This window comes from Castor canadensis, chromosome 2, assembly GCF_047511655.1.
Source record: "Castor canadensis chromosome 2, mCasCan1.hap1v2, whole genome shotgun sequence".
Taxonomy (NCBI): domain Eukaryota; kingdom Metazoa; phylum Chordata; class Mammalia; order Rodentia; family Castoridae; genus Castor; species Castor canadensis.
Genome location: NC_133387.1, coordinates 45,481,649 through 45,553,737, shown reverse-complemented (window position 1 = coordinate 45,553,737; position 72,089 = coordinate 45,481,649). Strand labels below are relative to the sequence as shown.

Genomic DNA, 72,089 nt, shown 5'->3' with positions numbered 1-72,089 from the left:
TCTGAAGATTATGCTTGTCACCAAAAATATGTGTAATTCAGAAGTTCCCAGATTCTCTTGAAGTACAATATCCTTCGTGTCACAGTGACTTTTTATGCAGTGCCTTTACACAAAAGCAAATATGTAACAGTTCTTTTGATTAATTAGTTCTTTTGATTAATCAACTTCAGTATTTATGTCCTAACAAGTCAGTAACTGTTAAGAAAAATACATTTTGTTGAAAGAAAATAATCTCTGTATTTTGTTCTTGAATAAACAAAACCATATGCAAATAGGATGTGTGTATCTACAAGGGACTACACAACTGCCCACACTTTGTAATATGATTGGAATATGCTACTCTTACTTCCTATTCCACACTATTTTTATAGAGTTCTTGCATTTGATCAAGCTGCCCAAAATCCACTTTTGCAAAGCTAGAGAATTATCAAAAACATAGCACAAGCTAATCATGCCCTAAACTGCTTTGAGCTAATTGTTCTCTTGGTATCTAATAGATGTCAAGTATCCCTCTACCCAATTTAAAAAATGTCCTTCAATGGCCCTGTGGCTCAGGGTATCTTGGCACATAGTTTAGGAACTATGGCTATAATTAGTACATATAACAGGCTAGTCTCAGAGTATAAACTCAAATCTTATTCTTTCTCACTTACTTCTTGAAAGTTACATACTTGGAGAAGTTTTCTCCTATTAACATAGCATACTTTATGATTCAGTGTCCTAAGCATGCTACAAGTATTAACTGATTAAATCTTCATGACCTAAGGTTGTCAGTAATATTATCATTACTAATTTGCAGATAATGAAACTGAGGCACAGAGAGGAAAAGTCACTGACCCAAGATCAACAGTTAGTAAGTGGAAAATCTGAGGTTCAATCCCAGGTAGAATTGTGGCTTCAAACCCAGCAACTTTAACTACCATACCATACTACTTCTCTTACAGGAAGGTAGCGCTTGCATTCTCACCAAGCAGAGACAGAACACTAGACACTGTGTATTACCAATAAAACTTTTGCTGCCACTACCCCAGAAATTGCAGAGGCAGCAATAGCTCCTGTAATGCAAGTCAGAATGAATTTTGTGTGGCACATGTTCCTTTTGTCACTAAGGCCCAACTGGCAGAGCCTAAGTCAAATGTTCAAATTCTTGAACCATAATGAAATGGAAGATTGAAGAAAGATTTATATGCCTGTAATGGGAGGTAGAGGCTCATTGATGCTAAAATTCATCAAATGTAAGAATGCTCAAAATATTGAATGTCCTGAAAGAATGGCAAATGCATTCTCTAACATATGACACTGTCCTATGTATATGTAATTACAGACATAAAATACTAGCTACAACAACTATTGGCAACATTATATTATACAAAGAATTTGTGTTCTTATATAATTTCTCGAGCTAACTGTAGTGAGTCCACATGGTCCATATTTATTTATATCCTTAACTTCATAAAATAAATCTTCTCTCTATAATTTTTGCTAACATATAGAAATATGTGTGTTCACTAGCAGTCACCAAGCCTACACGGTCATAGACTTTTAAAAAAGATAAAAATACATCAACCCACATGCTTTTGAAAAAGAAAAATGGTTTGCTCTCCTCCGCATGGTGATTTCCTCTCCTCCACACTTTTCAAAATGTTGGTCTAAATATAGGTTCAAATAGCTTCTCAGAGCATAACTTATTACATCCCAAGATATTATCACATGTTCATGTTCTCCTCAAATCTATATTAATGTAAAATGGCCCAAAATGAGTAATTAGACAGAAGAAATAATTCTAAGTCTTTAATCTTTTTCAATTGGTGACTTGAATACTAATTTAAAAATCATATCCCATCAGAAATAGCAGAAAACTAAAATATCTAGGTGTGTTTATGTCTGACTATATATGCACTAACCAAAGAAAGAGACCAAAAACATGAAAATGGAAAAATGCACACTTTATTGTAAGGCTTCCAGATACATAATACTCCTCAGTCATATCAATCAGACCAAAGTTCAAGCAACTTGGCAGCTTGTCTCCATGGGAACAATAGTTCTCCATGACATGATCAATTTACCAGCTCCATTTGAATTTTATTGAACCTACATTTTAACATCAGGGAGAATATTATCTATTTGATCATTCAGTCTTCCCTGAGTGAATTTCTCTTCATTTATTATTTCTGACATAGCACTTAAATGTAACATCTTTCTATCTCTTGTTATAAAACTTAGGAGCATGTCATTCTCCACTCTTGGATTATACAATATAAGAAGACAGCTACAACTGATCTTAATCCCTGAACACCCAGCTGTGAGTCCACTAAATTGTGTCAAACCTATGTATAAAACCTGATGGAAGAAGCTAAGTCTGGGGAAAGCATTCCAGCCACACTACAAAAGATACCACTTATTCTAGCTTTGCATAAAAGTCACTCTAGAATTAGGCAATGGTCTAGATTGGTAGTTGGACTCCCTTTTCCCTTTATTTCATCCATAAACTGTGTTGACATCTACAGATGAGAAGCTTTTGTTCTCTACCCAGCAGATATGATAGTCAATGTTGGGCGATTTAGTGGAAGCCAATTAAGAAGACAAGATTTGTAGGGGAAAAATGCAAGCGCTTCAAAGGTCCTATGAGAAAAGGTTTCAGGGAAAATAAAAGAAGAGAGTGAAGACAGAATATGTCCTACAATTTTTCTACCACTAGGAAACTATTGAAAATGACATCAAATACTGTTGGAAAACAAATGCTACAAAAATTACCAAATCATTCTTCACCACTCTTATGTTGCTTGGCAAGACCATGTCCAAGAGGCTATTGAGTCACAGCTTCCCTGAGTGTGAAAATGATTTGATTAAAAATTGCTCCCAAAGAGTTGGTCAGTCACTTAACTGAGGAAAACAGAATTCACAAAACTCTAACAGCATGACACATATCATATTACATTAATATGCAGAAGGGAGTCTGAAATAATATAGTAGGTATTATTAAATTTGAGAAAATTCCATTATTAAGAAGGTTTCTTTCCATTTACACAGTATTTTTAGAGAAGAACACGCACATTCTAAAATTATAACCATCCAACATAATGACAAGATGAAACCTATGTGCTGGTATTGAATTGAATAAGAAAGAAGGGGTACTGTGAGTGGGAAGAAGAGGAGAAAAGGAAGAGGAGAAAAGAAAGATCCTAGAGTATCCTGGAGCATTTAAAATATTTCTAAAAACAGGAATTCTTTTAGACACATATGACATATGAATATTTATTTTAAATTGATTCTTCCTAGCAAATACTAAAAACTTTTTTAAATTGGTGTATGTTAAATTGTACATAAGAAAATTTATCATGACACTTCCATACAACCATATAGTGTACTTTGATCATATTCACCCTTCTATTACTCTTTCTCAGGCCTTCTGTCTGTCCCCCTTTTCTCTTCCCCTCCCACCTCCCTAATAGGCTCTCTGTTACTTTTATAACCTTAGCTGTTTTGTTTTCCCCTAGCTTCCACAAATGACAGAACACATGTAATACTTGTCTTTGTGAGACTGGCTTAGCTCATTTAACATGTTGATCTCCAGTTCTATCCAGTTTTGGAAACTTTGGGAGAAGGGGACTGGGGTTTGAACTTTTTAACTCAGAGCTTTGTGCTTACAAAGCAGGCACTCTTACTGCCTGAGCCACACTTCCAATCCTTCCAGCTCTATCTATTTTTCAGCAAACTACAAACATTTTTTTCTTTTGTTTTTCCCTTTTATTCATATGTGCATACAATGTTTGGGTCATTTCTTCCCCCTTCCTCCCGCCCCCTCCCTCTCCCCCCCCTACCCACTACAAACTTTTATATACAAAAGTGAAGGTAAATCTCCTGCTTTGAAATTTCTGGAAAGGTGGTTAGCTTTCCTACTTGGCTATTAAGTGAAAGAGACAGTGATTTAAAAAAAAAACCACCATTATGCTCACAGAAGACAAGGATTTCAGAAAACTTGAAAATAAGATAAGTAAATGAAGAAAAGATGTCAAGAAAGCTCTTTGCTGGGAAGGCAATGAATACAATTTGGTGTTTTAAATAATCTATCTAGTCTTCTATCTAAATAGAAGAGGAGGAGAACCAATCAGTATGGAATTTACTCACCCATGCATTCATAGATCCATCCATTAATCCATGTACATAATTACTCACTCTTCCAACAAATATTTGTTGAAAACCTTCTATATGCCAGGTCTTGGAAACACAGTTCTAAACAATGTAAACTTGGTTACAGAGAATATATTTTTCATTAAATAGCAAGATTTTGCATTTGTTCTAAGAAAGGGTATCAATAAATCATACATTTTAGTCTTGTAGTTAGATTACAGAGGGTAGCAGACACTCAATGAAACCCTCAGGTATACTAATGTGACTTGGTATCACTGGGAATGTCACAAATTGATGTTGCAGCAAAGTATACTGCCACTTACCATAACTTCCCTCCCTCATAAATATTTCAGAAACCATTCTTTAGCTGAAAAAACAAAAAGAAAAAAAGAAATGAAGTTTCAGAAAATGATATTTCTTAAACTGAAAGATGCATAAAAAGGGTCCATTTCCTCTTCAGTCTCAGGTAGACCATTCACATGAATGCCAATGATGACAAAGAGTTACTAAGCTTTGTTCTCCATCCTAGGGATTTTACATTTTAAATGTTGAATTTCAGAACAAATGGAAACCCAAGTAACTCTTTTTAAAATCATAAATAACCAGAAGCAAGAATATATTTGCAAACATTCAGGTTGACATGACACTCTACATGCACAGCTTTCAGTCACACTTCTCTTAGGCTGGTTTTGAACATCTTCCACTCCTTTTAATATTAGTGAAGGTTTATTGTCATAAATTTCAATGGATTTATCCCTTAGACTGTGTCTAATAAATGAAGCATAAAATCTAAAGTGCAGAAATCCCAGCACAACTGTGGTATCTCTATAAATACCTCTACTCCTAGTTTTAGTTGGCTTCCAGTTCCTAACCAAACATACTTTACATAGACAACAATGTGCTTTATCTGTTCTTACACACATCCAATTTTACAATGTATTCTTCCTTTATAGTCTAACTCAAGTAGTACTGTCCCTTGACACAAGGTCAGAGCCTGATCAGGTTAACCTTGATCCCTCTATCACCTGTGCACAACTACAGTCTCTCTGTCTCTTCTTTGATGCTTGGGTTCACACTTTGATGCCTGGCCAAGTATTAGCAACTTCTGTTCTTTAAGAGGAAGGACTCTTTCAATCAATGAATGAGCACAGAATCACTTGACCCAAAACTTATACTTAATTTAGAAGGAATATAAAGATACTTTCACATTAACAATCCATGCCTGATTTCTCTACTCTCCCACCTCTAAAAAATTTTATCTTTTTAGAACCCGACAGGAAATACTAAATCTTCTCTCTGTTTCCAAGTAATTTGTTCTTGCTCCAAGTATAATCAGACTTAACCACTGGATCGTTCGAACTGTTTCTGCTCTAGGAAATTATGAAATAAGCAAGGTGCATCCAAAATATTTCCCCTTCACTATTTCTCCCCAGTGATCTCAAAGTAGAATAAACAAATGCCTGCTGTTAAGACCTAGTAAACTATCCCATACTACTCATGTATGTGCCGCTCATGCTACTCAAGGGTCTCAGAAGATTCTTTTGCCTTTGTTGGGCCCAAAGTTAATTAGTAGCTTTTCCTGGAAAAGCAGATAAATGTTCATCTCTCTATCAGAGTAACTCTAGGCAGAAGGTTTTTCAATAAAATCAATCCTTTTTTTTTTTTTTACTAAATATGGCAATAAAGAGTAATAATAGCTAACATTACATGAATACTTGCTTATGTTAACTCATTTTATTCTTATAACCTTTTAATGGTGATCTGATTCTTTTGGTGGTACTGGGGTTTGAACTCAGGGCCTCATGCTTGCTAGGTAGACACTCTACAACTTAAGCCACTGTCAGCCACACATCTGATTTTTAATTCCTATATCCCTTATCCTACATGGCCCCAATCTATTCACACCACAGCAGCCAGAGTAAGGTTTTAAAACCTTACATCACAGTAAGTCACTATTCTGTTCAAAAGCCCTCAATGGCACCAATCTCTCTGATAATAAAAGCCAGTCTTTACAACAGCCTGCAAGACGCTCCTTGGTTTGATTTTTCTGTTCCTTCTCAAACCTCACCTGCTACTATATTTCCCTTCCCCCCTTCTCAACAACCCCAGGCTTCCTTGCTGTTCTAGCACAGCAACCCTTTTGCCCCAAGAGGTGCATTGTCACCAACTGTTTCATGTGCTCCAGTGATCGCCAAAGAGATCACCTTAGGAAAATTTCAACATTCATCCCTGCCCCTGCCATATTCTCTAGTCCCTTTATTCTATATTCCCCTAACAGTCATCATATTCTTGCCCACTATATTATTTATTATCTATCTTGCTGTAGAATGCAAGCTCTACAAGTACCAAAGGCTTTTATTCAACTGAATTCCTAGTGTTAAAACAGTGCCTGACACACAGTTGAGACCTTCTGCAAATATTCCTTAATTGATTACAATGAATGGCTGTCTGGAAGACACAGAGGTACAATGAGGATAGGTAATGTGTCCAAAGACAGCTGTGAGAGGCCAAAATGAGATTTAAACCATCTCTGCACAACTCTTCTTTAAGTAGCAGCAGAGTGACTATCTCAGGCTGAGGTCTGTAAAAGATGTTGCTGCCAGGATGCAGGTACAAGAGGTTTGTAAGGGAAATGTTTTCTGGAAAAATCCTACCAGAAAGTAGGCAAAGGAAGCACAGAGGGCAGGAGGTCAAGATTGAGGAGCTCTAGGGGACGGCTTGAAGAGCATGGCCGCTGTCTGGTCCCAGTGGAATCTCTGGAGTGTAAGCTATATCTCAATTTGGAATACTCCCAGTCAGATCCAAAGCAAGGCTGCTTGGCTCTTATGGACCCTCATTTGGCAGTAAAGGGCTGGGGAATGAGTTAGGCATTCATTCTCAGATGATGGTTTCCATCTCTGTGCTTACGGACAGAGTTGCTCCTGTAGGCTGACAGAGGTTAGGGGTTAGAAGCTGGGTGTTAGAAGGGAAAGCACATCACAGGGCAGGAAGGTGTGCGGGGCAAGGGAGAAGAGGGCACTAATCTATCTGGTACTAAGCTTATTCAATGTCTCTTACCAAACCAACAAGCATGCTGCTCACAACCTAGCTCACTAACTCTGGGCCTTTGTTCCTGCTACCTTCTGTGTCTAGAACGCTTCTCATCTGACTTTATATGTTAGTCTGCTTTTGATTTTTCATACACCAACAAAAATATCCTCAAATAAAACTTCCTTCAGCACTGAAGAACTACATTACAAATTTCCTAAAAAGTAATCACAGTCTACAATCATTGCTTATCTGTTTGTTTATTTCTTTGTGTTCTTTCTCCCCAATAAAATATAAGCCCACTAAGGTAAGGGCCATGCTTGTTCATGGGCAATATCCCTAATACAGAGCACACTAAAGGGGCTCAAAATATTTCTTGAGGGAAAAGAAACTGGAAGAGAAATCACCAGCCCTTAAAGTCAAGGGTCCACTGACTAACCCAAACCTCTGTGAGGGGACCTTCAAAACATTAAATTTACTCAAATAACAAATGAAGCTAGAAAAGTAAAAGAACATACAAGTTTGTTTAGAATGACCACTTTTTACCTGGTAGCTTTGGTAACAGAAGAATCCAGCCTTCCTTTACCCTCACAAGAGACGTCACTTTAAACACATTGAGACTACAGGCTAAGACTGATAGCTGACATTAGAAAAGCCAATATAATTTTGCCAGATTAGTGAAAAGTACTCCCCAAAATGAAAGAACCAGCTCAAAAGGCAGTAGAGAAAAACTGTACTGTCCAACATCCACTAAAATCCCAGTTTCTCTCCTTTGTAAATTGGAAGATAGTGCCAGAGGTGATGTAGAAGTAGCATTTGGCTCTTGTTTTAGCAGTAGAATAAAAGCAGCTTTTCTTAAAGAAATAAAAAAGAAGCAGCAATTTTTCTCTTTTTTTAAAAAATAGACTGTTTTGACAAATACAGTTCTCTTATAGAGGGTAACAGAGACATACAACATGACTCTTTTAAAAAGAATTCTTTAAAGTCAAAAAGAATTAACATGTTGTTCAGACCACAAAACTAAAAGGATTTACTGATGTGTATCTGATTTGCCACAAGTGAACAAGCTCTCAGTATGTGCAGTTTACACACCTTGCCCATTTTCCACTTGTAAATATTCTCTCTCTCTCAACTCCATTTCTATCTCTCATTGAAGTACTCTCATTGAGAGTTTTAATTCAGGGACTTGTACTTGCCAGAGAGGTGCTGTACCACTTGAGCCAGGATCCCAGTCCTAAATATTTGTCGTTGAAAAGTAAAATGCCTAGCAAGTATGAGGCCCTGAGTTCAAATTCCAGTACTGAGAAAAGTAAGATGTGCCTTAGTTATTTCTTCTGAAGAAGTGTGTATTATACTTAGTAACAAACCTAAGAATTCATGGTGGTACTTTTTTTTGGTAGGACTGGAGTTTGAACTCAGGGTCTCAGCACTTGCAAAGCAGGCACTCTACTGCTTTAGCCATACCTCCAGTGCAACATACCTAAGAATTTTTACTTGTATTTCAATTTTAATTTTTCTGTTGATCAGAATGTACAATTGTGATAACTAGAGGCTGGGAAGGGTTGGGAAGAGGGAGAGAAGAGGGTTACATAACAGACACCCAAACACAGTCAAACAGAAGTGGTAAGTTCTAGTGTTCCACAGCACAACTGGGTAACTAAGGCTCACAATAATCTATTATGTATATTATGAAAAACTAGAAGAGAGGAGCCCAAAGGCTCCATGCACAAAGTAATGATAAGGAGATGGAATCATTAATTATCCTGATTGACCAGTATATACCAAATACATTTATAGAAATATCATATCAAACCCCATAAATATGTACAAATCATTACATGCCAATCAAAGTTCTAAATGTTTGAGATGGAAGTGTTAACTACACTGATTTGATCATCACACACTGTATCCATGTATTGAATAATCACACAGTACCCCATCAATTTATTAATTAAAATAATAATTTTTAAATCAAATAAGATATGTACTTAAAATTCTAATTTTCCTCTTTTTATTCCAATCATGGGATACACAAGCACATGTCAACTGGGCTTCCACTTTTACATTGCACAAATATAATAAAATCTAAAATGAGTTTAAATCCTAATTCAAGGCCAAGCTCACCTGATATCCCCTGGGAAAATCTTTTCCCCATTCCCACAGTTCTAGGTAATCCCTAGCACCTTTCTTAAAATTCCCAAAATACCTCCCTTCTGCACTTGCCTTTTCTTTCCTCCAGGTTAATGATCCTCCAAGCTAATGCACTCTGGGTCCTACCGGTCAGTAGTATGTGGTTATGGGCCATTTTCTGGAGTCACCGTGCTGGTCCTAACTCCTGCCTCCCCAATTAACTGATAATCATATATGTGACTCGACCATCAGGAGTAGAGAAAACATAATTTCCTATAACTCAACTTAATCTCTATTCTAATTCTTCACCTCACAGCAGAAGAATTTATTTAATTGATGCCAGGTTTTTTCAATCAATTTCTCTCTCTTCCATCAGGGGAGGAAAGTGCTGCTTTCTGATTTTGTGTCTATGGTACAGAAGTTGGGGAGGGCTCCCTCATGTTGCCATCAGCCCCTCTGAGTTGTCTGAGGCACACCTCACATCATCACATCTTGCTGATGATTGCCAGTTCACCTGGGCTGCACTGAGTTGTCTGACCCCCACCCTCAACCGCTGCTATTCATCAAGGCACCTCTAGGTTTAGTGGACTTCAGGGTTGTGACATCTCTGTTCCCCACACTATGATCAGAGGGGCATTTCCTAGTCATTTTTATATCACAATAAAAAACAACAACTTCACTCTTCTTATGCCTTAGACATCCATGATCTTTCTAAGATCATATAAACATGTAAATAGCTGAAAAATCCAATACTCCTTTATACAAAAAGATTTAAAGCACAGGTGCAAGGGGGCCTTACAGTGGTATAACTAGAATATATTTTTCCACAACATTTCTTCTTCAGTACAAATTTAAAAATTTTTAATCAAAATAATAATATATGTGCTAGTTATAAGCCACATTCTCCAGGCCCATCCCTTTCTTTCAAAAGACCCAGTGCCTGGCGGTTCGTTCGAGTATTGCTGTCATTATTTATAGCACACTCACCAATGTCTATGTATTAAATTTTATTAATATGCATATTTTATTAATATATATTGATAGCACTTTATGCCATATGCATCATTCATAGTGTATGTATTATTTATAGTTTTAAGTACTTGTATACATTTAAAATATTTATTAATATGTATATTTTATTAAACATTAATCAATGTTTTCATGAGCTTCAAAACATCAAATTCTTTGATCAATAAACAGTTCTTGATATTTTCCATTAACTTTGTGGTGTGATTGATAAAGATTTATGTCACTTTACCTCTTCTTCCCTCATCTTCCCAGCTTGCATGGGTTCCTTTTTTCTTCATAGCTACCTTTGCATGAAGGTATAGTTGATTCTTGCTGTGTCAACTATAGAGAGCAATGTTGACTTGCTATTTTATAATATTAAGCTACTGGCATTTCTGTTCTCTTTGACTCTCTTCTACCTCACCTTCACCTCCTATCTGCTATCCTTATTCTTAATGCCCTATGTCAAGATTAATCATGTATTTTCTATTCTGTAGTCATAAACAAGTCCTCTGTGATCTGTCAATAAATTGTTCTACAAGTTAAAAATCAAAACAAGTTTACATTTTATTACTATACACGTTTTCCAATGCAGAAAAGCCATTAAGATAACATTTATTTTCTTGTTTTTGTTTTGTTTAATCTTAGAGTTTAATTGCCTTACTGCCTGCTTTCTTTTTAAGAAAAATATTTCCACTTGTAATGTGACATTTTTGATGTCCTTAAAAGCATTTTTTCCCCTCACAGAAAAGACTAGCAGGTTTATTTTGATTTCAAATGTTCATCTATGGTTGATACAAAATGGCTAAGTAAAACTAAAATTCATAAAATTAGTTCTTTCTTTAGCTTTGAAGTTAATCATATAAATCTTAAATTTTGTTTACAAACATAGCATATTTGAGCAATTACTTTATCATCCCTCTTGTATAATATTTGTTCTAGTTATAAATTTAGTTAATTAAATATTTAAATATTTGAATTCCATTTATATATTTTATATTAAGTACCAGTTATCTACTCTAAAACAAAATCTCAACCACCAAGCAATCTTTATAATGCTAATAAACTTGTAACTGTGGTGCAACTTGAGTTTTCCTAAGTATTCCAATACTGTATATTAACTTGTAAGATTTAATCTTAAAAAACTCAGTCTAACTCAATTATTCAATTATTTCAAGTCACTCTAACAAGCAGATAGAATTCTAATTTTCCATAAATTTCTTGACATAAAAAAAGTACTCTGAGTCTTGATTCTTTTCTGATGTTTTCCCACAAAAGAAAATAATCATTTTCTCAGGTAAGACTGCTTTTTGTGTGTGTTCCCCTCTCACCATCTAAGGAAAAAACTTATTAGTTAACTGAGGCTATCTTGATCCACAAAATACAGAGCCACCAACACCTACAGTAAATCGTCTTACTACCCCCTTTAAAAAAAAACTACTATATCATGTCAAGGGACTTTGATGATTGCCTTCATAAAAAATGATCAGATTTTGACTGGGATGCCAATGATTCTGTTAGAAATACTGATATGAAGCACAGAACCATATTGGTTCCATCATTATCTCTGTATTCAAGTTAAAATACATACTCTAATTCTTCAATTGATACAAACAAACCACAGTCTCACTCAAATTTGTTACTTGTTTGGGTATTGCTTCACTTTTATTGGTAAAGCACATGTAAATGTCTTATTGGGTGAAAAGACTTCTAGACTAAATGGAAGTCTATAGTCTTTTTATGTACATTCTTTTTATAGGACTAAACAACTCTTAAAGACAGATACACATGAATTCTGTGTGTATATTTCATTTATTTGCATCACTAGACAGTCACCGCTTCCATGTCTTTTTACTGACATTCTAATTTTTTCAGTATCTCCATACAATCAAATATTAAACCTCAGAAACATACTCTTTGAATCCCTCTGTTCTTCTAAATTTTTATTCTTTATCTATTTTTTCATTTTTTAGGCAGTACTAGAGTTTGAACTCAAGGCCTAACGCTTGCTAGGCAGGTGCTCTACCACTTCAGTCATGCCTTCAGCTCTGTTTGCTTTAGTTCATTTTCAGATAGGATCTCATGTTTTTGCGACCAGTCTGGACCGCATTCCTCCTATTAGTTGGGGTGACAGGCCCATGCCACCATGCCCAGTTTATTAGTTGCAATGAAGGCTCCCTAACTTTTTGTCAAGACTGGCCTTGAACCACAATCCTCTTAATCTCTGCCTCTGGAGCAGCTGGATTTTTGTCCTTCAAACTAATGCTGTTGAATTTCCTTTCACTAATTTTCTTTGTTGATCCATTTTTTTTCTTGAATCTCACATCTTCCCTATTGGTTTATTTCATTTTGCTAAAGTATACCTTCAAAGTGCTCACTAAGAAATTATATATGGAAAATAACTTCTTTTTTACTCATATGAATCAAAGTGTTATTTATTCTGGACTTATTCTTCATTGATAGTTTGGCTGGGTTGAAAACCATTTTCAACAGGACTTTGATAGTTCTTTTACCATTCAGTGCTTCTATGAAAAGTCTAATTCTCTTCTTATTGCTTCTTTATAGGTTATTTGTGGGGTTTTGTGTGTCTAGTTTTTTCCATGATCACTTGTTTTTTATTTCTGAACAACTTGAGTACCTTCCTTTAATCTTAAAGATTATGACATTTCTATTACAAATGGCTAAGGTATTCTCATTCCCTTGGTCTAAAGACTTGGGAACTCTTTCAGTATGCAGGCTTGTGCCTTTCAGTGCTAAAGGGTGTGTGTGTGTGTGTGTGTGTGTGTGTGTGTGTGTATTTTAATAACATCTCCTCTCTACATTCTATTTTTTCTTTTCCTAAAAGTTTTCTTAGTCACATGCTAGAATATTGTTATTGGCTCATTTTTCTACCTACATTTTCTTTTAGAAGATATTTTCCACATTATCCTTTTTATTTTGAACTTTTTCATTATTGAGCCTTTTTCAGTAATGAATCTTTTTAAATTATTTTAATAGCTACTTTCTGACATATTGTACCTTTTTCTTGCATGATGTTCTTTTGCTTCAATGCAGTTACTTCTTGAATTTCTATGAATGCTATCAACTTCCACTTTGTTATTTGGATTGTGTTTGTATGTCTCATTTTCTCTCTTTCATGTTGAAAACTTTTCTCAAGTCACTGATGGTTCTTAGTTGTCTATTTATAGTTGAATGTCAGCTTCTAAAAGCTCATTTCCAACTCTGCAAAATAGGTGGACTTTGTCACATGGTGAACTTTTTGGGGTAGTGGTTCATGGACTGCACCTGCAATTTAGAATGAACTGGAGGATTTTGCAAGGTATGGAGTGCTGGTTCCACTCCAAAAGAGTTTGGTTTAATTGGTCTGAGGCAGGGAGGGCTAAGCATCAGTTTTCTTTAAATTACCTAAAAATTGCTAGTCCTTGGAGGGTTTTATAGCCTTTATAAGATCATGGATTAAACTCAGGGAGATCCGTAAATGCCAGAATGTGGAAGTATGTGGGGTTGGGGGGCTTTTAATTTCCTAAAGACTCTTTTGATGTTTAGACACTCAGATGTTGAATGTCTGGCAGGGAAGAATGGGGGAGTTGATTAAATTACATACAGACTTTCAATTAGCCTTCTATATTTAGCCTATACTTCATGCCTAATTTTGATCATACCTGAGTTTTCCAAGTTCCCAATCTCTCTGTGATTATGCAGCCAACCACTTGCTTCTCAACTAAGGCCATCCTCAACCTATTCTAGCTTGTGGCTTGTTCAGTCATCCTTCATAACTGTCTTCATCATTCATATGGGTGAACTAATGTTGGAAGAAGGGAAAATTAACATATAAAACATTTTACTAGGTCCTTTTAGCTCTTCAGAAGAAACTAGAATCCATCAATTGCTTTAAAGAACATATTAAGAAAACTCAGGATAACCAAAGGAAAGTCAAGGCCAGTAATAGTTAAAAAGTAACTTATATTACATGGTGAAGGGAGAGAATGGAGTGGAATGGCATCCAATCCTAAGCAACGGGGAGGAAAATCTCAAAGAATTAGATAGGAAGGTCAAATAATTTAGGAGGGAAGCCAGAGATCTTTCAAAGACACGTATATCAAATATTCAGTATTATTGCTGAGATGTAAACACTCTTGCCTCTTTATAAAGTGCCTTTGAAACTGTGGAGGTTTTTTTTTTTTCTTTTCATGGAAATCAAAGAAGCAGAAATAGAACCTGAATGAATATTCATTTGCATTGGCACCTGGCAGAGAACAAAGAATTTGAAGCAAGGACTAAAATATAACAAGGAAAATATGAAGCCCCCCAGCTTGGTAGTGCTGATAGCAATACTACCATTCATGAAGGTTTGAGGAAATTTTGTTCAACTCCCTAAGAACTCCTTCCTACTGAGGAAGATTTTCCTCAGTAGACATTGGTCTTCCATCTATACAGTTCTTCTCCTTAAATATAGTTATAAGCCCTTACAAAGCTTTGGAAAAGTTCATGGCTTTTACATAATCATCAATTCCTTGAATGTTAGGATTTAATACTATCATTGTAACCTTTATTTCTTCTGCCTATCTACCCAGGAACAAATCAAGTAGACTGCTGACATTAGCTTAGTTCCATTTGTCATGTTCCATGATGAGAACAAGAGCCAATGCCCTTGACTTTGTGGATAAGAAGTGAAAATTGGGTCAAAACCACAAGTGTGAAATTGAAGGTGAAGGAATATAAAAATGAACAAAAAAGAATTGAAGCCATTTACAAGTAGTCATTCAGTCATTACCATGCACAGAATCATAATGAGAAGGATAATAAACACAGTTCATTTTCTTAAACCTCCTAAGATTACTTATATCTATTATTTCCAGTTTTTCAGCAGAGTAGCAAATACTTAAAAGTCAAGAGACTCAGCAGTACTCCCTGATTGCGACCCAGCCCCACAGGCTTGCAAACCTCTTTGCACTTTCTCGGCAACCATGTCTGATAAACGATGTAGCTGAGATTGAGAAAGTCAAGAAGCAGAAGTTAAAGAAGGCAGAAACACAAAAGAAGAATCCACTCCCTTCAAAAGACACACTGGAACTTGGGAAACAAGTGAGTCACATGAGGCATGCATCCAAAATGTGCTGTTCATTCCACCAGCATTGCCTTCTTATTTTACTTTTTTTGGCTGTTTAATGATGTAAGATGCAAAAAGATTGGATTGGGTTTAAATGACTATGTTGCCCCGTTTCAAGTGTGAAAGAACTGAGAACTACTGACAATGCAGACCTCAGACTTCATGTGTCTGTCCCTCCCATCTGCCTACCTGGTTGGCAGAAGAGAAAAAATATTCACATGTTAGTGAAGGAAGAAGCTGTGTGGCACATCAGTGAACCAGAATAAAAAACTAATCTGCTCTAAAACTGTAAAATGCAGTTTAATAAGAGTGCCATTTTTGTTGTTCAAATTTAATTATTAGAATACACAATTCTTAAATACCTAAATAAAATTTTTAAACCTGTAAAAAAAAAAGTCAAATGACCTGGTCTTACATACATGAATTAATTTCATGCCTCAGCACTCCTCAGAGTCAAGAATTAGCATTGATGCAAATAAACATCATTATTATTGTAATAGCCTTTGCTATAGTTCCAGAGTCTGGGAAGACGGTACATTATAAAGCACAAATTGGTCTTAGATGAATGAAATCCCTACCTAATATCTTTGTGAGCTTTCGTTAAATTGATCTCTCAAACCCTTGGCTGTCTTATCAATAAATCATGCATAATAATCATATTCTTATTATAGGACCACCATAATGACTAAACAACATCACATAACACCAACCTGGCACTTGGTAAGCAGACAAAACTGACTATTCACTATTCATTATTCACTATTCACACTGCTCTTAATATTCTTACAGTCCCAGCCTATTTGGGCAATTGCGACTGTTGCAAGGTGCTCTGGAAAGATTAAAAAATACTTCAATATGTAGCAATCCACTAACCCATCACAACCTACCACTGCAATAATGAGAAGTCAGTATTTTAGTAAAGATTGCGTGTTGTCTCAGGGAAAAGAGTTCCTCTCTCACACTGTATGCCAAAAAAAACTTATCTGTTTTCCCAAGAAATGCATCTCTTGCTTACAGCTGATACAACTTATCCCTGATCCCCTGTGGCAGCCCAATAGCCCAGCGATTACCTGAACTCAGCTCAGTATTAGTCATCAATATGTCTGGGAGTAAGGGAGCAGGTTCATCCTGCTTCTGGCTTAACCATATTTCCTCACCACCAATGTCAATGTACCCCAAGAATATCAGTAAAAAGAATCACTTTATAAATTGAATGATATTCTAAACATTTGGAAAAAACTTGAAATCCAATTCAAATGTTTTTCCTATAAAATTGACCTGAACTAAGGGAAGCCAGGCACAAGAGGAAGAGATAGTTAGCAGTCAGGATACCAGGTTCTGCCGATAACTGGCTGTATGACCCTAGAAGTAAATATCTTTTTGGTCATCACTTTTATCATCTGGAAAAACATTGGCAAAATTATTCCTAAGATACCTTCTAATTCTAAAATTCCATCATGGATCTTTCTGCAAATACAAGAAATTAATAGAAAAGCAAATTTTTTTCATTTTAAAGGTATCTTTCAAATCCATTTGTTTAAACTAAGCTCTGCCTTAATTATGCTATCTAAACTCAAGAAGCTCATATTCACAAAACACAGGCCAGTGTTACAGGCTTAAATATGCAATAAAGAAAAGTAAAGATACATTTGGTATGGTTTCATTTACAGAAATTGAGTGTCAAGTAAGCTAATCTCATTTAAATTTACAAAACTAACTCCTCTCTAGAAATATTCTCCGCACCACAACATGCATCTCAGTGAAATGTTGAGGTTTCTATTAAAATGAATAATACTTATATAATTATGATGGCAATTTAATAAATGTCTATTGCTTCCCAGGCATTGAACTATGTGTTTTGCAATGTGATTTCACATTACTATCACAACAACTCTACAATTAGGCACATTACAACACATACGTGCACACACTGAGAATCAGATTTTAGTTATATGCCCAGGGACAAGCAGATAATAAATGATAAAACCAAATTATTAGCCAAGTTCATTTTCCTGCAACATCTGTTTTCATTGCATTATCTATGGATAACTGGTTTTAAGTGTGCGTATTTATCAACTATTGAACTCAAAGTTTTAAAACATATACATTGCTTGGCTAAAAGTGTCAAAATCCTATTCAACTGAAAGGAATTGAGTTAGTAACTGAAACGATTTTTTCTTTTATTTGTCTAGTACGTACTTAGGAAATGTTGGTAGAACAAAGTCTAAATTAATCTGCCACTGGAATAAATTTTACAAATCAGACATGACTAAACTTTTCTTTTTTCTATTAAGTTCTAACTGATAACTTATTCTAGAAAGATGATATGAGAATCCAAACTGAAGTCAACAAGAAAAAGATTGGTAATAATCTTACTTCGTAATGTTGGAAGAATCAATCCCAAATCTCTTGTATTCCAGTTAGCTAGAAGAGAGGAAGTCATTTGACCTTATAATTAAAAATCCATTTACCCATTTACCCACAATGCTATTGATTCTTCTTGCGAATAACATAAATGTAGAACAATAAATTATGATTTTATATAAAATTGTTAATCCAGGTAATTGCCTCCAGGATAACTCTATTACTGGGAGAGCTTTATGACTGATTTTTATAGGTCACTAACAATGATTCATGGACTACATAAGACAGGCAGAGTGGAAGGCTGAGGGCCTTTTTACTTTCTGTTTATAGAATAACCACCCAGCCCAAAGCATCAGATTTCTCTACGGTTTGTGCAGTAGTGGTTTCAAGTTTTCCTTAAACTTTGATGGTTACTACAATCATATAGTGCTGGGTATTTTCTAAAACAATAACATATGACTTCTTTTAAATTCTGTGTTATAAGATTATCATTTTTCATTATCAATACTTAGTGGTCTCTTCCTCTCTCTACCTATAAACTAGATCCCCTCATGTTTAAGGTCTTGAGTAAAACTCTGTTCCACTAATAACTTGAACCAGGTCTCCCCAGGTTTCTTGATTTCCTTTTTGCTAATGTTTTCACCATTTACTTTAGCACAGAATCCTGGAATATGTGCTCTCTTTATTCCTTGCCCATCATTCCTTTCAGACAAATCTACTCAAAGTGTTATGGATGTGACTCTCTAAATAAGATTTTACAATTTATTAATTAGCATTATCCATGACTCTTAACACATCAAAGCTATCAGTTTTGTATGTAAGAATATATATGTGCAAAGCAATTAAATATCTTTGAATTCTATCTGTGAAATTGTTACAGTTACTACTGTAAAGTTTATGTTCCCTCAATTTTATTAATCAGGGTAGATGCTCCAGAGTATTGATGACGAATTTCATTACTAAAGACATACTAAATTAGAGCATTTGTTTTCATTTGTATGTCTTATTGTTTTTAAAAGATTGTTACTGTACTATCCTTTATGGCCAGGGATAGTGACCATTTTTTCATGTGTTTTTTGGCCATTTGGATTTCTTACTTTCAAAAAGTTCTGTTTAGTTCATTTGCCCTCTTCTTTATTGGTTCATTGATTTTCGGGGAGTTCAGTTTTTTGAGTTCCCTGTGTATTCTGGTTATCAGTCCTTTCTCTGATGTATAGCCAGCAAATATTTTCTCTCACTCTGTGGATGGTCTCTTCAGTTTAGAGACAATTTCTTTTACATAGATTTCTGATCATATTTTTACAGAAAGTAACAGCAATGAAGTTCAGATAATGAGTTTTACAACTTGATAATTCAGAAATAAAACCTAGAAAATAAAAACAGCTAGAGGTTCCCTTAGATATCCTCCCATCCCAAATACCCACCACATTGGTAACATGAACTCTACAACATAACAGTAAAAGCTAGTGTCAGGGATTCCAAAACCAGATAGTTGGGGTGCAAAATGCATTTGCTGTAGATATTAATGAAAGCAGAGTCAGCAGAGTAATTGTAGACCCTCACTGGCAAGGAGTTACACAGTGACTGGGATAATCAGTAAGGAAAGCTTGCAGTGTACCATATACTTCAACTGACAAAAGTTAAATTAATTGTCAGCTGTATTAACTTTAAACTAATGCCTACAGAAAGATATGGCTCAGAGATTTTATTATCCACAATAGAGCTTTTCAGTTTGGCTCTGAAAAACATCCTTTGCTGTTTTACAGTGTCTGATGATTCCAAATGTTACTATTCCCATTATTAATCTAGTTCAAAATGTTTTATTTCCTAAATTTTAATTTCTATTTCTATGACCCATGATAAACTTGCCATTTTGCAAAGACAATTGGGTCATCTGTATCTAATTTTAATTGAATTTTTGACCTTTAAGGATCCAGTTTAGCCAAACTGATATCTGATTAGAAGTATTTTTCAGTAGACTTGTTAGTCTGGCTTGTTATTTTAAATTTGCAGAGTCATGTTGAATAAGGAGATTATCTTCAGTCTCCTGGCAAGTATATACAGTGTATATTTCTTAATTGCACCCAGAAGCAAGGGAAGAACATGCTTGTTGAAAAATTTTAAAGACTGCTGTCTGAGTGTATGTACATAGGTCAGAAAACCTTCACCACCTAATCATAAAATTCAATAATCACTAGTGACCAGGCAGTAATAAGGCTAAAAAAAAAAAATCCATGAGTTTAGCTTTTCCTTCAGAGCAAGTTATTTTTCCTTGATAGTAGAATTTGCTAATGCTTAGTCTAAACAAAAGACTGAAGTTGATTACATCATTATATTTTATCCCTGCCAATCTCTGTTTCCCTTCAACACCTGCCACCTTGGTTCTAGCTTCTCTAGTGGATATCCAATGCGTATCTTTACCTCTCTACCTTTGCCTAAGCTGTTCCTTCTCCATAGAATGACTTCTACCCCACCCCTTCCCTACAAGGGAAATTCTACTTCCTGTTGCCATAACACAGGGTTCTGTTACAGCTTCTATTACATTTCCTGACTCTGTGTTTCTTGAAACCTGCTGGGGTAGCAATTATGACTCATTTATCTCTGTATTCCCAGCATCATATATGCTTGTCAAGTAACAAACATTAAATAAGTGTTTATTGAATAAATCTTTCTGTCGGCACAGGGAAAAGGCTAGAGGGTTGGAATATTGCTTCCTTTTTCCAGTAGCATGGACATTTCTGACTTAATTATACCAGGAACTAAAAACAGTTTCCCACAGGAAGTGGCTCTCTGGATAACGAGACAGCAGCAGCAAGTGTAGATGTTTGAAGCAGCAGCATTAAACACTGTTAGATTAGTAACACCAGGGATAAGTGTTGCCTTATGAAGTGACGCCCTTATTGCCTGGTTTTGAGTACTTTTGCTAAATACAGCCTGCTCCAGGTGACGCAAAACCTTGTAACTCTGCCTTTGCCTTTATAGTAATGTTGGTTACCATACCACAGGGAACATGGCAAATAGTAGAGAGACTAGTAACAATATGGACTGGAAGGATTTTAAAGTATGATTGACACAATATGGTAAAAAAATATATTAGTGAATGACTAGGTGTAGTGGTACATGCCTTTAATTCTGGCTACCCAGGAGATACAGATAGGAGGATCATGGGTTAGAAGCCATCCCCAGCAAAAATGTTAAGATCCCATCTTAAAATGCAAGTCAGGAATGGTAGGACATCTCTATAATCTCATCTACTTGGGAAGTGGAGGTAGGAGGATTGGGGTCCGAGGCTGTTCCTAGACAAAAGCACAGGCTCTTCCTAAAAAATAAACTAAATCAAAAGGGCTGAGGGTGTGGCTTAAGTGGTAGAGTACCTGCCTAGGAAGCGTGAGGACTCGAGTTTGAACCTCAGTGTGTGACAAAGAATATGAACAAAAAAAGTCAGAAAGGAATTAGAACATTTTGCTATTAATATTCAACTAAACACAAAATGACACAATAATTCAGGAAATGAGAGAGAGAACTATAAGGCATATAAGAATAAGCAGCAGAATGACAGAAGTAAGTATTCTCTTATCAGTAATTCTTTAAGTGTAAATGGACTGAACTCTAATCAAAAATGAAGACTGGAAGAATGGGTTAAAATAGGATCCAGTATGACACATGCTACAAGATTCACTTTAGATCAAACACAGGGGAATAAGGCTGGAAATCAATAACAGAAGAAAAATTGAGAAATTCACAAATAAAATTACACCCTCTGAAACCATCAGTGGGCTAATGAGAAAATCACAAGGGAAATTAGAAAGCACTTAGGTAAGAATGAACAGCATGCCAAAACTTATGGGACAGCAGAGGCAGTGCTAAGAATAATATTTATGGCTGTGAATACTTACATCAAAAATGCAAAAGAGCTCAAATCAGTAATACAACTGACTTGAGGAACTAAAGCAAAGCAACAAACTAAACACAAAGCAGAAGGAACAGAATAATGTCCGTGAGAGAAGAGACAAATTGGAGCATAGGGAAACAGTTGGTAAGATCAATGAAACTGAAAGTTGGTTCCTCCAAAAGTTCAGCAAACTTGGCTAACCTTTAGCTAAACACTCTAAAAAACTATAATAAGAAGAGAAAGATTAAAACTACTAAAATCTGAAAAGAAGGATGAACCATTCCCATCAATTCTATAAAAATTATAAGATTAAATTTATTTGATTTTTAAATTATATGGATTACAAGAAAGTACTGTGAACAATTACAGGACAAAAATGGGTAGCAATGGATGGAATAGACAGATTCTACAAAAACCACACACCTACTAAGATGAATCACAAATAGAAAACTTGAATAAATCTATAAATGACAAGGAGAGTAAATCAGTAATAAGAACTTTCCCCCAACAAAAGAAAAAGTCCTGCACCTGACAGTTTCACTGGTGAATTCTACCAAGCATTAGTAAAGAACTGACACAACTCCTCCAAGTTTTCCAAAAAATTGAAAACCTAATTCATTCTATGACACCAGCATTGCCCTGATATCAAAACCTGACAGTGACACTACCAGAAAACTGCAAAGCAATATCCCTTATAAATGTAAAAATCCTCAAAAAGTGCTAGCAATCTGAATTCAGCAGCCTATTACAAGGGTTATTCACCACAACCAAATGGGATTTGCTCCTAGAATGCAAGGATGGTTCAACATACAAAAACTGACACTACTGCTATTGTATAATACACAGAGTAAAAGAAACACAAAGTTGGGGGACTCACACTTCTTGATTCCAAATACTCAGCACATTTATGACATCAACTCTATAGTACTCTGGAAGAAGACAGTTTGAGTTCAAATTCATTAGTGAGAGACATTCATTGAAGCAGAGTCAAAATAGGGTGCTATCAACAGATGTATGCCAATGGAGTAAAACAGTCCAAAAATAAATCTTCACATATGCTCTGTTTTAGCCATTCACACCACTGTAAAAAACACATGTATGATCAAGTAAGTATTTATAAATAATAGAGATTTGTTTCTTACAGTTCTGTCAGCTGAGACGTTCAAGATCAAGTAATCAGGAAATCTGGTGTCTGATAAAGTTTCCCTTCCTAGTTCATAGATGATGATCTTTTCATTATGCTCTCACATATTAGAAAGGACAAGGGGATCTCTCTGAGATTTCTTTGATAAATACAGTCATCCACAAGGCTCTGTTTTCTTGACATAGTCACCTCTCAAATGCCTCCTCTCCTAATATCATCATCCAGGAAATAGGATTTCAACAAATGAATTTGGGGGAAATATTCACTTTGGCCATTGTATATATAGTCAGGTGATTTTTTTAATAAGAATGTCAAGATTATTAAATAGGGTAAGGATAGTCTTTTCAACAAATGACACATGGAAAACAGAATATTCACATGTGAAAGAATGAAGTTGAGCCCTTAGCTAAAACTATATACAATTATTTACTCAGACTAGATTAAGGACCCAAAAATAGGGCCTAAAACTATAAAACTCCTAGAAGAAACCATGTGACATAAGCTTCAGGACATTAGATTTTTCAGTGATTTCTTGGATATAACACCAAAGGTACAGATATCAAAAGAAAAAATAGACAAACTAAACTTAATGAAAAAATTTTAAATTTTGCAATGTCTTTTGACACTGTCAACAAAGTAAAAGGGAAAACCAGAAAACAGGAGAAAACATTTGCAAACTACATGTCTCCCATCCAAGTACTAACCAGGCCCAACTCTGCTTAGCTTCTGAGATCAGAAGAGATCAGACATGTTCAGGGTGGTATGGTCATAGTTGGCAAATTATTTATCTAATAAGGGATGCATATCTAGATAATATAAAGACAACTTCTAAAACAAGCACCCCATTTGGAAAATGGGAAAATGTCTTGAATAGCTATTTCTCCAAAAATGACTTTTAAAATGGCCAAGTGGTACATTCAAAGATTCTCCATATGTCTAGTCATTAGGAAAACACAAATCAAAACACCCATTAAGATGGATACCATTAAAAAAAAAAAACCAGAAAATTACTAGTGTTGACAAGGGTATGAGAATTCTGGTAAGTTGTTGGTGAGAATGTAAATGATACAACCACTGTTGAAAACAGAGCAGATCTTCTGAAATAGAGGAAACATATGGTCTAGTAATTCTACCTCTGGGTTTATACTCAAAAGAATCAAAAGCAGGGCCATGAAGAGATGTTTATATACCCAGGTTCATTGTAGTATTAATTACAATAGCTAAAATATGGAAGCAACCCAGGTGTCCATTGACAGATGAATGCTTCAGGAAAATGTGGTAAATACATGGTATAAAAAGGTAGGAGATTCTTACATGGGAGAGCCTTGAACAAATTATGCTAAATGAAATAAAACAGTCACAATAACACAAAAACAGTATGAGTCCACATACATGAGACACCTAGAGTTGTCAAAATCATAATGACAGAAAGTAAATTGTGATGAAGACATAGAGAAAAGGGAATTTCCTCATACTGATGCTGGGAATATAATTTAGTACAGCCATTACGGAAAACAGTATGAAGTTTCCTCAAAAATTTAAGGCAGAATTACCATATGAAGTAGCAACCCCACTACTGAGTATGTATCCAAAGGAAATGGAATCAAGAGTTTGAAGGGAATTTGCATTCTCATGTTTATTGCAGAGCTTTTCACAATACATCAGATATAGAATCAACATAAGTATCCACTAACAGATGAAGGGATAAAGAAAATGTGTAGATCCACAATGGAGTACTATTCCACCATTAAGAGGTGAAATTCTGCAATTTGCAACAATATAGATGAACCTAAGGGTCATGGTTTAGTGAAATAAGCCCGGTGCAGGAAGATAAATATATATGATTTCAACTATATGTGGAATTTAAACAATTGTACCTTTTTAGAAGTAGAAAATAGAACATGGTTATCAGAGGCTGGAGAAGGATTGGGGGTAGGAGAGAGGTTGCTCAGTGAGTATAAAGATACAATTAGAAAGGAGAAGTGATAGTACAGTGACTATAGTCAATGAAAATGCATTGTATATTTCAAAACAGAAAAGAGGATTTTGAATTTTTTCACCACAAATAAACTATTAATATTTGAGGTAATGTATATATTAACTATCCTTTTTGGAATTACCAAAAAACTTCACATTTTTCCCATTTTAGCTTTAACTTGAAATGTTCCCCACAGGCTCATGTATTTGGGGTATGGTTGTCAACTGATGGGTTTTGGAGACGTGATTGGATCTTGACAGCTTTGACGTAATCAATTGACTGATTCCTTAATGGATTGGTAATGTGATGCCATTATTGAGAGATGATGAAAAGTAAGAGGCTGGGCCTAATGGAAGGAAGTAGGTCACTGGTGGTATATCACTGGGAACTATATTTTGGACCTGCCCCTTCTTTTTTTTTTCAAATGTAGTTCTTTTTTATTTTATTTTATCATTTTTACATTTACTTACATGTACATACATTATTTGGGCCACCCATCTCCCCCTCCCTTTCTGGGCAGAAGCTGTTCTGCCCTCTTGCTCTCCAACTTTGTTGATGAGAAAACATACGAGATAATAAGAAAGACAAGTGTTTTTGCTAGTTTGAGATAAAGATAGCTATACAGAGAGATTCCTAGTGTTATTACCATGCCTATGTGTATGGAAACCAGCATTGGTTCATCTCTACCAGACCTCTTCACTACGTCCCGGTCCCCTTCCCATAGTGACCTCTGCCAGTTTAAGATTACTTTACTTGCTCCTGCAGTGGGCAGAAACCACATTTAAGTTTTAGGTTTCCTTCCCTTTCCCTATTCCTCCTGTACATGGTCTCCCCTTAGTGTGTGACCCATGTCCAATAATATTACTGCATTTGTTTTAGGTCTCCAATTTGCATATGAGGGAGAACATGAGATTTTTGACCTTCTGAGCCTGGCTAATTTTGCTTAAGATGATGTTCTCCAATTCCACCCATTTACTTGTAAATGACAAAAATTCATTCTTTTTTTGTGGCTGAGTAAAATTCCAGTGTGCATAAACACCACATTTTCTTAATCTTTTTTTTTGGTAGTGGGGCATCTTGGCTGTTTCCAAAGCTTGGCTATTGCATACACATGGGTGTGCATGACTTTCCCCTTTCTACATGCCTCTTTTGCTCTGCTTCCGGCCACCATGTCCAATCGCATCTTCCCCACCATGATGGACTGAAACCTCTGAAACCTTCATCCTTTAAATTGTTTCTGTCAGGTATTTTGTCATAGTGAGGACAAAAATGTACTAATATAACCCCATATATTTGTGTAATTGCTTGTGTCAATTGAAAATTAAATAAGTATAAAAAAACAAAAAGGGAAGAAAATTGGCTCACATAATTGTGTGGGCTGGCAAACACAAAAATCTGCAGGCCAGAGTAGCAGGCTGAAAATTCCAGCAAGAATCTGATGTTTTGAAGGGTCTTGAGTCCAAAGGCTACCTGGAGATAGAATTCCTTCTTCCTCAGAGGAACTCAGACTTTTTCTGCTAATACCTTCAACTGATTTGGTGAAGCCTACCTCCATTATGGAGAGCAATGGTTTTACCTAAAGTCTACTCATTAAAATATTAATCAAATCCAAAACACACCTTCATAGAAATTTACAGACTGGTGTTTGACCAAACAAAAGAGCAACACATCCTAGCCAAATTGGCACACAAAAATAACCATTACACACAAACATAAACACAGGGAGAGAGAGAGAGAGATGAAATAATATTCACAACAATACATTCACTCATTGCATGTGCTGAACGCTATTCTTTATACCTGTGTTTACTCATTGTATTCCCACCACAAATCTTTCTAGGTAAAAATGATTTGTTTTTCTATTAAAAATACTAAAAGCTTCAGGCAGAGAATTCTTAAGTAATTTATCAAGACCACATGCCAGCAAGTGGTTAAGACAGTATTAAAATTGGTAGAATTTGCTCAAAACTCATGTATTTTACCCTGAACTAGAAGAAAACAAGTCAGGAAACAGAAGGAAATTCCTCAATTAATTCACATTAAGACCATCTTAAGAATCTGGATTCAAGAAGCGGAGGGTGGGGGTGGAGGTCGAGGTGGCACAAACAATGTATACACATGTAAGTAAATGTAAAACTGATAGAATAAAAGGAGAAAAGAAAAAAGAATCTGAATTCAACAAAATAAAAGCATTACAGTAAAATAATAAAAATTCCAATAATATAATAAAATTATTAAAAATTTTAGCCTTAGATAAATTACTGTCCACGAGAATGAACTGGAGACTATGCAACATGATCGTGCAAATAAGCAAATTAGAAACAGCAAGGTACAGAACAGAAAAAAGTAAATTAATGACACAAAATGGAAAAAGTAAAGCTAAATCAAAGGAATGCCAATGAAAAGGACAAACATTTGAAAGTACTTTGGAAGAATATTATATACCTGGGACATAATATATTGCACTATTATTTATAATCATCCAATAAAAAGCCACAATATTCTTAAAATAGAAATTCTTCTTTATGGTATATTGTAAGCCATAATATAATAAAATTTCTCTAAAATAAAGTAGGAAAATAATTGATAAATAAACAGCCAATCCATACTGAAGCAAAACAAACAGCTTCTGATACTCCAAGAAAATTGGATGCAGTACAGTCAACAAGACTTATCCTAAATAAACCACTGAATGTCAAAGATAAAAAAGAATTCCTCAGATATGTAACCACAAAAGTAAACTACATAGAAACCAAGGAAAAAAATACTGTAACATCACAGAATTCCCCATAACACTCACTCATCCCTATTAGACAATGGAAAAATAACCATAAAGTACTATGGAAATTAAATTTAATCTAAAAATATTTTAACTAATCAAGATGTCATTTGCACATAGAAGCCACTGACAGTTATTAACTAGCATGAAAGTGTTTCAGGAATACAATATGCATGACTTCTTAGAGAAGAAAAATTTACTTGACAAATAACATCCAACCAAATAAGAAATGATTAAAAGTCGACTCAAGAATGGCAAAGCTAGATGAAGAGGACTGGCAGTGAACAGTGACTATTTAAGCAAAGAATGCATAGTAGACAACTTATAAGTAAGGTAGCAAAACTGAGTGTGGATTCTCTAATCCCAAATAATGTAAAAATAATTGCATAACCACAAAAATTCAGAGGCAAAGGGAAGGGGAGATGGGAGGATATTTAAGAGAGCTCATATCCTTATCTTTCAAAACAGGGAATTGATAGATTCTATTGTTCTAAATATTACTTACTAGCTTCTAAATATTTATCCCTACATCTTGCTTTCTAAAATTAGTTGGCTCTTCTTTTATGAAAAAATATCCATAGTGAAGAAACATTTTTCATTTTGCTTTTGTCTTTCTTCTACTATAGTCAAAAAATACAGATAGCTACTTTTCATTAAAAGTTCTTCCTAGGATCTCATTCTGTATTCATCATGTTTGTTTATCTGCTATGGCTCCATCCTTCTAATCCTATCATATGTACAGAAAGATAGTCACAATGGCCACTACTTTAATGGTCACCATTTCTGAATTTGAGATTACTATTTTAAAAATAAGTTATTGTACTTTTCTGCATTGATTGTTTATGGAGTATGTCTTATTTTACAAAAATACTCAAAGGACATTTTCCCTTTCAATATGTAAGCCATATAAAAAGATGTTAACAGTCACTCATTTTTGCTTATAAAAAATGGACAGGCCATTTTTTTCTTCATAATTTTCTGTAAGTTTTTAATTTGCAAACATAAAAATAATTCTCCCTTTCTACTTCTCATGAATGTGAGTACTAGAATATATGTATTTTATTAATGTGCATATTTTCACAAATTTGATAAATTCTAAGAAATATATGAGTAGTAAAAAATACAAATATCTCAGACCCTGCTATGTTCAAGAAGAAAGTGTGCCAGAAAGTCTCTGACTAAGAAAATTAAGGTAGCAATTAATGAATGGCACAGAAAAAGTGGGAAATGTATTACAATTTTTATCTTATGGTTTACTTCTCAATTCTATGCAGTATACTTTTATTTATGTACTCTGGAACATTTACAACACATGATATCTGAACAAAGTTTACAACTGGTTATATTGAGCTAACAGGGAAGAAATTAGGCAATGGCTGTCTTTATTACCTCATAAATCACATCAGTGACTAAGAATCAAAGAAAGATTCACCTAAAATGTCATACTTTCAGTAAGTTATCTTAAAAGTTGGAAAGGGATATGAATACATATTTTAATATACTAAAATAAGTTACAAGAATAGAAGGACTATTAATCTGGTTTTCACTATTGTAACAAAATAACCAAGGTTAGTGACTTTACAAAGAAAAGAGGTTTGTTTCACTCATTGTTTTGTAGGTTCAAGCTTATGGTGGTGGCATGGACTGGGTTCTAGAGGGACTTCAAAGTGAATAGCATCACAAACAATGGAGATACATGTGAGAGGAAGACATCATATCAAGGAACAGAAAGAGAAAGAGATGTGAGTGGGCACAGACATGTTTGTGTATAGCGACCATTTCCTAAGAACTAACAAGGGGTCCCACAAAAACAATGATAATCTCTTCAGTGACCTAATGACCTCCCGTGAAGTCTCAGCACCTCAACACTGCCACACTGAGGACCAACATCCTTGGAAGACAACCACATTCAAACCATGGCAAAGGATAAACCAAAAAGCTATAAAGGGACAAAGACTGGAGCTATACTTCTTGTAATGTGTTGTTTTTAGTATTTGAATATGAAAAATCACGTTTTAGAGTCACATATTTTACACAATTCTAAAATTCAATTAAAGAAGCAAACAAAAACTCTATCTGTTCCCAGGAGCTGCTGTTGATCATGTCGACATTGTGAATTAAAACACAGCAAGTAAATGATTGTGCTGATGTCAGTGGGAAGAGGGACTTTTGTGTTAAAAAACAGAAGTAAAGTAAAGGTTAAATAAAGACTTCATGATATCCCGATTTGAAAAGAAAGTGTATTGAAAGCTGTTGAACAATGTGGGGTGGGAGGAAAAATGGTAAGGGAGAGCAATGGAAGGGGTTGAACAGACCAAAGTAAAGCAGACTCACAGCAGGGATACACTGAGGAACCCCTTGGAACATCAACTTAAATATTAATAATGAAAGACAGGACTGTAAAATAGGTACAATGGGCGGGGGGTGGTGAGTGAAAGGGGGAGGGTGAAGGAAGGAGATTAAGGTGAGGGTGTAGATTGATGGACTTCTTATACTTACATGAAGAAACCTCTTGCAATTGCTTTGAGTGGGGAGTGAGGGGGTCAAGGGGGAGAGACAATGGGAGTGATCTAACCAAGGTACAGTATAAACCTACTTGGAATTGTAACAATGAATCACCCCTTGTACAATGAACATATCCTAATTTTAAAAGGTATCAGTGTACAGTCATGATTTTCTACACATGCCCCCTTAGCTCTCTCCTCTGGACAGGTCTTGAAGCAATGAAGAGCATGATAACAATGCCGGGATTATGATGTCTAATTACCATTTCTAATTCAAAGGAAATGAGGACTCCTTAGGGGGAGACTCCAAGTCTGAGGCAGGAAAATACACAACTTAAACCTGAAATATTTTGCCATAAGAAAAATATCAAATCGCATTAAAGACATATCAAAGATCTCAGAAGCCAATTTGAAGAGGCACCTGCTAGTCAAAGATAGCATGATTTGAGCATCAATTAGAAGAGTATCTGCCATATACTAAAATATTTCAAATATATTTTAATCTATGGGGTCATAATAGTCCTAAATTTTTTAAGTCATACTTGAAAGATGGTAATTTAACAACTTATTTTTTAAATTGGTAGAGGGAAGTGATCAGCATTTATCCCATGTCTCCTACATTAATTATATCTTAGAATAACTATTTATTGAGAAAAAGTTTTTTATATAAATGAAATAGGGCAGCTAATAAATAGTGAATGAAAAAAATAAAAAGGGCATCATTTTGAAACTACTATTGAATTAAGGATTCAGGAGCTGATTATCAAAAGCTGCTGGTGACTCAGAAGGAGAAGTAAACAGTTATCAGGTATTTCCTAACAGAACTACAAAATACCTGAGAAGTAGCCCTGTTCCCCTACCCAAAATGGAACTTACGTAGGAACTGCTTCTAGATACCACAACTACCAATTAACAGAAAATAGAACTGAGGAACAAGTAAAAAGACAATCAGCAAATTCCAGAATGTAATACACACTGCTGACCTATTTTATCCTTGAACTATAATAGTAGGGGAGGGAGGAGGAGAAGAGATAACGATTCATTTGGAGAGATTTAAGATATCTGCAATGAATTGAATGGTCATGTTCCCCCAAAACTTCCTATGTTGAAATTCTAATTTCCATGCTGATTAAGAAATAAATAATTAGGTTGTGAGGGTGGAACCCTCATAAGAGGATTAGTGCCCTTTCATAAGGGATCCCAGAGAATTCTTTTTGCCTCTTTCTGCCATGTGAAGAAGATACAACAAGGAGGTAAGAGGGCCGTCTGAAACCAGGAGATCCCTGGCCAGAACCAAGCCATGCTCATTCCCTGACCACTTACTGCCAGCCTTTGGAATGATGAGGGAAAAAAAAAAAAGTCTATTTATAAATCACTCAGTTTGTAGTATTTAGTTATCACTGCCCAGGCTGATTAAGACAAAGTGTATGTATTAATTTCATTTCAGTTCTGATTTTAACCAGTAAAATGTATGATATAGGCAAGACTTATGAGACAATAAAGAACAGTTGAACATTGAGTGGATATTTAGTAGCATAATTATTTCATGTTTTAAATGGAATGATGGCATGGTTATATTTTTTATTTAAAAATTCTTATCTTTTGGATGGATGGGCTGAAATATTTACAGTTACAATGATAAGAGGGCTGGAAGTTGGTTCAAAATATTCTGGGTGGAGGGGAAACTGGAAGGATTATACATAAAACTTGCAAATTACTTCAAGTGAATGGTTCTTTGGAATATCTTTGTAATTTCCCTTATAAAAGTTTTGAAAATAAAATTAAATGTTCACCTTCTGAGGTTAAATCTAAACAAATGAGACCCATGGGAATTTCAAAATACAGTGTTTTTAAAGAAAGAACAACAAGTATTAAAGGGGAAAAGTTATTGGTTTAAATGAGTTGCAAAAATGTGTTTCCTTTACACACTATACTAAAAATTATATATAATGAATCGAAAAATACAATAGGAAGAGCAAACAACTCCACTCAAGATGCAATGTCATTTAATTTACTTAGAGATGAAAGATAGACCGATGTTGTATGTCTAATAATTTTGTTCAACTGCCCAGTTAGCATCTTCCCTGCACTTACTTTCACATGCAGAAGAAATCTATGACTGCTCTGTAGTCCTTCTGTAAGAAGGATCTTGCATATTCTTGCTGGTTTTGTGGTCTTCAGCAAGAACGCAGAGGAAAGAAGCAAAAATATCCTCTTCCAACCCCTGCTCCTGGATGAAAAAAGAAAAGAACCTTTAAGACCAAAGGATATCCTAGAATGGCACTGATGTAAGAATAAGTGCTACATACAGCACCACATTTAATTTCCCCCTTTCTCCCAAATGTAAAATAAATCTGCTTCCATCTTCTGAAACACTGAGACTGAAAATCCTGTTGTAATGTTAAATAAATACCAGTATTCTAGCTGATCTTAGGAGAAGGACGCTTTACTCACAGGAAGAGCCTCTATCTCAGAAACACTTAAAGGTGGGAGCAGAAAGAGATTGTTCCCTCCCTCCCTCTCACTAAGTGCAGGTTTCTTAGAATGATTTCCAGGATGAGGTCTTAATGCCTTATCCTGGAAAGATATATTATTTGTCCTTCCTCAAAAGTGCAACTTATCCTGACATCTCAGAGACGGAAAAGTTGCAGAAGTCCGAGGAATGAGTCACTTTGCTCAATTTTGATGAGTAATCTCAGGTGTCACGGAACCCTGTTAGGAACGAGAGGGGAGGGGGCGTCACATTTGCAGACGGAAAAAGACAAACCAATCTGGATTGGATGGTGAGACCTCGATTTTCTTAAAATTGCGTCACTTCAATCCCAATTGGTTCCAGATGTTATGAACACCGACGGGTTACTGTCTCGGAAACTCTCAATCACGCAAGCGAATGGAGAGGAGGCGGCTAATTAAATATTGAGCATAAAGTCGCGTGGGGAGAGTGTCACGTGGGTCTCGAGGCTCGTCACGCCTGGGATAAATACCGCGAAGCACCAAGCAGGCGAAAGAGCGCGGTCGGACCTCCTCCTTCGCGGCTGCACCCGGAGTGCGGAGTGCGGAGCGCGCAGCGTGCGCTCAGACTCAGTGAGGATCCCGCGGGCCTGGGGCCGCAGTAAGTACTCGCGCCACCCGGAGCGCATCTGCCCAGGTGGCGCGGCTACAGCGAGAGACTGTGAGAGACTTGGTTTCTCAAATATCATCGCTCCTCTTTTGTCTCACACCTGCAGAGCCTCTCCAGGCTTGTGGATTGGGGATCTGGACAGTTGAGATTCAGGGAGAAGGGAATTTGAGAATCTTTTGGGACGTGAATCTCTTTCTTAAAATGGTAAACGGGAGATGTTATAGCCTTTATGCTTTTTATTTTGGTTCAACCAGACCTAGGGTCCGTTGTTGGGCTGAAAATTCTGCTGCCCTAACTCGTGGATAGCCACTCCTACGTGTATATATAATGTCCCCTCTCCTCGGTGTCTTCTCCCCCACTCTTCCCAGAAACCCAACATGAAAATCCTCGTGGCCTTGGCAGTCTTCTTTCTTGTCTCCACTCAACTGTTTGCAGAGGAAATCGGTGCGAACGATGATCTAAATTATTGGTCCGACTGGTCCGACAGTGACCAGATCAAGGTGAGACCCCATCCTGAGATGGCCCGCGCCATTCTTACTGCCCTCCAAACGCTGCCAAACCTTCCCTAGAGATAGCACCCTAGCTAGACTGGCGGGAACCGCGACCAGTCCAGACTCAATGAAGGGATGCAGTGGGATGGAGAGGGGCGCCATCCTCCCGGTCCTGCATGGGATTTTACGCCATGAACTAAGTTCGCTCCTGGGGGTTGCACCGTCGGGTCCAGGAATTCCCTGAAGCTGTTATGGCCTGCCTTAATGACATAAGGTCTTAGCGAGGCTGAAAACCCCGCAAGGTTTCATTCCCATGTACAGGGAATTTCGGGGGCTTCCGTCAAGCTGTACTGCCCGAGCTTTCGAAAATGCCGGGGACAGTAGAGGGAGAGTCTGTTGCAGGCAGAAGAGGGGACAAGGGCGAGCTGCGGGGGGATTAGAGAGGTGGAGGTGGGTGGGAAGCTAACTTCCCGATTTGACGTTTATTTAGAGGGAGCTGCAAGTTCCCTTTTATATGGCTCCCAGGCTATTGGCGCCAGGGAGCGCGCCAGTGGAGAAAGTTGTGCGGTGCGGGTCTGGCTTGCAAAGTGTTTTCATTTTCTCTACCCCAACTCCGCTCCCCATGCACACACACATACACACCTGTTTGCATTTAGGGCGGTGAGGGGTCCCCAAAGCCGGCACCAGGGACAAGACAAAGCCTGGTGGCGGCGCGGTAGTGGAGTGAGCAGAAAGCGCTCAGGGCCGGAAAATGCCGCGCTGCCGCCAATTAGGCGGGGCTGGCTTCGGGGAAGAGGCAGCTCCTGGCCGGCACCAGCGGAGAGAGAACTCCCCACAGACCCCAATAGCCTTGGCGTTAAGAAACCCGCGAGCTTGTCGCCTGGGGCAAAGCAGGCTTCCCCACCGAGAGCACCCGGGGCACCCACGGCTCGCTGGCGGCTGGAGCGCACGTGAGAATGGCTGGGAACACTGGGCCCCTCACTCTGTTTGTCCCCTAGGAGGAGCTGCCGGAGCCCTTCGAGCATCTTCTGCAGAGAATCGCCCGGAGACCCAAGCCTCAGCAGTTCTTTGGATTAATGGGCAAACGGGATGCTGGTGAGATGAGCCACAGTCCCCAGGTCTCTTGAGCAACCGGCCCTGCCTGCTTGCTCGCTCTTTGAGTAGAGATTTCCTCTTGCTCTTTGAGTAGAGATTTCCACCCTAAAAGAGTTGGAATTCCCAGGGTGAGACTGGCCCACACCTCAGTAACACATCCACCTGTCTGATGGATACTTTGTCATGCTTTGCATTAATAAAGTGACCCCGAAACAGGAGCCAAACTTAGCTAAGTGTCTCCTTGACTAAAGATCCAAACCGCAAAGAAAGGAAAGGCAGAAGCCTCCAGGGGTAGTTCTCTAAATGGTCCTAGGGCATGTGGAGGCTTACTTTAGAGCATTCTCTGGGGTTCAGTTTCATTTGGCCACCCCTTGTTGCCTGACAGAAATATCCTGTTTCCTGGAGTTCATTGCACCATTAGTGTGAATAGTTAATGTCAATTCATCTCTTGTCAGATCCCTCAATTGAAAAACAAGTGGCCCTGTTAAAGTCTCTTTATGGTAAACATTCCTATAAATCTTTATTTTACTGTCGTGAATTCACATGTGGAAAACTAAATAAAATATTGTATGGGCTGAAATACAAGATCCTAATTACACCCGTTTAATTAAGAGATGGATTTGTATCTCTCTCTCTCTCTCTCTCTCTCTCTCTCTCTCTCTCTCTCTCTCTGTGTGTGTGTGTGTGTGTGTGTGTGTGTGTCAAACTGGTGGCCAGCTTTGAAGATAGTAGGTGATATAGCCCTACAGTTACTAGCAGACCTCAAGAATCCCAAAATTCTGGATTTGAATCTGTGGTCCATAGAGGCATTTAATAAATATCCCTTTGTTAAAATATTTCTCTTTTATTAATAATTTGGTTATCATTTATGGCTCTGCTATATTCCTCAGGGTAGTATATATAATGGGAAATGTTACATAGTTTAAAAATCAATTTATTTTATATTTCTCTCTAAAAGATATAAAGTAGCTTCTTCAAATAAATGCATATGTGTCTGCTGACTTTGTATTTCTTTATTCTAGGACATGGCCAGATCTCTCACAAAAGTGAGTACAAAATTATTTTGACATTTACCAAATGCTAATGTTAATTATATTGTATACTACTATATATTTTACCTTATTTTCAGTCATAAATTAGGATCTAATATTTTTAATTAAGACAATATAAGAATTGAGGAAACTACCATCCACATATGACTAGCTGAATAATTATGTGAATAAAATCTGTACTTATATTAAAAAATAAAAGCAAAAATTACTTTAATACCTGTTTTAGAATTAGAATAGCTTTAGAATTTCAGTACTGGGGTTAGAAATTCATCACTTGCATTCACCTCCAATCCCTCCCAACCATCCCCACTTACACTGCAGAAAACCCCAACAATTATAGACAACTTCAAACTTGGTGAGCTGGAGCCCTTATGACATCATTTTTTTGCCAGGCTGGGGGGGAGCTAATCCAGCAACTAATTAAGTAGAAAGGGTGAAGAGCTGAGTACAGAATCCACACTAAAGGTAAATATGAACAGAGAAGCAGTTTTTTGATCCCATAATTGAAAGATAAACTTCAATCCATCAAAGCAGTGAAACTTGTCATAGGACAGTGAAGATAGCAGAATTGTGGCACTGTAGGATCATTAGATTCCAGTTTCCCCGGTTAATGGAACCACAAGTGACAGGAAGTCCCAAAGGTCCATCTTAATCACAGTGTCCTCTTACATGCCTTGTCTAAGATTTGATTAAGTAAGTGGTAGAGGAGGCCCCATGAGGCAGCAGCCCTATTCTTAACTAACACAGTAAAACCATGAGAAATTCTTCCCATAGCATCAAAACAATAACCTTTTCTAAAGACTTCATCTTTGAAAATAAACAAATCTCACTCATATTTTCTTTCTAAGGATTTGACTTTTAAGGGAATTGGATATAGCAGAATTCTATGTAATAAAAGCATATGTGCTCTGTTAATGTCAAAACTAATATATTTTCCCAAGAGGAGTATTTTTAAATCCAAGAAAATAATGATATTTTGGAAGATTATAATCATCAAAGATAGAAATCTTACTTAACTAAGGTTCACTTGTTAAGAAATATTACATATTCTGTCACACAAAGAAATAATCTTGGATATTTCTCTAACACAAATGTGAAATTGATTCCCCAAAATCAAAGGTAGCTCAAATAGCAGCAGTATTTAAAACTTTATGTAACAGATAAAATATAAAATGGAAAAAGGTATGCTAATATTTAGATATAGAATGAGAAAAGTACTTTCATTGTATTGTTTCAGTATAATTAATAAGACTTACAAGGAAACTTCATTTCTACAGGCTCATCAAAATTTGAAATATATATTTATTATATAGATATATATTTAGAAACGTGTTTTATTTTGTTCTAGTTATAACAATTTCCTTCCTCAAAGACATACATATTAAAATACCCCTAAATGTATTTTTTCAGGGCATAAAACAGATTCCTTTGTTGGACTAATGGGCAAAAGAGCTTTAAATTCTGGTATGTATAAAATCATGACTTAAACTAGACAGTAACTCAAATCTAGTTCTATTATTTTATAAGGCATAGATTTCAAAATATTAAAAAGAAATAATATATTTAAATTAGTATGTATGGTGAAAAGCATTTAATTTCAGCACTTGCAGTCAAGCTAATAGCACCACAATATAAGTCTATTTCTCTCAATCTACCAGCTTCACCTGTTCTCTGCCATTTAGTACTTACCTATCCTCAATTTCAGCCTAGTCTACTACTCTTTCCTGTAGTCCGTACAATAAGCTGTACTCAGTCTTACTGATCAAAGGTGGGTGGTGCAAGGAGAGCTGAGCGACTTTCACTTGTCACCAAAGTAATGTGAAAATTCTATAAGATTTTATATCTGGCAGTCTTCAAACACACTAAAAAATAAAGAAAACAAAGTTCTTATATAAATCACTTTCTCTCTACAAAGTGGTAGGAGCTCAAAATCTAAATGTTCTGATGGATGTTGAGAGGATGAGGCCAACCCAGTGCCTTCAAAAAGAAATGTGATCAAGTCATCCCTGAGAGGTGCACATGGCCTGTGACTAAAACCTTTGCCGAACAGAGAAGTCACGATCCTCATAACCATTTTATAGCTGAACAGCTCTTTCACTTGATAGAAAGTCTTCATTTTTTTCTTTGTTCTCTTTAGTTTTTATCCTCTGTGAATTCCACAGATAAAATCTGAAAACTCTGTATTTCTAAACTCATTCATCACTATTTTCAAGGTTAAATATCCCTTGTATCATTTTCATGGAACTTGACTTTTTTGTTAAGCACTCCAAGCCTGGTAGCCATTAGCTTAAGTTCCTGGGAAAAACTATTCAAATTCTCTTTACTGTCAGTAAAAGTAGATTAAAATATAATCATCTAATTAGATAGAAAGTAATCAGCAGCTTTCTTATCTATTTAGGATATTTCTGGTTCCTAGAAAATCTATAAGATATGCTGGCTTAACTCTTAACTATCTGTATTCATGCAAAAATAATTATCCTAGTATTTTTATTAGTTCTGTACTTTCCAAATTTATATGCTACCTTTGTACTTTCTCACCAGTAATTTGGGGCTACTGAGGTTTAAGTTTTAAAGAACTTACCAGTGTTCCAAACAAAAACCTTGTACTAGTTTCATTAATATACATTTATTTCTTCCTGCTTTTAGAAGTGGAATATACATTTAAGCCACAGTGGCATTTATTTGTTTCTATACACACTAATCCTCACATACCTGTGGCTTTCTTAGTTACGATGTTAGTCATCAACTCACCATCTCCAGAATTGATGGAGCTTTCAAAACATGCTTATCTTCACAAACTATAGATACTATGTAATTTAAAACAGATTAAATGTACTAAAAGTAATAATATGAATATAAGTAATGATAAGTAGAATCACTGTACTGAATCCGAATCAATTTATAACTAAATCTTTGTTCTTCCGTTTTGGTTAAGAAAATATAAAAAGAAAAATGCAATCGACTGTCAATCAAGGAACTTTCAATACACTCAGCTCAGACATGGTTATCATAGTCTTAGTCCACACCATACACCCCTTTGACAATTTGATAAATATAGAAACCCTCACCAACTCAGACACACAGAAGAAGTTGACATATAATTTTCAGTGTTCAAGGACCAGGTAAGAAACTCTGCTTCTATGTTAGAGGACATTATGTCTCAGCAAAATTGCTAATTTGCCTTTAGTTACTTTAATTAGCATCCATCTTAACTTCTGTAAGGAACAAAGTCATGTTACCGAAAGCTCATCAGGGACTGACTTCTGCTAGACATCTTTCTCCTAATAAAAGAGAATGGCAATAAACATCTCCTTCTCTCAAAACTGTTGAGATTAGGGCTCAGTCTGTTCCATCTTGGTTGTGCATGCATAATTGATGCAAAACATTTAGCTTTTTGTTCACATCACTTCAGGATAGGTGAACATTAGAGATCAGAGTTAGGAGGCGGAAGGGATAGCTCTGGTGCTTCTTCTCACCTTCCTTCTCAATAAACCTTTCTTACTGAGAAGACTAGAATAGCACCGGTGGTTCTTAACATTGTTCCTCTGTGGTTTCTATTTGAATTTAGTATTGTGTACAAGTACTGATTTTCCAAAAGCACATTAATTTCACTATAATGTAAATCTAAGTATATAAAGTACTGACTAATATGATAAAAATATACTTAGGTATTTGATTATAATAGTCTGATCCTTAACCTTTTGTAGTTGTAGATACCTTTGAAATTACATCTATTATTATATGATTAATATAATATTTGGCTTTTTTGTCAAGCGAATCAAAATACTTAAATACTAGCTATGTATTAAGTACTTTTAGATGCAGTGATTAACCTTTCACAGGGTGTGAGGGTGCTAGGAGGTAAGTTAAACTGCTGTAATTTGTGGACTCAGTTGAATTACCTACAGAAAATGAAACTGTTTTAAGTTTCTAGGACAATCCATCATTGGAAAGTAACCACAAGACAGAAAGAGACCCTCATACTAGTAGGTGCCCCTAGAACAGAGATTGCCATTTTTTTTCTGAAAAGAAAGAACATAAATATTCTAAGCTTCATAAGCCATGTGGTCTCTATAGTAACTTCTAAGATCTGTCATTTTAAAGCCAAAACAGCCATAAATAATATACAAATAATTGAGTGTTTGTCTGTGTTTTAATTTACAAAAAAAAAAAATGGTGGACTAGAGTAGAGTTCACCCATGGCCTGTAGTTTATTAACCTTTGTCCTAGAATAAATGTCCCTCGTTTCACTTTCACCCTCCTACTATTTGGTTATTTTAGACCTGGTCCCTTCTATAATTCACCATGAGTGTTTGCCACTGCTAAAGAAAGCTGCTGAATATCAGTATCGTACTATATCATGGAAATGCAATATATTACCTTTGAAGCACCAAATATATAATCAATGAAACCTAGAGTTCTGTGTTTAGATCACTTCTAATCAGAATAGAGAGTGAGGAAGATTGGAAGATATACAAATAAAATTCTTAGAAATACTTCTTCAGAGGGGAAAACATCCTAATGACTATAGTAAATCACTGTGTGCTTTGAAGTTTGTTTGACTCCCTCAGTGAATCCTCCTAAGACATACTTTCCCTTCTCTTGTTTTCAGTGGCGTATGAAAGAAGTGCAATGCAGGATTATGAAAGAAGACGTAAATAAACTCCCTAACTTATTTATTCAGCTTCATTTGTGTCAATGGGCAATGAATGGTAAAATAAAACATGCACTATGAAGAATAATTATTTATTTAATAATATTTATCGTTATGATGTGAAAACTAAAAAAAGTGTTTATTTTTCATATTGTGCCATATGTGTTGTAAACATGTGTTGTAATTCTAATATGATGACTCCCTCAAAAGTAGAATCAGTGGAAATTTCAGCACAGCACAGCATTCGATGAAATTATGAACACATCAATGACTTGGCCTCCAAAGAAAGAAACCATTGTTTTGAAGCAGTCACAACTGCTTCTGCTGAAAAGGGGGAATTCCTGTGGGGTCCTATGCTTTCCCTGGCCATTTTCTTGGTGAAAATGTGCCGAGACTTCGCTATCAAACTATATTTGTCTTCTTGCAGCATGTTTCATGTTTTTAAAAGTTTTAATGTGATTCTAAGGCCTTCATTCATTATATGATGTGTTGTGATAGATACCATTTTAAATAAAAGAAAAATATCTTCAGGATTTTTGTCATATTCTTTCATTAATATTTATGTCAAATCAGCAATCTTTCTTGTTCTAGATTGAAGTATGTTCAAAGCTGTTTTGGTTAAAATACAATCTCTCTCTCTCTCTCTCTCTCTCTCTCTCTCACACACACACACACACACACACACACAAATACATGCTCACAAACATGTGTGTGCCCCCACACACATAACATGGGTTTTTTTGCTAAGCCATTTGATACGACATGATTCGAAGAGAAAACAATTGTATTTCGTGAGCCAAACAGTGAAGGCTAAGTTCTGGTTAAAATATGCTGTGATTCCTTATTACAGATAAGATAATAATCTGTTCTATTTTAAAGATGAATTTCACTGGTTATTTCCTTGATGAGCAAAACATCACATCAGCACACTACCTTTGCAGCCCTGTTTACAGCTCAAGGATAAACTCGTGTGAGCTTCACTAGAATTAAGATATCAAATCAGACTCTCACAAAGTTTGTCAGACGATGATATAGAAAGTCAAAGGACACATAATCATAATGAAGAAAGGACTCCCTTATAGGCACAGGGAGCGCCTGTGAATTGCTAACACATGTAATTCTGCCTTGCAGAAGCATCAGGAATAAATACAGAACACTAAGAACATGGGAGGGAAGAGTGTATTTATTCATGGAAAAGGACTGATAAGTATCCTTAGAATTGCTTTAGGATTGCACAGTGTCAAATATTGACAAATCATGCAGGACCAGCATCACTCAGTGAAATAAAACTTCATCACTTGAGCCTGTACTGGTGACTTTTGTTGATCAGTGAAACTATTTGTAGGAGAAATGAACCAAAGCATATTTTAACTTCTGTACCTTTAATTGGTTTGCTAAAAAAAAAAACCTCTAACTAATTTTCATTATTACAAATACATTTGAATATTATAAATCACATAATGGAGAAAATTCATCCTATAGCTCTACTGCCCAACAACATTTAGCATTCTATTGAAAAATAATTATTATAACATATATAAAACATGTATAAAGTTATACATAGACTAAGGGAATAAGAGAAACATCATCATTATTGTAATAACCACTTTACAGATAGAGGTATGAAGCTTAAGAAAATGTTGGAGTCAGAGATTATAATGTGAGAAGAGTCAAGATGAGAAAGAAACTTTTGAGAAAAAAGCAGAACAAAATAATTCCTACAAATGAAGTTAACTAAACATACTGATACAACAGAATATGATACAGTCATTTAAAGTAACATGGTGCATTTAATAACATGGAAGAATATAAAAGATATCTTGTTAGACACAAAGCAACATATACACATATATTTCTCCATCCATGTTGTAACAAGAGGAACGGCATCATGAATAAGAGCGTATGTTTCAAACTGCTCAGGTTCAAGTTCAGGCTCCATCACTTAATGGCTTTGTAATGATGAACAACTTCTTTCATTTTTCTTTGCCTTATTTTCTTCACCAGTAAAATTGGAAACACAATAGTACCCACTACGTGGAGCTTAAGCAAGCATTGAATGAAATAGTATACATAAAGCCTTGAAGTGTGTGAAGCTTGGAAAAAAAATCTCTCAGGCACAGAGAGTAAATGTTGCCTGTTGTCATCATTAGCTACCCTACAAATGCCTGTGAGAAAATTAGTACTATATTTTAATCATTAAAAATGTTCATAGGCACACTAAGCAGCAGCTGGAGGTGGCTTTTTAATATTTTCCTCACAAATTTAAATCTAGAGCTCTACCACAAACGCTGCAGTACATTGTACAGATCACGGCTGCACTAGTAGTCCCCGTGGCCCCTTCAGGCTCTAAGATCCTATAATTCTCTGCATCCCAACCTCACAGCACTGCATGGAGACACTTATCAGTCACTTCTCGCTCACACCTGCTTTCCCTCCAGGCCCAGAAATGCACCAACATCTTGAACAGGGAGATGGAGAGCAACTGCAGCTTTGCATTGAGACTCATGAAACGTGTACTATTACTTTTCCTTGGAGGAATATTTCCTTTAGCTAAAAATGCATCTTCTTCACCTACACTCTTTCTAAAATATTTCATTCTGTAAGTAAACTTTTTTGGTGGGCCTAGGATTTGAACTCAGGGCTTCATACTTGGAAAGTATGCTCTCTACTGCTTGAGCCATACCTCCAGTGCTGAAATATTTCATTCTGTTATGAGACACAAAAAGACCAAGCTATATAATTAAGTTACTTGCCTACTTTATTGCTTTGTTTCCTCTGTTTTGTTTTCATTTTTACATTGGTCAGTGTCAAGGGCAAAAAAGAAATAATACTCAAGCAAGTGGTTTAAGGAGGATTTATAAAGAAACTAATTAGCAAGGCAGAAATTAATTAGCAAGGCAGGCAAGGTGTAGAACAGCCAGCAACAGAATGTTCTAGCACCCTGAGCCCCTGTCACCCCTAAGCCAGAAGGATCAAATGATAGTGTCAAAACAAGGTAATCTAGTATGGGAAGATGGAGCACAGTGGGGAGGCCAGAGAAAAAGTGTCCCAACCTTACTCTCCTCCCACTGTCTGATCTCCTGTTAAAGCCTCCCACTGGACAAACCCAATTCCAAAATATGGAACTGATCACAGCAGAAAGCAGGCATCTCATTGGCAGTGATGGATGCCAATAAATAAGGAGACAAAATATTCAAAGTTATTACAAAAAATAATATTTAGCAAACTATAATTTAGTAGTGAAGACAAATTTGGGGGAGAAGAAGAACCAACTAAAAGCTGTTAACTTAAGCCTCTATTAAAACACAGAAACAGCTCAAGACAGTTGTCCTTCTGGGAAGAAGATAGTATAAATTTGCATGTTACATTGATGAAAGCCAGTCAAGCCTCCACCATACTCTGAGAATTGTTCACTGCCCCGATCCACAGAAGGCATGGGAACATAAGCTGCACTAATCAAGGGACAGGATTTGCAAGGACTGAAAAACTGAAGATAACGTTGTAGCATCTGTGAGATAGTTAATTTGAGAAAGTGCAGGTATGTATGAACCAAAAATGTACAAAGGCTAAAACTGAAAGAATAAATGAATATAAAAATACCAAAGAGAGAAAATGTAAAATACACTCTAACCCACAGAAAGCTTTAAAAACTTTACAAATAAAAAAAAACTGAAACTAATTGAAACCTATGCATATTTACAATAAATATGAGCAGTTTTATTAGATCTGTGAAAAGTCAGAACAGTTTTTAATTGCAACAACAATTTTTAAAAAAAGACGCATGCGCTGTCTTCCTTACGCGCTCCCCTTTCTGGGAGGGGCTCCCAGAGCACACTCTTCTCTACCAACACAGATGCAGCAACAGAAGTGCCATGTTTCTGTTCAGGGAAGCCTATTAGAGACTCAGCACCGATGTTTTAATTGGAGGCTTATCACACAAACACCCTCTGGCAGCATAAAGGATATGGCTTATGTATAAGGAATAAGGGTTTGAGCAACTAAAATTGTTCGTACTAGGTGAAAGACATATCGTTTCCAAAGCTTTCAAATAGAATCTTATTCCAAATGCTCAGCTTTGCAACTAAATTTGTTTTCAAACTGCACTTTACTAAATTCCAGACTCCTAGAAGAAAAGCAGTTACTTAGCATAAAGCTCCTTGTGTGAACTGTGTAGGCAGAGTAAGCCAACTTCATCCTATACAGAAAGTTTCATGTCCGTGAAGAAATGAGTTAACCAGTTAAGTTCACAGATCCAGCCAAGATCCAAGCTCACAAGCAGGCCTTGTTAACCCACGTAAGACCTGTCAAAACCTGGATCTGAAGCCAGAACAGTGCTCATGAGGAAGTTTATAACCATCAGTGAATTTCTTGCAAAATCTAAAAGCTTGAAATTTAATGAAGATTTTACCAAGACACTAAGAAGAACAAAATAAGTCCAATGAAAGAAGAATAAAAGAATTAAGATAAAAATCCAGATATTAATAAAATTTAAAATTCTAAAAGAATAAGCACAAAATAATAGATGTAGGTCTTAGAAATTAATAATTTTAAAAAGATAAACTTTGGAAAGTTATAGTTAAACAGAGATAAGGTAAACCCTGACAATGATAAAAACACCATACATACAAACAGTAATTCCAAATGGATCACAGACTATAATGTTAAAGCTAAAACCATAGAACTCTTGAAAGAAACCAGAAATAAATCTTTGTAGCTTTGAGTAGAATAGATAAATTTTCCTAAGCCTTATCACAGTTAAATATTTTCACAACAATGTATACTATTAAGAAAGTAAATGTGTGTACATATGAATAAATAAAAAATAATAAAAAAAAAGAAAGTAAGAAGACAACCCACAGAATGGGAGAAATATTTGAAAGTCACATACCTAATTTGGGGACTTGAATCCAGAATATATACTGAAAGCTCTTACATCTTGATAATATATCATTATAAAATGGGCAAAGATTTAAATAGATATTTCTCCAAAGAAGAATAGACAATGAGCACAAGAGAAGTTACTCAACATCATTAGTCATCAGAGAAAGGTAAATCAAACTCAAAATGAGGTTGACTCCAAATAAGGTGGTTACATTTTTTAAAGGGTTGGTAAAAGCAAATATTGGGGAAAATAGGGAAAAACTGGAACCCTCATACATTGCTTTGGACAATGTGCAGCCACTTTGGCACACAGTCTGTAGTTCCTCAAAATGTTAAGCATAGGGTTACCATATGGCCCAGGAATTCCATTCGTATGTGCATCCCAAAGAGAAATGAGAACATATGTTTACACAAACACTTGTATATAAAAACTCATAGCAGCATTACTCAGAGCCAAGAAGTAAGAACACTCAAATGTCTATCAACCCATATATAAATAAGCAAATTCAGTATCTCTATACAATGAAATATTATCCAACAAAAGAATAAATAAAATACTGAAAAATACAATAACATAGATAAACGTAAAAATGTTTTGCTGGGTAAAAGAAATCATTCACAAAAGAGCACATATTTAATTACTCTGTTTATATAAGTTGTTCAGAATAAGCAAATCCACAGAGAGCGAAAGTAGACTTGTGGGTGCTAGGGAGTAGAAGGGTTGAGGAAATGGGATGGGGGGTTTAACTGCTAAGAGTAGAGTGTTTTCTTTTGAGATAACATTGTTATCATTCTACAATTATTTGTGGTGATAGTGTAGAACTCTGTGAATATACTAAAAACCATTCCCTGTGCACTGATCTGTCCATGGCATGCCTGGGAAGTATTCTATTACAGAAAAGCATGAAACAATGCAGAGTATGACCAAGAGGACAGTTATAGAACAATTAAACCACAACCTGGTGTTACACAGTCTTATGTTGGGGTACAAGGACACACCACCTCCCATCTACAGTGCTGGCAACTGAGGTCTGGAATGGCTGTGCATCACAGCCTGCTATAATCTTCTAAATCCTTCTATCCTAAAAAGCTACTGGGACTGCTGTGTGTTGTGTTATACAGGATTGTATATAATCAAAGATATTCAATGATTATTTATTAATTTATTGACTATTCATACATGAAAAACACTATTGTGAAATTCTTTTCTTCTGATAGATAGTGTACTAAGCATTAGCTATACAAAAGGAAAATACATTCTTAGTCTTTTGCTAGGGCACCAACTCATTGCTGCTAACATCACAAAAGAGAAATAAGCAAGTAACATGTGCTTCTTCATGGACTTACACAACCTCATATAAGAAATCTTGACCTTCCCCCAAAAAACCCACCAAAGTCGGGGTTGAATAAGTTTCTAATCTAACTGACAATTTGAAGAGGTATAAAGTCACAGGAACATAATAAATGACTTCACAGGAACATAATGAGGAACAACCAAACTTCGGGGAATCTAGAGAAAAGCACCCAGATCCTCAACAAATACACTTTAAAATCTAAAAAAAAGGAAACAGAACAGTAAGTTAAACATAATAACAAATTGCAATCTCTGGACAGTCTTTGAATCCTACATAGACAAATTTTTAAAACTTATGACACAGAGAAATTTGAACAGTGGATATTTGATGACGATAAGGAATTCTTGTTCATAATTTAGTTGTGATAATGGTATTCAATTATGGATAAACAATATATGAGCCATAGTCCTCAAACTTGCGAAGTACAAGTGTGTCGGGGGAATGCACAGATTAAAAATGACTAAATGCCCGGTGATAAAGTTATACCAGTGGTCAGTGGAAAGTATCATGGCAATGCAGAGAGGGTACCATCTAGGAAGTAATAGGATAGGAACAATTCCTGTTTTAGAAAGAGCTGAGTCTTGAAAAAAGAAGAGTTTGCCTGAGGAGTCAGGAAGAGGGAGCTCCAAAATAAGCAAGAACAGAAACAAAAAGGTAGAGGAAAAAACAGGATGTGTTCCAAGGAGCGCAAATATCTGAGCATGGTTACAACACAGAGCAGGTGGAGAGACGTGATGCTAGAAAGACATACTTCCATGAGACTACACAGGATCTTTCTTGATTCCATATTAAGAACAATGGAATGCCTGACTGATTTTAAAACTATTTTTAGAGGTAGAGAAATGTCATTGAAGTTATAAACAGATTTATTTTTCTAGCAGACTTCAATGTATTGTGGGAATAAATTTTTTCCGTATTGTATATAACAACAAAAGGAAGTCTTTATCACAGAAGTGTCAAAGAAGCATTGAACTTGGAAAATATCGGGTAAGAGAATTGCATTGTTATTAAACAAAAAGCATTTCACACTGTTTGAATCTTATAAGGAAAATGTTACCATATGAAGAAGAACCCCTGGGAAGGGTTTGGCTTTCTTAATACCATACAAATACACTGCAATTTGAGGTTTATATGCACTTTGGAGACAATACAGTCTTCAGAAAAGTTTGGCAAGCCCTTCCATGAATCATTTATGTTTACTACAGTTTTAGTAATACTAAAACTATCATTTTTATGATAATCATTGATTTAATAGTTTATTTGATCTATTAAACATTTAAAATGAGATCATGAATAATATAATGACTATAATATAGATATGGCACAACAGAGTTGTGCTTTATCTTCTTCTTGGTAATCAGGAGCATAAGAACAGAAAGTATGGTTAAAAAAATAAGTTGGGGGTCTTGAGACTGCTTAGCCTTCAAATATAGCTGCTAAAACTTTACTAATACGAAATTGTTTTACTTTCCTTCCCTTTTTCTCTCCTCTAACCCTCCCAGTCTCTCTTTTTCTTTTTCTGTCTCTGCTCCCCCAACCCCCATACTGAGGGTTGAACTCAGAGTCTTGTACAGCACTCTGACACTTGAGCCATGTTCCCAGTCCTTTGCCTTTAGTTTGTTTTTCCAATAGAGTCTCTTACTTTTGTTAGGTCTGGCCTTGGATCATGATCCTCCTACTTTTGCCTCCCACAAGCTGGACATGGAAGAACATATGGTTGTCTGCTGTGAGTGCTTTGTTTGAGCCTTGAGAGTAGGACTTCTCCCTCTACCCCTTCTCACTGATTTCTCCCAAAGTAACAGATATTATATTGACAGTTTCTCTTGAACAATGAAGAACAACAGGCCAAAGAGAGAAGAACAGGGAATATTCTCTTTGCTGAAATCGAAAGAAAAACTCTGGCGATTCTCCTCAGTAGATGTCAATTTGCCTTTGCTATGGGACCAGGCAGGGACTTGGCATATGGTTTGGGGACCTTGGGGACCTAACAACAGACAGCTCAGTAGCTTTTATACATTGCGCTTGTATATCTGATATAACAAAGATTTCATTAAGTTTAGTACACATTACAGCCCAGTATGGTTGTCCTCTAAGGCGTTTTCACCACCTGAGCAAGGGTGTGGCAGCTTTATTTCTTCTTCTGGGAAAACTGACTAAAAAGCCAGCCAAGGCATCATGCAAGTAGGGTGGTAGATTTTAAAAATTTCTGACAATTCAAGTAAAACAAACAAAAATTTGCCTTGCATGTGCCCTATCTCAAATATTGATTGTAACTATGCTTACTAAAAAGAGAATTAACAGAGAAAAAGTAAGAAATATAGGGAACAAGCCTAGACACAGAAAAAAGACAAATTCTCAGATAAATTTGTACACGTAGATTCCGGAGTGATAGCTATGCTATGCACTAGAAAGGAGAGATTCTAGCCAGGATGGAGAAGTGTCATTCAACCTATAGCATATAATGTTGCTTGTTATCACTATAACCCCCATTAACAGCCTACCAGATTTTAAATTCAAAGCAGAAAGTCCAGCAGAACTGGTCCAGGTGCTGAAGAGGTTCCTGCTCTCTCTTCTAAGTGCCGTGCCTGGCAAGCCCAGGACCCTCGTGGAAAGATCTTGCTTCAATATACTCCTAAAACCTGGGGTTAAGCCTTGGTACACTGTAAACAAAAATAGAGAGCAGCTCACTGCCTGACCATATTTCTTCTTACTGTCTGCTTCTAGGTCTATTCCATCTTTCTGCCAAATTATTGTGCTCCAGGACTAATTCATGGCCTTGCCCACTTGTTTCCAAAAACAGGCTCTATACACTAAAGAACACTAAAGCCAGCTCACAGCCCAGAAATTCTATTCAGTTTACATTCTCTTGGAGCCTTCATGGAATCGTGGCAATGTCTCCCTTTCCAAGCACAGCCTAGATGTGCACTTTTTACTCAGTTGAAAAGTAACTGAACAACTTGTTATTTAGAGATATGTAAATAAGTGGCAAAACTACAAAAAATGAAATGGTTAACACAAAATGCAGAAGAGTGCTTTCCTTTACTGAATCAAGGTACAGAGGAGGAGTACATAGGCATTTTAAAAGTACTGAATATATTTGATTTCTTAGCATTTCTGTTCACTTTATAATCATTCTTCAAATCATATGTATATGTACTATGTACTTTAAGTACGTACGTGCTCACACACACACTGTTTTAAAAAGTTATAGGGTACAGACAAACCCCTCTTATAACTCCATTACCTGAAACTGGTCTTCCATACATCACTCTTGCAAACGACTGCAGAGTGGCACTGACCAGCCTCCTAAAGGAGAAATGAAGTAAATGTGTGTTACAAGGAGCTGTGTGTCCATTTTAACATTGTTGGATGACTGCCCCTAAATTCATGAACAAAGCCATAAAATGAAATAAAGTCTCCTACTGATGCCCCCATGTTCTTAACTTTACAGAGTTAAGAGTTAAAATAAAATACCTTATCTAAAAAATCTTGAGCTGAGGGTGTGGCTCAAGTGGTAGAGTACCTTCCTAGCAAGCTCAAGGTCCTGGGTTCAAACCGCACTACTGCCAAAAAGAAATCTTATAAGTGAATCTGTTCGTGTACCAAAATAGTTTATACTAAAAATAATTTAGGTTTACAAGAAAGAAAAGATAAAAGGACACCATGAATCAAGAAGCATAAACGAAACTAAAAGCTAAAGAGAGGACTAAACCTAACCCAAATTGGCATATTCTCAAAAAGGAGGGAAGTCACCTAAGTAGAAGAAATTTCCAACCAACATCTCCTTTCCTCTCTTCCTAAGCTGTGTGTATATTAGTCTCAATTACAAACTATTTTCCTGCATAACCTGTTTTTTCCAAAATAGCTTGTACACACAAAAGAAAGTTCTTTTAAAAAAAAACTCATGGAAATACTTTTTAATATTTGCTCATTGAGTCATTATTAGGCATAAAGATATATTTAGGGAAGTTAAAAACTTCACTTATTGCTATTTCATAAGATGTTATTATTTCCTAGTACACATTAATGGCCTCTTCTGAAAAGATATTAAATCTATTAGGCAAATATATCATTCTGCATTTATAACTATTTTTCAATCTTTATTCAATTATATTAAGCTATAAAAATGTATTCTATAATTCCACAGACATACTTTGGATGATTTTTAAAATTCAATTGTAATGGTTCCCTTAGTACCCAAGTATTTTATATGATGCTAACTCTCAATGATCAAGGTTGAGTTTGTTTTATACCATTTCAGAAGGTAAAACCTAATGGACAAGAAAGATTGATTCATTCATTCATCACACTTCAACTATCCTATAGCTGTACAACACTGTAATAAGAGCAATGTGAAAACTACCCATGAATTAAACAATGGAGCTTATATCAAAATACTCACTGTCTAACAGGAGGATGAAATGTGACAAATTAACTGAACTAATTGCCATAACAGAAGTACTGGGAACGTATTATCTCTGGAATGGCAGAGGCCATTTCACTCTTGCTTTGTGGTAACCCCTTTCACCTGAAATGGTACTGTCCCATTACTGAATGGGGTGGGAAGATGGATGAATGGACAGAAAAGGTGTCACATGACCAGAACTTGGATGATAGAGGACTCTTGTCATTCAAAGATGCATAAGGCAACTTCAAGAATCAAGATGATGCTTTAGTGTTATTTTAATTGCTCTAATTCAGATCTTTTCAGCAATAAGTATCTCAGGATGTCTCCAACCTCCTTCTCCACACTGTCCTGTCATTACCACATAAGAAGTCATCAATGCACACAGAGACAAACACAATTCCAGGTATAGGGGAAATTTTTTGAATATGATCCAACCATCAAATGAGTACTGATCTTTTTGAAGAGTCACATTGGAGTGTCTTGGACACAGTTTCATGATACTGACACTATTCAATATGCACTTAGAACTCTGGAAGTTGCCTTAAGAATCTACTTCAGCTACTTTTAGACATGCAGAGTAGTTACACTTTTCTCCTTTAAACGTGGCTTTGATATTTGGATATTTCCTCTACTTTAATGTACAGATAGGTGAACTGAGCAATGTTTTTACTAAATGTCTTAAAAATGTATTCCAATTACAACCACAGAAAATGTGTTCTACATGATGGCAAAGGATATAAAGCAGGAAGGAAACTCTTAGATAATTTTCACTTGCATTGCATTAAAATAAATTGTCAGCTACACACTGTAATGTAATAGAATATATTTTTAAATTCAATAGTGCTAAAGAATTAATTAACTATATACTAGAATTTCTGAATAGCCAGCAATTCAATAAAAGCTTGGATAAAAATAGGGCTAACAACTTAAAAGTCTTAGATTTGTTTATTTATTTAATTTTGAGATAGAGTCTCACTATGTCACTCAGGTTTGTCTCCAACTCCTGGACTTAATAAGCTATCCACCAGACTCAAAACCTCCCAAGAAGCAGGAACTACAGGCATGAACTGCCATGCTTACCTTAGATTATAATTTTAAAGAGTATTTAATAGCAAACAGACACATATGCAGAACTAGAATTCTTTAATGAAACATTCTGAACTATGAAAAACAATTTTGCAAATCTCTAATATAGGACCCTGCAGTGTTATAGACCATGGAGCAATTAAAGGAGTACGCTGTTTTAAAAAGCATGAGATGACTTACAGAAGAGTCTTGTCTTTGCTCCAGATTGTCAATATTCTTTCTCTTGTATCTTTATCATGATATATTATCAATGGTGTTAATGCCATTCATGGAAAAGTCATACCAGCATCTTTCTCTCAATATCCAGGATAGACTAATTTTATTTATACTATCTTTTTATTTTAACTACATATTTCTTTCATTATTCTGTAATATTTTGAAATATTCTGTCCTCTTTCCAGATAATCCAGAAAATGAATCAACTTGTGGATTCCCTCAAATCCTGGTAGTCTTAAAAGAAAAAGAAAACTTTCAAGACCTGGCAGAATGGCTCAAGCGGTAGTGCCTGCCTTGCAAGTGCGAGGCCCTGAATTCAAACCCCAGTACCACCAAAATGGAAAAAAGCTGACAGAAAACTTTCAGAAAGTTATCAACAATAGTACAAAGAATACTAAAAAGCCCTTGTGATGCATAAAATTATATATTTCAGTGGGCTTCAATAATTACTTTATCATGGGACCATAATATTGACACATGACATTCACAAAACATATGTAATGCAAGCCCAGGAAATATGGGAAACTACAGAACAGTTATAATATTCTGAAGATTATGAACGATTCTCAATAATGCTACCCTCAAAAAAGGATAGCTCAAGAAACCAAAAGGGAAGGCAAGTGAATAAAAGTGATATATTCTTGTTGCCTTAACAGTTCTGTTCTTTTTAAATTTCAAAACCTTAGAATTCTAACTACTCTTATTAACATATTTGTTGTGATCTACCTCATGTCTTTTTCAGACACACCAATATTTTATTCTACTTGCCAGCTTTGCTCTGTTGTGTCATTTTTAATCAATTGTCTTTTATTGAGTGTCGGCTAGAGGTCGGGCATAGGGATATTATAGAGACAAATGAGGAGTCCTTGAACTCAGTTTTACCTCTTAGTGATCAATATATTGAATGCCTGTGAATGTTGAATTATTGTTTCATGTGGAACTTCTGTAACTGAGAAGTTTTAAAATATCCTTTATCTTAACTAAAGAATCATTGTCATTTTAAAAAATATAGACCAACTCTCCTATTTTATTCAATGTGCATTTACTAATAATTATCTATTTGATGGAGGGAATGAATGAAAATTTTAGGTTTTAAACAATTAAGACACCAGATTTTGATAAGAATGGCTGTTTGCAAGCATGTTATGCTACCTTGTTCCTTCTCTGATACCTGTGAATATTCAAGGGGAGGAGATACTCTCTCTACAACTATAATCCTCTAACTTAGCTTCCTACAGCAAAACAGTTAAGAATAAACCTTGTAGCTCCTCAATAAAATTGAATAGAGATGAAACCTGAGCTATCAAGTATGTCCTGTTCTAATTCTGGCAATCTAAGATACCAGAGAGTTCAAAACCATTTAACCTAAATCCATCTAAAACTATTTTAAGGAAAAATATTTTAAACTATGCTTTTAAATCAATGAAAGATGCTATAAGAAATTAAGATATACTGGGTTAAGCTGGTAGCAGGGTAAGAACTCCAGCCTTGGTAGATAAGCTTAGTACGCCATGGCCTAAAGCACTGTCATCATTCTGAAAGTGTGGTTCCTGGATGAGTAGTATAATCATCACCTACAATTTGTTAGAGATGTAAATTCCTGAGCCCCTTCCTAAGTTTGCTAAATCAGTAACTCTGGGTTTAGAGCCCAGAAATCAGTATTTTAAGAAAACTACAATGATTCTGAAATTATAGCATGTATCAGAGTCCTTTAGAAAGCCTGCTAATTTCCTCATTGTGTGGTCAGATTCAGCAGGATGCTTAAAAATTGCAAAATCTCAGGTCCCATCCCAGACCAATACTGAATCAGAATCTGCAGTTTCATAAGATCCCCAGTTGACTTATTCACATTAAAATTTGAGAGCACTAGACTAGAGTAATGCCTTTCAAATGTTTTTAAGTTACAGAAAATTTTCTTTGTGGCACAGTACAAACCCACTGCAGTGCATTAGGGCCAGGAGTCAGTGAGGTGAATTATGTGCCCAGGATATGGAGTTTAAGGAAATACTCACTCTCGGGGTCCTGCAAGGGCCCTCAGATGAGTGAGCACATCCTTTAATTTGTATCTTAAGTCACTTGTGTGGTTCATTCTAGGTCTAGCATCACACTATAGGAAAACTCTGGGCTTCAGTGGAAAACTACACATTCCCTACATAGTATACATCATTCCTTGGCATCTGGTTTTAATCATTCACTGAGTTTGAACCAACTAACAACTTCAAAAGCTCACAGAAATTGAAACCAAATCTTATCTATGGATATGCAGATTCTTTGCTATTGAGCAGAAGTTTAATTTACATACCTTCCCCTATTGCAGGAATGTGACATTTGTCTCCATTTGCTCTCTCAATTCAACATTCCTGATCAGAAAGTGCATTTGTTCTTTGAATTCCCTTTCGAATTGGTTATACTGTTTCCCTTATTGTTTCCCTTATTGTGACTTTAACAAACTCATTGATAATGCTTGTGATTTTTACCCTTTTTAGAATATTCTCCCTTTTTAAATTTTTGTTTTATTTTTTAATTATCATATATTAGTAATATGAGGGAGTTTCATTGTTAAATTATACACATGCATACAGTGAACCTTGGACAAGTTCACCCCTCCATTATATTAGTATTCCTTCCCTTCTCCCTCTTTTCAGTGTTTGGTGGGTTTCATTACGCAGTCTTCATGTATATATATGTTGTGTACTTCCATCCTCTTCACTCTTGAGTGTCCTTTCCTTTTCCCCTCCCCCATCCTGTTGACCCTTCTTGTAGAAAGTCCACTAACATGCCCCCTCATCATCATTTTAGATCTACCACAGTGGATCTAGAACACACTATTTGACATTTGAGCTTGGCTTATCTCACTCAACATAATGATCTCTGGTACCAACCATTTTCCTGCAAATGACATAATTTCATTTTTTCCTTACAGCTGAATTTAGATATATAGAGATAGATAGATAGATAGATAGATAGATAGATAGAATATTTTCCATTCCTTGGCTATTTCTAGTTTGGCTATTGTGAAGAGAGCTGTGATAAACATGAATGTGCAGGTATCCTTCTTGTGTATCGATTTACACTCCTTTGGATACATGCACAAAAGTGCTATGGCAAGCTTAAAAGGTAAATCTATTTTTAGTTTATTTCTATGTTTTAAGAGCACATATATGTACCCACACACATATACACATATGTACAGCAGTAGTCAGAATGGCTTCACAGGGATGTCCAAAATCCTAGTCACTGGAGCCTATGAATATGTCACCTTCTATGGCAAAAGGATCTTTGCAGGTATGATTAAGGTTACAGACCTAAAATAATGAGACTATCAAGGTGGACCCAATATAATCACATAAGAATTTGGAGCATGAGGATTTGACTAGCATTACTGGCTTTGAAGGTAAAGAAGAGAACCAAGAGCCAAGTATTGTGAGTGACGTCTAAAAGCTGAGAATATCCTGAGCTGACAGCCAGCAAAGAAATGGGGACCTCAAGGACACCAACCACAAAGAACTGAATTCTGTAGGAATGATCTTGGCAGTGGATTCATCCCCAGAGCTCCCTGAAAGGAATGCAGCCCAGCTGACACCTTTTTTTCAGTTCTTTGGGACTTTAAGCAAAGGACATCACAGAGTTATACTGTACTCACCAATAGACATCTTTTCAGTTGGAAAAATAAAAAGAGGAAAAATAGAGCATTGAAGAAGATTTGGAAAGTGAAATGAGCAAAGGCTATTTCACTTCTGATATTACTTCTGACACTGGAGGCTGTACAAATACAGGGAGAGGCAGGGAGAGGCAGGTTTGACAGTCAGACAAAATGTGCATCTCAGTTAGGGTACTGTGCTCTTGAACGCAGTATTCCAGTGATAGACCTGACGTTTGTTTCTTAAGTATTACAATGATTTTGAGTGCTTTTATATTGACTTAGTTGTGTACTACCTGTTTCTGCCACAAACTTTGACCCACCAACAGGAAATCTCTTATTTTTATATGGAAATTCAATACTTTGGAAACTGCTTTGGCATTATATTGCTGGAAATATGTGGAAATTGATTTAAAAAACTTTGGAAGATCATCATTACCTTATAAAATGAAATAATATGCACACCATACAAACCAGGAATCCTACTCCAAAGAGGTATTTTCTAAAGAAATTTCCATACAAATATATCAGGAAACATATACAAGAATGTATATAGAGTACTGATCATGATGACAAAAAATGAACACAACACAAAAGAGAGAGCTCCCTATGAAATATCAGAACCACAAAGAATGAGAGGTTACAGAAATTAAAAGATAAAAAGCAATTCCAAAAGCTTCTGACAAAAGAAAAAAGAAAGAGAGAGGAAGGAAGGAAGCAAGAGAGAGAGGGAGGGAGGGATGGGGGAGGGAGGGAGACAGGTATCTTTCAAACAGAAGTCAGTGGCTCGAGAGGAAAATAAATTAATTACAAATGAGCAAGTAGTTCTGCTAATTGGAGTGATGAGAACTAAGTGCTGAGGGGGGAAGATTTTACTAAAATGCAATGTTCCCAGAAGATCCTTCATTTGTAAAGTTAAAGAAAGACATTCTCATTTAAGAATTAAGAAGTATAACACTATAAAACTCTTCTTGAAAAAAATCTATTTCAAAACATTACCCAATTGAAAGAAAAGACAAAATAAAGAATTCACAGTTGGAGTAGACATGATATTAAAAGAGTCTTGACAACCACTCAAATAAGTCTAAATAATCGCTAAAATAATTATGAAAGAAAATGTAATTGATATAGTCCTGCTTTTAACAAAGAAGCTATATAAAAATATAGACATAATATAAAAATAAGAATAATTTGAACAAAATAGATTAGATAAAAAAACTTCAGAAAGTCCAATCAATGGGGGTGAAAGTCATGGGTGACCATATAAAAGTACTTTTTTATTATGTGTTTGGGGGACTGGAAAGAAACATGTTTTTACTTCCAAAAATTGGACATATAGGTTTATTTGAAAGATGGAGAGAAAATTAGTAGAATAAAAAATATATGTTTTTTACCTTCCAAGCAGGAAAGGGGGGAAGATGTGAGGAAATTAGAGGCACATATCAAAAGAAAAAAGATTTACATATCAAGGAATAGTAAAAAAAGAAAACACAAGAAAAGATATCAAACACAAAACCAAATGCATGTACTAATAAAAATATAAGTAGGATAAGCTGGTTAATAAAAAGTAAAATCATTGAACTTACATGTTGTATTTGTAGATTTACCTAAAACAGTGGAATCTAAACAAGTAAAAAATAATGTTCAAGAACTAGTGAATTAAAAAATGAAGTAAAAGGAAAAATGGTATAGGAAAACTAATACCACTACTCAAAACAATAAAAATCCAGCCTTAAAGTGGAACACAGACTGTACAATCCAAAATGTAGTTTCCATTGAATAGTTTTTAAATTGTTTTAGAGGGACGAGGGTTTATACTCCAGGGCACTGTGCTTGCAAAGTAGGTGCTCTACCCCTTGAGCCATATCCCCAGTCCATTTTGTCCTGGTTATTTTGGGGATGAGGGTCTCATGAACTATTTTCTCAGGCTGGCATTGAATTGCAATCCTTCTGATCTCAGACTCTAAAGTAGCTAGGATTACAGGTGTGAGACACTGGCACCTCGCTACTGTGTCTGGTATCTTATTCAAAGAAAATAATTGGACAAAAACACAAATATTTGCAAATATGACATTTATCACAATGGTTTTGGTTATAGCGAAAAACTAAAAACAACTTAATACCATAGAGTTGACTAAACAAATTATGTTACAGGCATCCCAAGAATTGTTAAAACTGTTTTAACAGTATAGAGTTTCCTAAATGCATTATATTATAGGCATCCCAAGAACTAATATGCAAAAACTTAAAATAATGGTATGCATCAGCACTTACAGGCAAGGTTGATATCCTCAATACAGAGAGAAGGAAAGAAAACAGGCTGCAAAACATCAACTAAATTAAGAAGAGTTAGAATAATTGTTTTAAGGAGAGAGACTGTGTGGCTGAATTAAAGCATACTGGGAAAGGCCAGTGAGTTTATTCTGAGCTATCATTAGTGCCTGGAACCAACCAGGCTAGGGAAGATAAAAGATAAAAGAGTGGCCACAATGCCATCACACAGACAGGCTCTGAATGCACCCAACCCACTAAATAAATGTGTGCATCCTAAAACATCAAGAATTTAACACAAATATTTCTCTGATTAGACTGTGGGATTATTTTTGCTTGTTTGCATTATTACTATCTCTGCAACGAACTTGAGTTAAATCTATAATTGAAGAAAAATTCCTCTTCATCTCCAAAAAAAAACAAGAAAAATAAACAAGACAGAGAGTCTTCTTAATATTGTTGTGTTAATCTGAGTCTAATATCATATGAAAAGGGTATAAAGACATTACAGTTTAGACTTCCACTCAAATTTTATAAGAAAACTGGAATATTTCATTGCTATTAATCATTAATATCCATTAAGTTGCAGCGAAAACAGATTGTTGACAGTCAGGAAGTCTAGTTTTCAAAGCAGAACAACAAACATGGCATCATTATTCCTTCTTGGAATGAGTTGGTGTATAGAGCTTCCCATACATTTTTATACCCATAGTAATGGGGAAAGTGTTTCACAATGAAAATAAATTGCATATTCAATCTGCCATGAAGCAGAGACAAGATAACTTGATTGGATCCACTGTCATGTTTTTATTTCTTCATTTCATGCAGTTTGTGTTTTGTTTTAAATAAAATAATGTAAGGATGAGATTGCCTGAGATGACAGATCTGACCTGTAACATGACACTTTTAAAATTTTATACTCATCAATCTCCAAGTGAGTGTCAAACCATCTGTGCAGATCTTAATGTTTGTTTAGAGTGCTGAGTCCATAGGTCTGTGTGTGTGTGTGGGAAGCACAGCACATGTGAGAGAGCCAGAAAGAAAGGAGAGAAAAATAACAGCATGTCTCCAACAAGCACAACAGCATCACTTCTGGCAATTTCACTTCCTCCCTACTCCCCTCCATGCCAGGAGCAGAGAATGAAATTACTCTCGTATTGGTAGCTCCAACTTCGTCAGTTATAGAACAAAGTAGCCATGAGAGAATTGTGGAATGCTGAGCTGTAGAAATCAGACAGTATCTTACCTGACTACTTCATGCATGGCTGAGGAAGCTGACATGCAGAGAAGTCATTCTCCCTCAGTGATATGGAGACAGACAGAACAGGGCCTCCTTCTTCTTAGTCTCCAAAATAAATATTTGACTATAGCTGTGGGGACATCATTTCCTGGCCATTCTTAAACCCAGGAAAATTTTAAGTTTAGAATCTGGCTTAGTTTCTACTGCTGTGCAACCAACTAGTCATAAAAAAGAACTCTCACTTATTAGCTCACAGTTCTCTAGGGCAGAATCCGCAGTGTAGTATAGAGGGTTCTTGGATCTTGCTTTTCTAGGCTGAAAGCAAGCTTTTGGCCAATCCAGCTGCATTCTCATCTTGGAGCTCGGGGTTCCTTTCAAGCTCAGGTACTTGTGACAAAATGAGTTCCTTGTGGTTGGAGGACTGTAGGTCTCCACTTCCTTGTTGGTTGTGACCTGTGAGATGTGCTCAGCTACCAGAGGCTGCCCTTCCTCTTCACCATGTAGTCCTAAAATGCTCAAAGTCAGCAACGGGGAAGCTTCTGCAGTCCCAATCTTCTCATGCTTGAAATTTTCCAGACTTTAGATCTCTTTCTAGGAAAAGCCCAGTAACTTGTATGGGCTTATGTTTGGGTCAGATCCACCTAGAATAATCTCCTAATCACAGAGTGATAGCCTAATCACAAGAGCGATAACCCATTATGTTTAAATGTCCCTTCCATACTTAAGGGCTGGAGATCATTTCAGCATTTTGCCTTCCACAGAATTCACACAATACAGCAGCCTTCCATGTTACTGGCCCAGCTGTGAGCTCTATTGAGCTAAGATGGATAGAAGGCACAACAGGATTCAGCACATTTCTGAAGGCACAGCTATGAAGATTTTGGGCATGGAGATTAATGCCCACAAAAGTTCTTGCTTGCTCACCAAATTTTAAACAAAAATTTAGAGGCTTACAAAGCTTTATGTGAAAGAGAAACACCAAAACTAAATAACATAAAATTGTTGAGGAAAACAGGAACATGTCATAATTTCTGGTTTGAGATTATATATATCAACTATTCAAAACTATTTTCTTCCTATAAAAGAGCTATGTTCTGATTCTCTCTTCATCAGGAAGATAAAAGGAATGGCAAATGATGGCTTTACAAATTGTAAAGGCAATTCTTCATCTGCAATGATCTTAAACTTCTTTTTTGAACTAACTCATGAAAAGATGCATTTATTATACAGACCAAAATATATCAGATCCTGCTGGCAGCTGTCCCATCTGCCTGTTTCTATGGTTACAGCACTATTTCATATATTCCCTCTCTCCTGAACCCCGCATTAGACCCTCACCATGCCATGGGCTCCATTTTCTGTCTTCAACCCACCCTGCACACTCTCGACAAATTCAGTTTCAAGCTTATGAAAATCTCCAACCCAGCAGCCTCTGGTCCATCTACAATAGCTCTTTCTTTATTCTACTCTTACCCTTTCTATCAGTTCTTTGTACTGTTGGATTCACTAGACTATAAGTTCCTTGAAACAGGGCCTTCATCTTCCTTGGAAGTATTCCTATATCCCTCACTCATTGTGCTTTCTATATGGTGGGTTCTCTGTTGTTTTTTTTTCAGTGCTTAGGATCAAACCCAGGGGCTCATGCATGGTAGGTAGGCACTCTACCACTGAGCTGTGGTTCCGGCCACATCATAGCCCCTTACATAATGGGTTCTCTGTGTATGCTTGCCAAGGAAAAAGGGATGGATTTTAATTCTTATTTTTTGATATGTAAACCTAGTAGAACCTGACTTACTGGGGTTGGAAGAAGATAAGTTCTGAAATTCACTCACACAAAAGACTTTATGGTTGGCAGAGTGACTCAAATGGTAGAGCACTGCCTAGCAAGTATAAGGCCCTGAGTTCAAACACCAGTACAGCTAAAAAAAAAACCTTCATGATAAATTGGCCCACTGAAAAGATATCTAAGCATATAATCAAGTGCTTGATCATTTCTTTGGTAGTAAGTTCACATTTAGGAAGATAGATTAACATCTTCCTCACTGAGGTATAGCAGTAAATAAAATATATCCAAAACGGTGATGCATATAAGAAAGCACATGTAGGAAAGAGCAATAATTCATCCAGTGACCTGAAAGAGTCCAGAAATATTTTATTAGCATATAATAGTTCTACATGGGGATACATTGTGACATTTACATATATGCTTACAATATACCTTAATTAGATTCACTCTATCTTTCTCCCTCACTCCCCTCTTCTCCTTCTTAGAACTATCTCAACAGATTTCATTATTTTATTTTCATACATGAATACAAAATATATCCACCATATTTGCCCTCCTTCATCCTTTCCTTATGCCCTTCCTCCTCCCACTGGTACCCATTCCCGGAAAAGACCTGTCTTACCTTCTTGTCCTTCATTTTTTTATTTGTATATTGATATTACTTGCCATTTCAGACATGTATATGTCATGCTTTAATCAGATTAACCACTGTATTACTCTTTCTCTATCACCCTGCTCCCTATTATTCAATACTTTACAGCACATTGTGTTATATTATCTTCATACATAGATGCAATGTGTCAATATTTTTTACTCTCTAACATTCTCTTTCTCTCTTCTGCCTCCCATAGTCCCCTCAGACAGTCCCACTAATACAATCTTTTTCTATAGATAGATGATAAATAGATAGATACATAGATAGATAGACAGATAGATAGATAGAAGACCGACTTACATGTCTTCTCAGGAATCTTCATTGATCCATTCCTTATCTATTGAAACATGTAATTTTTCAGACCAACAGAAGACTTTCCATGCTTTGGCCCTACCTTACCTCAGTCTCCCTCACTTAAACATAGGCTCTCAATTCTAGTCACCATGATCATGTCATCGTTATGCTTCCCTCAACAAATTTATGAAAGATCTTTGCTCTTCCCTAGAAAGTCTCCGTTACAAAGACCTCTAAAACCTGTCCTGCTTTGTGATGGTCTTGCAATGACTGCATTCCTCTACTGTCAACCTCATCCAGGTGCACCTACTTCCATGGCTCCAACTTCCACATGGCTCCACTAGCACTATGTTTTTTTTCTCTTTCTCATAGGAAATAGTTTTCTACTAGTCCTTGGTAAGTAGCTCCATCATTAAATGCTCTTCAGTTGAAACCTTTCACTTGACCATCATTCTTGTGAGGAGCCTAACTAATGCATATAGAGCGATTTGTTCCTTGGATGACAGGCTTTATGGATAGTGATGGCTATGGTTGATTATATTAGGTATGTTCGTTGCTGTGGGTAATGTTTTTCCTGATATTTGATATGTATTTTTGCAAAGTCTTAGAGATGTATGATGACTTCCTTTGAGTTTATTATCATAATCATAAACTTCTGAAAATGTCAACTCATATTGACTTCTCACTTTACTTACTTCCAAAACAAAAAATGTATTACCTACTTTGATAAAAATAATATCCAGGAAAGTTCTCGTATATCCACAACCAGCGTCAAAGAAAAAGCCAATTCCCACTGAAGCTGCCCTGGATTTAGCCACGCTTCAAGGATTATGAGACCCTAGGGGCTGATCAAAGTCACTCACTCTCTACTACTTTACTTTTACACAACCTACTTTTTTTTCAGTACTGGGGCTTTAATTCAGGGTCTTATGCTTGCTAGGGAAGTACATTACCCTTGAGTCACACCAACAACTCTGGGTAGAGTCTTACATTTTTGCCTCAGGCCAGACTCAGACCATGATCCTCCTACCTAACCCTGCATACTTGGGGTTCCAGAGGAATGTCACCATGCCCAGATTATTTATTGAGATGGGGGGGTCTCACTAATTTTTTACCTGGGGTGGTGATGAACTGCAATCCTTCCAACCTCTGCCTCCCAAGTAAGTGGGATTATAGGCATGAGTCACTGCACTCAGCCTAACATAACCATCTCTAAATGTGAATGTTTAGCTTGTTTCTAATTCACACACTTTCTCCAAATCCTAACACTCAGGATGTCATTTATACCCAATCTTCATTTCTTTCTGCAGAAAATTTAATACTATTTCTTTTTATTCCTCTAGCCAAACCACTGCTTACAAGATATTGAGAAATAGCTCTCAAAACTTAAAGTAAATAACCACAAAAAATATCTGTTCAACAACATGTAGTTAAACTGCACTTGTCCAAACCAATAGATTTTAGTCAGGGACATATATTCTAGGAATGGCTATCTGAAAGCTGGACACAGCTTAGGTAGTTTTCTTATCTGCCACAGAAAGCTCAAGTTTATTTTCAAATTTCTCAATATTTAACTAATGTTAAGGGACATTCTTATATCAAGTGTGTCTATTTAGCATCAACTAATACCAAACCTCGTCTCATTTATCATATACTATACTAACTTAATCATATACTAATTATTTGAAAAATATATAAAATGATGGAAATTATGTAATACAAACTCCTATATTTATGCATTGTTATAATAAAATTGGCATAGACAACACTGAGTCACTCTCCAAGACATCTTCTGAGAGAAAAACTGTAGCTGTCTTGATTTCTTCCTCTGTCCAATGGTACAGGCACATAGAGGGAGAAGACAGTGTTCGATTTCTTGCAACAGATATCCATTAAACAAATTCATGGTATCCAGCATGATCTTCAGGATTGGAGTGTGATAAGGAGCTCACTAGTAATTGGGGACTAGAGACACAGTCAATGTAGAGAACAAAGTTGCCTTTCCTAAACACTTTAAGTATAAACTCTCCTTTCCCTCTCTCTTTCTGACACAGACACACACACACTTTATAATTTTAGCTTATGACATCAAAATTTTAGAAGAGCTTCCAACTGAACTTTATTAAGAAATTACAATAGATAAATATGCTTAATGTGTTCCTTCCTATACTCCTCTCCTTCATCCATCTACCAAAACTTGCCCTCATTAAGGATCCTGTTATCAGTAATGGAGGACTTCCTTTGAATTTAAATTACTGTGTTATATATCACTGGGGAAACTTCACTTTAAGGCTTAAATGAAAAAGCAGAATTAGGGATCTCTTACTATCGTAGACATTTACAGTAACAATTTGTCAATGGAGAATGGTTTTCAAAAACATGAGAAAGATCCAGATTTACCTAAAACCACAAAACACAGTCAGACCTATAAGGCAAGTCTTTCATATAGTTGGTTTTTTGAACTAAAAACTGTTCTTAAAACACAGGGAAAATACTCATGTTTTTCTTTGGGTAAAGTTTTCCATAGCTCATTTTCAAATGCTTTTTAATTGTTGTTATTGTTTAGCTGTTACTTCCTATTTCCTTCTAAAATACATTTCTTTCCCAAATCTAAATCTTTCATCAAAATTGAGAGACATTGTGTAATATAACTATATTATACTCACATATTTTCTCTGTGGCCAGTTGGTATTATCTATTGTTGTATGTATTTCTCTCCATAGAAACATGTTGTTAGAAGAAAAGATGATGATGTCATTATGCTGCTTGGTACATAGTACACAAATACCTGAACACTTCTAGCAACAAAATAAAAGTATGTACTTAAGATGTCAGCCTATATTTGAAATGTGTTATAAAGCACTTATCTTAAATTATACTATGTAGGTGGGATGCTATAAAAAGAAGTACAGTGTCACATTATTTTGAATTTTTAAAAAGGCTTCTTTAAGGAAGAAATAATCCAAGTACTGAGTAGTTGTGATTTTTCCTACATCTGTTAAGTTTATTGGTTTACAGGATAGAATCTCAGTGTCTAGGCTGTTTCATACCCAAGAAGTATGTCACCCTCCTTAGATAAACTAGGAAGGTGAATTTGGTTCGCTGTAGGATATTGCATCTAACTGGTACTCACTATTTGGGAGAGTCCTAGTGCCAAAAGCATTTTTGACAAATCACTCTATAAATACTTATTTAGACAAATAATATACAAGATTATTCATTAATCTCCACATGGGATATAAATGCAAGTTTTTTGTCCCTTACAAAATTCACACTTGAGTTGAACAAAGTAAGAACATATTAAAGACAAAAGGGGAAGCTAGCTCACAGGAAGAGTTAATTGCAAGGGTTTATTGAGAAAACTTTGTCTTCCTCTATATGATGTTAAAATGTATCTTGTATTTTAATGTACTTATCTATGTTGATGCATGTAGACAGCATTTATAGAAGTGACCCTTGTCCTCTTCACCTTTCTTTTGTGTGCTTAAACTTTAGAGTCAGGAATAGCAAATCTATTACACAAATGCTATCTCTTCCTCTTTGCCAGAAAGAGAATTCTTCCAAAAAGGCCCTGCCACGGGCAGCCACCATCAATTGATCAGCATTGTCAAGCAAGGAGAAACTTCTGTGACAGACTGTGATAGATTGTGTGGGTTCTGTGCTCAGGAATAAGGGCTGTACCCCAATACTCAGCAAACAGCTTAGCACACAAAAGGTCTCTAACAAAAGCTTAGGTAAGTAATTAGCTCATTAAGTTACATAATTCTGCTCTTGCCTAGGTGTAAACCATGTCTTTTCTGTATTTTACTGCTGTCCAGGACCAGAGTGACAATCCTAGGACAGGCTCACACTGTTATGGCATGTGAACAGAGCATTAAGAACCAGAAAGGCAGGGGAGTAGTGAAGACTGAAAAGGGAAAACAAAGCAGGAGCCTGCCAAGTGGAAAGGGGAGCCTGAAATAAAAGAGCAAAATTAATGGCATCAGGATGAAGTTATGTTTCCTTAAATCCGAGGAAGTTTTCTTCTCTGTCTATGCGTGCTTTTTATAGAATAATTATTACATAATTAAAAATCAGAAAACTGTATAGAAAGCGTTTGTCCAGTTCAAAGAGTGATGATGAAATAAATACCATGTCCCTACTACTCAGGCCAAGAAATAGAACACCACCATCCCCAGGAGACATGCCATGATGACTGAACCCCCACCTGACTCCCTTTAGAGGTAATTGCTATCCTCAAATTGAAATCAGTTTGGTTTGTTTTTGTTTTTATTTTAGTCTTTATGACACATGTGTCCCTCAGTTTGAACATTTGCAATGGAATTAATACTGTGTCTTCTTCTCTAACTTGCTTCTTTTGCTCAAGTTTATGCCTTTGAGATCGTCCATACTGATGGATGTTCTGAAGTTGATTCCTTGTCCTTATGTGTAATATCTTACTATATAACAGTTCTATACTTGTTAATGCAATTTACTGTTTATGGCTTTCTGGTTTTTTTCCTATTATGAGCTACATGGCTGTTAACATTTGAGTAGCTTCCTCCTAGTACATGTGTGCCGAAGTTGCCCCAAAATAACTGCTTGGTAGTAGAGTTATTCATATTCAACTCAACTAGGTAAGACAAGCTATTTTTCAACAGTAGTTGCACAAATTTACATTCTCACCAGCTCTATATCATCAGCAGTTCTTGGTACTCTCAATCTGTTTTTCTTGCTTCTGCCAATTTCGTGTAATTTCTCTGTAGCATTTCTGTTCTTTCATCCATTTCCTCCACTGGATTGACCTCCTTTTCCTGATTTATTCATAAGGACTCTTTCTCTATTCTGGATACTATCTTCTTGTTAGCTAACCAAGGTTCTGAAAATAGTGTCTCCAGCCAATGGCTTGTCTTGTACCTCTTTTAATGGCATCTTTTGATACCTCTAAAAGAGATAATGCTGGTTGGTTGGGCAGAGGGGAGAACAGGTTTACTAGGGAACACCAAAACACTTTTGGTGGGGGTAGTTAGAATAAGAAGTCATAGTAGAGAACAAAATCAATGTCTGATGCATTGGACGAGGCGGCATTTAACTATAAGTGAAGGTAGCACCAAATTATACCCAGATGCTTCCTCTAAAGCCTGATGCACATTGCTTTCCTTTGAATGTGATGCTTGCTAACTTTTTCAAGTTAGATATATTAGAATGCAGTATTTTTTAGAGAAGAAAAGCATGTTTGTTCACCTCCACCCCAGACACTTTCTAGAAGTTACTCCTACAAGTTTATGGCAGCAGTTTCTAACTTCAAATTTATTTCTATGGGAGCAGGTGAGCCCTATGAAAGTGAATTGTCATGTACAAGTATAAAATGTGACAGTGGCAAACATACTATGATTTATGATTTTGATTTTACTATTTCATTTTTATTCCATTTCTTTGTGGCAAATAAGAGTTAGGAGGTTTTGTTGTTTGGTTTTTTTTCTTCCCTCTACCTCCTTTATAAATTCTATTACATCATATAATTAGAGCCACACCTTAATTCACAAAAGTTTTGCATACCAACCAAGTGTCAAGTTGTCTGCTACCACTGGCAATCAAACAATAAATGAAACTGGACATTCCTCCCAGGAAGCTTACACCCTACTGGAAGGCAATGGACATACAATATAGTGAGATAAATCTCATATTCTAGGTGAGAAAAAGGTGGGTGCGAAAGCACATAAGTGAGTTGATGTAGGGGCCTACCCTTAAACTTCAAAAACTGTAAGCTAAATAAATCTCTTTTTAATCATAAGTATCCTGCATCAGGTATTTTGTTACAGTAACAAAAAGATGACTAGTACACAGGAACATCCAACTCAGTCTAGTTCAATCTCATTACCTCCTTCTGAAAGTTAGGGCCCAACAACTTTTTTATTCATTTTTCAAACCTTTCTCCCAACTCTAGGCAATAACTGATCTTTTATACTGCTACGTTTTTTGCCTTTTCCAGAATGTCTTATCTGATTCCTGAGATCATACAGTATGTAGTCTTCTCAGTTAGACTTTTTCACTTACCAATATGCATTTAAGTTTCTTTCATTTCTTTGTGTGGTTCAGTGACTCATTTCTTTTCATGGATCAATAGTATTCTGTTGTCTAGGTATACCAATTTTTCATCCATTCACCCATTGAAGGACATTTTGGTGGCTTCCAAGTTTTGACAGTTACAAAAAAAAAGTTGCTGTAAACATCTGTGTGCTGGTTTGTATGGGCACAAGTTTTCAACTTATTTGGGTGAATTCCAAGGTACACAGTTGCTGGATTGTATGGTAAGGGTATTTATGTCTTTAGAAATGACAAACTCTCTTCCAAAGGGTCATTTTTGCATTTCTGTCAGCAATGAGTGAGAATTTACCTTGCTCCACACCCTCTACAGTATTTGGGGGTGACCTTATTATTTTGGGTTGTTATCCAGTCTAATAGGTGTATACTGGCATCTTATTATTTTAAACCCAGTAACATTTTTTGTTGGTACTGGAGTTTGAACTCAAGGCCTCATATTTACTAGGCAAGCACTTGAGCCATTCACACAGTCCCCTTTTATTACTATAGTTATTTTTAGGATAGGATCTTGTGTTTGTCTGCAGCTAGTCTCAGAAGCAATCCTCCTACCCATGCCTCATGAACAGCTCAGATTACTGGCATTAGCCATCACATTTAGTTTATTTGTTCAAATGGGATCTCCCTAACTTTTTGCCCTGGCTGGCTTTCAATGGCCATCCTCCCAATCTCTAGTAGCTGGGATTACAAGCATAAGCCACCTCTCTTGGCCTCCAGTAACATTTTTTCAGAAGAGTTTTTGAAGAAATTTTTAAAAATATTCTCATAAAATATATATGAGAAAGCAAAAACAAATAGTAATCAATATAATCTTATAGAAAGAGAATAAACTCTTAGAGGAAAATGTGTATGATTTAGTGCCTTCTTTGCTAATGTTAAAAGAGTTTTCCATCCAGTCTAATTAACCTCATGTCAAAAATACCCTTGAGTTACTCACCAGCCCAGTTTTGGGTTGTTGTTTTTTTTTTTTTTGGTGGTACTAGGGTTTGAACTCAGGGCCTCATGCTTGCTAGGCAGGTATCATAGAATGTAAATGGAAAATGATGCCTGTTGAAACTATTCCAGGAATGGGGAGAGGAGAAGATAAAGGAGAAGAAGGTAAAAATTCAAGTATGATATAGTTGATATATTGTAAGAACTTTTGTAAATGCCACAATATACCCCCACCAAGCACAATTAAAAAATAAAACAAATAATAAAATATTCTTTATATCAAGATTTTATGTTATAAAGTAAATGATACTTGATACTATTGGCATTGGGATAGACTGGTAGTAAACCTGATCCGTAGAGACAGGCTGCCTTCACATATCAGTGGGGGAAGAATGGACTCCAGCAATTGTGTTGGGGTAATTGGTCATCCATACAAAACTGTTAATGGCACTTCACATTACACAGAATAAAAAATTCTATGCAGATCGAGAACTACATGTAAAATTTGAAGATCAAAACTTTACAACTTATGAAGAAAAGTTGAAAGAACATCTTTATGACCTGAATTACAAAAAGATTCAACCTAAGTTAAAAGAGCAATAAATTCAACAACATATAACAATGCCTGTTTATTGAGTGACATCATAAAAATAAAAAAGGAAATCTGGTTGTTGTACATATAACTGATAAAGGGTTAGTTATCTAGAATAAATAAATAGTTCCTGCAAATTAATAACTCGCTCTCTCTTTCTCTTTCACATACATACACACACACACACTCTCACACAATTGTCACAGAAAGTTTTAGATACCCAAATTCTGTGATCCAGGATTTCCACTCTTAGGCATTTATTCTGGAAAAACTCATATATATCTATCAGTAGGAGGATGAAGAAAGAATTGTGGAATGCTTTCTGGATGGAATACTATATTAAAAGCTAAGATGGCTGAAGCACATGACACACTGCTGAGGGAAAGAGGCTAGCTTTACAGAAAGTACATGTCTTTAATGAAAAATTTAAAATATGTAGGGCAATACTCTATATTATACACAAACACTTGCATATGTCACGGAAATAGAACAACACAGGTAGCAATAATAAACATGAAATTCAGATGGCGTTTACCTCTGGAAATGGGTTTCAACTGAATGTTATATAATTCTTAATCTGAGCAATGTGAATGTCGATGTTCATCAGCCTCTTAATCTTTATTTATATTCCCAAAATACTTTAGATTTAATTTTAGGTTAAAATCTACTTTAAAAAAGTATCTACAATAGACTGCTGTAAGCAGGGCAAACTGTTTTGGTTTTTTTTGTTTGTTTATTTGTTTGTTTCATTTTTCTTTTATTATTCATATGTGCATAAAAGGCTTGGTTCATTTCTCCCCCCTGCCCCCACCCCCTCCCTTACCACCCACTCTGCGCCCTCCCTCTCCTCCCCTCAATACCCAGCAGAAACTATTTTGCCCTTATTTCTAATTTTGTTGTAGAGAGAGTATAAGCAATAATAGGAAGGAACAAGGGTTTTTGCTGGTTGAGATAAGGATAGCTATACAGGGCATTGACTCACATTGATTTCCTATGCGTGGGTGTTACCTTCTAGGTTAATTCTTTTTGATCTAACCTTTTCTCTAGTACCTGTTCCCCTTTTCCTATTGGCCTCAGTTGCTCAGTCTGTTTTTCACAAACTGTTTTGTGAAAAGACTCCTTTTGGAGGACATTACTGCACACCCATTACAGACCACTTCAGATATGACCAGTCTCCTGCCTTCCATTGCAATCCTCAACCCCTTGAACTAGAGCCTTGCTTCTCCTTCCTATTTCCTTCATGTTAACACCATTCCTAGTGTGCCATGCCCCCTGCCCTCTGCTCAGCCATGCCCACCCCACAGCATCTTCTTGTTCAGCCTGGTTCCTGCAAGGGACCCTCCAGAAAACCTGCACCAGCTGTTTCCACTTGCCACTCGTACATCTCAGTTTCATGGAATTTCTTCGGAGCTATTTTCAGGCATTTCTGAAACTACCAGTGACATGGTATTAATAAAACCATGAGCATTTACCGAATGTTCTCATTAACTGAACCTCCGATGATGTCTACAGAGTAACTTGTTTTCTTGAATAGCACTTGTTCATGTACACAGATAGCATTCCCATTTGATACTCTGCCTAAATATCTATAACTCTACATTTAATAGTTAAGTTTAAAATGCTCCAAGTTTTTATTGCCTCCATCGGAACTATTTGCTCATATTCTTTGTGTACAATACCAAAAGTTGAAGTAGCATTTGGTGAAATTATACTATAATTTATCATCTTTAAGATGCATAATACTCCTCCATTACAACAAAAAAAATGTTCTGACTTTTTAAAAAGTTACATTTTCTAAAAATTGGCAAGGACATTTGCAGAGAAATTGTTAGTCCTAGTCACTCAAACTGATGTTGCCACAACCAATGTGCACAGAGAAAGAGAAGTTAACCTAAAACAATAAAGAAGAATTTGACATACTAAAAGAAAAAAAATTTTTTTTACAACTGCAGTTATAAAAAAGTTGGAATTCCCAAATGTGGAGAGTACTCATCACATTCTGCTGTGTCTCCAGTCCTCCCACTCTGACCACACGCTCACTTCCCTTTCCTGTTCCTCTTCTCTCTTCTAGTAACTTCCATCTCACTGTGCCCTTACGATCACATTCTAAAATGAATTGCCATGGCTGTGGTCACCTGGTCAGGATGCAGCTGGCCATTTCTTTATGCCCA

At 36.1% G+C, this 72,089-nt stretch overlaps 1 protein-coding gene across 4 annotated transcripts; it reads left to right on the top strand.

Annotated features, from left to right (window-relative positions):
* Window positions 1–32,903: 32,903 nt before the first annotated feature.
* On the top strand, window positions 32,904–41,011 carry Tac1 (tachykinin precursor 1). Of its 4 annotated transcripts, XM_020154952.2 has the most exons (7): window positions 32,906–33,179; window positions 33,557–33,688; window positions 34,678–34,774; window positions 35,230–35,274; window positions 35,797–35,820; window positions 37,237–37,290; window positions 40,439–41,011. In XM_020154952.2, exons 2-7 carry the CDS (start codon window positions 33,566–33,568, stop codon window positions 40,486–40,488), a joined length of 393 nt encoding a protein of 130 aa, XP_020010541.1. In that variant the 5' UTR covers window positions 32,906–33,179; window positions 33,557–33,565; the 3' UTR covers window positions 40,489–41,011. The 4 variants fall into 4 exon arrangements, with proteins under 4 accessions (XP_020010542.1, XP_020010541.1, XP_020010543.1 ...); XM_020154953.2 differs by lacking the exon at window positions 37,237–37,290 and having other exon boundaries at window positions 32,904–33,179; XM_074055431.1 differs by lacking the exon at window positions 35,230–35,274 and having other exon boundaries at window positions 32,919–33,179.
* Window positions 41,012–72,089: the final 31,078 nt, after the last annotated feature.

Coding starts and splice junctions, on each gene's coding strand:
- Tac1 (XM_020154952.2), top strand. CDS start 33,566: ATGAAAATCCTCGTGGCCTTGGCAGTCTTCTTTCTTGTCTCCACTCAA. Junction 34,775..35,229: donor AATGGGCAAACGGGATGCTG/GTGAGATGAGCC, acceptor ATCTCTTGTCAG/ATCCCTCAATTGAAAAACAA. Junction 35,821..37,236: donor TGGCCAGATCTCTCACAAAA/GTGAGTACAAAA, acceptor GTATTTTTTCAG/GGCATAAAACAGATTCCTTT.